Source organism: Brachycentrus maculatus, unplaced genomic scaffold, assembly GCF_059751285.1.
Source record: "Brachycentrus maculatus isolate JH-2025_06_01 unplaced genomic scaffold, ASM5975128v1 h1tg000055l, whole genome shotgun sequence".
Classification (NCBI taxonomy): Eukaryota; Metazoa; Arthropoda; class Insecta; order Trichoptera; family Brachycentridae; genus Brachycentrus; species Brachycentrus maculatus.
The window spans coordinates 771,090-843,178 of NW_028280809.1; the positions used below are offsets into that span (position 1 = coordinate 771,090).

At 30.5% G+C, this 72,089-nt stretch overlaps 5 protein-coding genes across 5 annotated transcripts in view; 1 reads left to right on the forward strand and 4 right to left on the reverse strand.

Moving 5' to 3' along the window:
• Positions 1–17,114: 17,114 nt before the first annotated feature.
• On the reverse strand, positions 17,115–18,055 carry LOC148311843 (uncharacterized). Its single transcript, XM_088278065.1, has 2 exons — positions 18,025–18,055; positions 17,115–17,870 (listed from the first exon to the last, which is right to left on the reverse strand). The coding sequence occupies exons 1-2, from the start codon at positions 18,034–18,036 to the stop codon at positions 17,115–17,117; spliced, it is 768 nt and encodes a 255-aa protein (XP_088134191.1). The 5' UTR covers positions 18,037–18,055.
• A 5,381-nt stretch (positions 18,056–23,436) lies between these two features.
• On the reverse strand, positions 23,437–24,545 carry LOC148311844 (cuticle protein-like). Its single transcript, XM_088278066.1, has 2 exons — positions 24,461–24,545; positions 23,437–24,261 (listed from the first exon to the last, which is right to left on the reverse strand). The coding sequence occupies exons 1-2, from the start codon at positions 24,470–24,472 to the stop codon at positions 23,545–23,547; spliced, it is 729 nt and encodes a 242-aa protein (XP_088134192.1). The 5' UTR covers positions 24,473–24,545; the 3' UTR covers positions 23,437–23,544.
• Positions 24,546–29,571: 5,026 nt separating this feature from the next.
• On the reverse strand, positions 29,572–31,531 carry LOC148311845 (cuticle protein-like). The gene is made up of 2 exons (XM_088278064.1): positions 31,385–31,531; positions 29,572–30,752 (listed from the first exon to the last, which is right to left on the reverse strand). The coding sequence occupies exons 1-2, from the start codon at positions 31,394–31,396 to the stop codon at positions 29,919–29,921; spliced, it is 846 nt and encodes a 281-aa protein (XP_088134190.1). The 5' UTR covers positions 31,397–31,531; the 3' UTR covers positions 29,572–29,918.
• A 2,986-nt stretch (positions 31,532–34,517) lies between these two features.
• Positions 34,518–49,213, reverse strand: LOC148311846 (uncharacterized). The gene is made up of 5 exons (XM_088278304.1): positions 49,084–49,213; positions 47,784–48,466; positions 44,993–45,503; positions 35,799–35,822; positions 34,518–35,052 (listed from the first exon to the last, which is right to left on the reverse strand). The coding sequence occupies exons 1-5, from the start codon at positions 49,093–49,095 to the stop codon at positions 34,531–34,533; spliced, it is 1,752 nt and encodes a 583-aa protein (XP_088134430.1). The 5' UTR covers positions 49,096–49,213; the 3' UTR covers positions 34,518–34,530.
• Positions 49,214–65,338: 16,125 nt separating this feature from the next.
• The window catches only part of LOC148311847 (uncharacterized), a 30,937-nt gene continuing 24,186 nt past the window's right edge, over positions 65,339–72,089 (forward strand). The window contains exons 1-2 of the mRNA XM_088278306.1: positions 65,339–65,432; positions 66,816–67,411. Of these exons, the coding sequence (XP_088134432.1) occupies positions 65,379–65,432; positions 66,816–67,411 (650 nt within the window). The 5' untranslated portion in view covers positions 65,339–65,378. The remainder of the gene's footprint in view (positions 65,433–66,815; positions 67,412–72,089) is intronic.

Here is a 72,089-nt window from a genome sequence, read left to right on the forward strand (position 1 = left end):
CACTTCGTAAAAAATATTGTATTTTGAGAAATTTGCATTATAAATTTTATAGGGTGACTATATTTACCGAACTCTATTTTTTTTAGGAAAAAAAATACCGAAGGTTTAATTTTTTCTGATAAAATGAGACATTTGAACTTCACATATAACAATGTTTTAAACAAAAGCTACCGATATTGATAGAAAAATATATGTATTATTTAAACATCAAATGATATTTTTATGTCTGATTTTCTTTAAGACTTAAGCTATTACTGATTATTTTTCGTGTACCACCGGTAGTACGCGTACCATAGGTTGGGAACAGCTTCATTAGAGAATTCGTATATTGAGGTTTTGTACTGACATTTCTTGGTGGAACTGCATTTTATATAATAAAATATAAACAACCACTTATATAGTTTTTTCCACATTTATTTTATTTGACTAGTGACGGGGTTTCGTTGTAACCGACATAACCAGTCTGATGATGTCGGTTACGACGAAAACCAGTAAAATAAAATAAATGTGTAAAAAACTATCAAGCTGTTATTTTATTATATTCATATATTGAAAGTACACTCCAACAGAAAAATCCTTTTCTCCTTATCTTGAGTATTTAAAATATATATATATATATATATATATATATATATATATATATATATATATATATATATATATATATATTTTAGGCATTTGAATAAAAATGATAAACAATCTGGAAGTCTGGGTATTTACAGGGCTTAAGACATCGCTCACTCCTTTCAACAACGTCATATATAAAAAATCGTCAATTTTCAGCTGTGCATGTTTTCAGAATGCCCAGAAAATATACTTTATTCCAGCAAAAGCGGCATATTATAAACTTAATATTTACACGCTACAGGGCAGAAAGTGTTGTTTTTGCAGTGCCCTATGCATTTTTAAATGCGGATAAGGGTAAGATGTGTAAGAACTCAGTTTTATATAATTTTTTAATCAACTTTCTTTTCCTTCAAATAAGTATTAAATGATCAATCTCTTCGGGTTAGTTTTCTGATTGGGTAATTTGTTGAGTTTGGTAACTTGGAGGAAATATATGGTAAAGAAAAATCAGATTTGTAATTTTCATAAATATTTTAAAAAATATAAAGTAGTTTTATAGTTAATACAGCAGAAATATATATTTTATGTTTAAAAAAAATTCAAACATTATAGACCCTCTGATTGCAAACAGCTATATAAGGTATCAAACGTTTTGACTAATATCACTAGTCTGTTTTTGGTTGGTTTGCAGATATAGCTTTTTAGCAATAAGCCCACTAATGTTCATATTTCTTTTCTGTACGTCAAGTTAAAATAAATAAAAATAGAGTTATGATTCAATGTACAAGAGTTTAAACAAGCACACTTCAATTTCACCAACAAAATATATATTTTTTTTAAAATACCGAATAATGAACTGTTAATTTTTTTTAACCCACTTAAAGAAACTGGTAGAGTAAGCTTTGGATATTTTAAACACGTTTTGACATACATACAAATTACCCCTCAATACACCTTTTCTTGGCATGCATTTCACCTAACACCTGCGATATTAATTACATGTTTTACATTAATTTAACAAACGTGGGTGTATCATTATTTAATATGCATCTGCTCAAAAAGTAATTACGCAATACTTATTACGAGTTTAATAACTATATATAACGTCATAACGCACGTGACTAAACAGGTGAATCGTGTGTCACTAATCGACATTAATTATTATTTTTTTTTAAATAATTAAATAAACCTCACTTTTATTCGTCGGCAGTGAGTGTAAGCTGACAAACAATTTAGTGTTTGTAATAATGTAATTGTACATATACATTTATGAATTGTAAGAAAACAGATCAATGATTAATATCTAAATGCTAAATCTATTATTTGATGTAATACCCTTTTTTTGTTTTTTTGTTTTTTGTTTAATCTCTGAATGTTTTTTAATAGTTTTATAACATAATTGTGGAATTGTTTAATTGGCTTTTTTTAAACGTAACTATTTTTTGTCAATGTAATGTAATGTTTATTATTGTTAATGTAACTATTGTTTTATATCATTTTTTTATATGAAAACTGTACAATTCCCGAATAAATAAAAAATAAATACATGTTTTTTTTAAATGTACATTAAAGTAATTGTATTCATATTATTTTTTGACATCTCATCAAAGATGAAGAAGAATATGGAAGTCTGGGCATTTACGGGGCTGACGACCGTCATAGGCTGGTTTAAGTGATCACTTTACACACGTGTAACATTCACCAATTCTACCCATTATTGACAACCACACTGCTCAAATTTTTGGAAGTTCTATATATACAAACCAATTTAGAAACCTTGTTCTTTAATCACTAGAACTTCACTAGAGACATCTCACCAATAGATATATATATATATATATATATATATATATATATATATATATATATATATATATATATATATATACAGTATCTACTCAATGAATTAGGGCCACCCATTATTTTTTTGAATACTCTGAAATCTTTTGGATTATTATATTTATTTTACATAAATACTTTAAGTTTTCTATTGACATCTAATATCATGTATATTACCTTCAATAATATGTAAAATATACCTGGATTATTTAAGCCTTTACAAAATTTCAAACCCTTTTTCTGAGAAAGGTCCCCAATTAGCACAGGTAGACAGATAGTTGAAAGTTAAAATAATAGTCCTATCTCATTTATTAGTGAAGTTTCTTGAGTTCTGGTTGTTGTTTTGTTCAGAGAGGTTATATAGTTATCGTGTCTTGTGAAAAAAACTTAATTTTTAATTTTAGTTCATAAAGTATAAAATTTTTTTGTAAACACAAGTGTTTTTTTTTGAAAAGGACAAAATGGGAAAAAGTAAAGACATTTCTGAGGAAAAAAAGTCTAGTGTTATAGTGCTACTGAAATTAGGAATACTATCTAATAGAGAAATTTCAAAAAAAGAAAACGTTTCTCGTCAAACAGTGGACATAATTTCAAAATCAATAAAAAATCAGTCACCCGCCACCAGCAATCGGCGAAAGAACTGTCGTAGGATTAGAAAAACAACACCGAGGACTGATTGAAAAATCGTTCAAAGTGCCTTAGAAAACCGTAGTGCATCAGCAAAAACATTAAAAATAAAATTGGAAGAAGAGGGTATAAATATATCGGTATCAACACTGAGGCGACGTCTTTACGAAGTAAATCTGAAATGCAGGCGCCCTGTAAAAGTACCAAAATTGACACCACGAATGAAAGCGGATCGATTAAAATGGGCCAGGCTACATCGAAATTACTCGGTTGATGATTGGAAAAAGGTATTTATTTAAATTGAATTTTCAACATATCATTTTAGTAAATAAACTTATATATTTGAATTAAACTTAAATTTTCATTATTTTTCAGGTCATCTTTAGTGATGAGTGCCGGTTAGAAGCCGTGACAGAGAGCCGTCAATTCGTCAGGAGAACATCAATGGAACGTTACAATGAGGCCTGTGTGGTAAAAGTTATCAAACAACCCCCGGCAACAATGATATGGTCATGTATTATTAACAATTTACCTGGACCGTTGTTTTTCGTGGAAGGAACAATGAACCAAAATTCCTATAAGCAGGTCCTCGAACGAATTTTATTGCCCTTCTACCATACACTCGACCCAATAGAAGGTCCATACACCTTCATGCAGGATGGGGCACCTTGCCACCGGGCTAAATCAATAATAAAATTTTTGTCTAACAAAAATCTGCCTTTGCTCCCCTGGCCTGGAAATTCTCCGGACCTTAATCCTATAGAAAACGTATGGAGCATGTTAAAAAATAAGGTATACTCATTTCCAAATCCGACAGTAGACTGTCTAAAAAAAATGTTCAAAAAATTTGGTCAGAAGACGAAGAAATAAAAAACATGATAAAACAGTGCATTTTAAGTATGCCAAAAAGAATTGAGGCAGTTATTTCTGCCAAAGGTGGAAATACTAAATACTAACTATATTTATATGAAAATATATGCATAATTTAAGCGTAATAAAGTGTTCATGTGTAAATAAAATTCAATGTTGTTTTATTCAAGGTTTTCTCTGAGTTATTCCTGTTTGAATTGAGAAATTGCGCGAAATTCTGCGTGGCCCTAATTCATTGAGTAGATACTGTATATATATATATATATATATATATAAATACATATATATATATATATATATATATATATATATATATATATATATATATATATATATAAAAATTCAATTATATTAGTATGTGATTAATGTAATTGTATTATTTAAATTGGACAAATTTAAACAAATGTTGAATTGAGATTTTTTACTGATTAGTCATTTATACATGAGCATTTTCGGTTTTACAAATTACGAGTAATGAACGAATACTCGTTCATTACTCGTAATTCAATACGATGTGAGTATTTAAGAAAAATAATCATGCACACGTATCACTTCGCGAATGCCTATGACTACCTAGTATTTTCAGAATTGCAATATGACAACCATGGATATAGTGAGATTGCCAACCAGGCAACATTACAATAAAGTAGATTCTTCTCTTCAGCCGCCATTATAATTGTAAACAAAAATAATGAAAACATGAAAAGTATGACATTTGATAGAGACAGACTGATTTTCGCGACCAAAATCCAACGATCGGATCGCTTCGAAATGCATAGCTGGCGGTAAAAACTATAGACAATACAAAAAGATAGATAAAAAATGGATCCTGCGCCAAAAGCATTCGTGAAAACATACTCTCATGTGAAAGAAGGATGAAATTAGATTGAATGCAGTCGAAATGAGATCTCTCAGAAGAATGTGTGACAAAACGATGTATGAAATAAGGAAGGAATGCAAAGCTGAGATAAGCTTTATCGATAAAATTAAGAAAGGTGTGTTGAGATGGTTTCGACATGTAGAACGAATGAGTGAGGAAAGAACGGTAAAACAAATTTATGAGGCGAATGTTAGTGGGAAAAGAAGCAGAGGAAGACCGAGAAAAACATGGCACGATCAGGTATGCCAAATACTTGAAAGTGGTCAGGTTAGGAGTCGTAACAATCGGCGGGTATGTATGAGGAGATGCATGAACATGGAAGAGGCGAAGAATGCAAGGACAGAGTGGTGTGGCGCTCTATTCTCTCTGTTAGTTAGTTAGTTTTTTTTTACTCTCATGTGTAGCCTGCATCGAAGGAACATCGAAATCTCGATATTTGAGTAACATTGGTAATGTTTTTTAACAAAGTACTCAGAGGATAATGAGATTAAATTTCATCAATTTTCACGGCCATTTAATGTTGTTGTATGGCAAAAGTTCTTTGCGCCGACGTTTCATACTATTACTGGATTCTTAAGAAGACAATTTTAAAAAGTATATTAAGTATTTCATCTACTTACCTAATAACACGTGTAGTTGAAAAATGACGATTCAGAAAAATAAACAATAAAGTATGAAGATGCCTTTTTTAATTTTGTTAAAAATTGGTTTTTAAAAAACTGAAAATAGCCTTTTAATAATTTTAAAAAAAGGTTCATACAAACTGTTCAGTATTTTATCGACTCACCTAATAACATAGTTGAGGAATGACGATTCAGAAAAATAAACGCTTAAGTATGAAGATGACTTTTTTTAAATTTTAGTCAAAAATTGGTTTTTGAAAAACTAATAAAGCATTTTAATAATCGACAGCCTTTTTTAATCTTGTAGTGAAAATGTCCCGAAGGTTTTTGGAAAAATATAGCAACCTTTACACCATTTTCGAAGATTTTATGATTATTTTTTTTTCGTTTAAATGATGCATGTGTAAAAGAGTTAAATTCTCTGAAAATGATGCATAAAACATAATAAATCAATCAGAATCGGGCAAAAACTGGTCGTACGAAAATTATGCGCGGTAAGCGAGAATAGTATAAAATGGGTCAGTATTCAGCAAGTCACAATGATGGCTCGTGGAATTACCCAAGATATCCGAGTACCTTATTAATATGCAAGTCTCGTGGACACATTTGCGGTTCAGAAGAATGTTAACTCACTTTTTGACAATATTCTGGCATATCGCTCCTTTCAGCAAAGGGTAATCGTTTCTTGTGCACAGTTACGTAATTTGCGAAATTACAAAAGTAAAAAAAATAATATACGATTTAAGAATCTTTTCTTCGTATTATACAGATAAACACGCTAACCATTGGACCGCCCCCGTGTAATGATTAGCGTGTTTAACTATCGTGCTGGAGGTCCCGGGTTCGATTCCCAGGTGGGGGTGAAAACAAATATTGGTGACATTACACTCCAGTATTAATTTAATATTACCCTGGACTGGTCCCAGAAGCGCAGGAGTGATACCTTGCCTTCATATGAGTAACGATCAAGATAACACTGAGTCAATACGATGCAGTGCCTTATACACTATTGGGTGCGGATAAGGGTTAGAAAATTACACCTCTTATTATCAATTATGAAAAGAATTATGTAATAGATTTTCATAGTCAAAAACTGGTGGAAAACGGCAGAAATGCAAAAGAAATGACTGAATAAAAAAATGAAGAAGGATCATGGTTCAAAATTTTTTTCTATTTAAATATTCAAAATATTTTGTGTGTGTCCAAATACTTGTTCACGAATCTGGGTTTCTCCACTTAGGACTTATTTTACATTTTTGACATTGTGAATAAAATAACCGGTAAAAGTATAAGCTGAATAAAAAATTATATATTTTGTATAATAAAAGCAATGATAACTTAGTGGTATGGTAATAAAACACTCTCGTTTTCATCCATTGTTTACTTTGTGTAATACCACTTTTTAAACACTTATTTGTGACTACCGATTTCGAAAAATGATTCCATCATTAGGTCAATAAAATAAAATTATTACATTTAATTTAATAAAATTTCTGAAAGAGTGAAAGACGACAAATGAATCACAATGGGAATATTTTTATATTATTTTTTGACATCTCATCAAAGATGAAAAAGAATATGGAAGTCTGGGCATCATAGGCTGGTATAGGTGATCACTTTACACACGTGTAACATTCACCAACTCTACCCATTATTGACAACCACACTACTCGAATTCTTAGAAGTTCTGTATATATGAACCAATTTAGAAACCTTGTTCTTGAATCACTAGAACTTCACTAGAGACATCTATTGGTGAGATCTAAAGAAGCTTTTTACTAAGCAGAATATATTTGAAAGTAATTCCTGTTATTGGAGATAATCCAGATTTTGTGAACAAGTATTTGGACACACTCAAAATGCTGGGAATATTTTTAAAAAATAAAAAAAATAATACTTGAAAATCAGGTTTTCGTGTATGTAAATTAATCCGGGTTCAGGTGTTATATATGTTACATACCTGTGTATGTATGTGTAACATATAAATGTTAATAGTCGATCAAGAAATAGTTTTTTGGTTGATTGAAGATATCACTTGTTGGTAATAAATTTGCCATTTTATGTACTAATTGACAGCAGAAACTTAGGAATGAAATGCATACCATATATCATGTCCGCCTCTACGGTGTAGTAGGTATTGTGTGAGGATACCGTGCTAGAGGTCTGGGGTTCAATTTCTAGAAGAGTCTAAATATATTTTATAAATATAATTTTTTTCATATTATTTTTTGACATCTCATCAAAGATGAAGAAGAATATGGAAGTCTGGGCATTTACGGGACTGATGACCGTCATAAGTTGGTTTAAGTGATCACTTTACACATGTGTAACATTCACCAATTCTACCCATTATTGACAACCACACTACTCAAATTCTTGAAAGTTCTATAAATATGAACCAATTTTGAAACATTGTTCTTGAATCACTGGAACTTCACTTAAATGCCTAGAATGGGTTCCTGGCAAACCTACTCTTGCAAAGCATTAAAAAAAAAACTAAGTTGCGAAATTTATTAAAAATGTGAAAAAAATAGGTTCAGGGTATTATTAAATAAAATAGAGTGTAAAATCACTTATATTTATTTTCACACCCCCTGGTAATCGTACCCGGGACCTCCAGCACGGTGGCCAAACACGCTAACCATAACACCATGGAGGCAGATTTTTAGGCTGTATATATTATTTAGGCGATATAAGCATAATTAAATATTATAAATAAAAACCTCAATAGGTATTGTGCCCAGTGAGGTATCCATATGTGAAAAAATAAATATATTTTATAAAACATGAAAATAAGTAAATAAAATGAATATACATACATGGTATAATGTACATTTATGTTTGTACGTGCGGTATGCAATATGCGGCCATTATTTCAGTAAACGAACCAGATTTAAAAACAGTGTGTAAATGTCCGTTCAATGCAATTTATGGGATCAGTATTGAAACTTGTAGGCGTGTCCAGGGCCGAACTGGAACAATACACAATGGAAGTGTTATCCACTTGGACTGTTATTATCTTCGCTAAGGTGAGACAATGAGGAATATTGATAAACGCCTTGTAACGAAACATAAGGAAAAAATATCGATTTTCGAAGAAGATAAAAGGAAAATATCGTCACCCCGATTAATATTGAATTATTTTCTTACTTTGTGACACATTTTTATAAAACTTTATACAATACAATAAAACGTTGTTTTATCCGCTTTTATTTTTGGTACCTTTCTCCAACTGGTTTCGACAAGAAGCTTGTCATATTCAGGTATAGAAATTTATATGTCTATCCCTGATGATAACAAGGTTCTTGTGGTTTTAAACAATGTTCAAGTTTATAAAAAAATAATTTTGAATAAATAAAATATTTCGTTAAACAAAATGTCATCTTTCTGTAAAATAATCATGTGCATGATAAAACTACAGAAAAATCGTAAAAATATTATGTTGTTCTATTTTTTAAAATAATTTTAAAATCCTTAAAATACTTAAGTTTTATAAATAAAGAAGATTTTTTAAATCAAACAGTGACTGTTTATGTGACAGTGACAGGGGGGTAAAAACCCATTTATTGAAAAATAAACTTTTTAAAAAATACGCAAAACAGTACGTTTTATTAATTTGTAAATAATAAAAGTCTGGTCACTGCATTACGAACAAATAAAATATCTTAGATTGCAATAAGTTAACAAATTATATATAATACTTATAATCACTTATTATTTTTAGAAATAAAAAGACTTTGTTTTTTGATCCACTCACATGTGAGTAGATCAAACAACAGTCTTTTTATTTCTCAAAATAATACATCAATATGATCCACAAAGTTAATACTTAAAATATTCAAAACATAACTCGTAGCTTAATTTTAAGGTAAATTTATGCAAAAAAATAAAATTAATATTTATCTGATCATAATTCTGCTCTGTGAAAAAAGTCAGAGTCAGACATAATACACGAATATAAGTCGTGTAATGACCAATCACGTGCATGAGGTTACACGATAAAGAATTAAGTATTATTATATAACATATTCTTTATTATATTACACCGTACCCCGTATGACACAAGGGCGGTGGCTATTTCTTAACAGACTATTAACCCAATAACGTTTCATAGAATATCGATTAAATAATAAAATCAATAATTACACAATGCAACACTCGGGTGTGTTAAATATATCTGCTGTCAGTTTGTTAAACTATACGTACATGGTGCAATATATACTATATATATATATATATATATATATATATATATATATATATATATATATATATATATATATATATATATATATATATATATATATATATATGTATATATATATATATATATATATATGTATATATATATATATATATACATATATATATTTATTTATATATATATATATATATATATATATATATATATATATATATATATATATATATACATATATATATATAAATATATATTTATATATATATATATATATATATATATATATATATATATATATATATATATATATATATATATATATATATATATATATATATATATATATATATATATATATATATATATATATATATATATATATATATATATATATATATATATATATATATATATATATATATATATATATATATATATATATATATATATATATATATATATATATATATATATATATATATATATATATATATATATATATATATATATCATGATTACTTGGAAGGCTTGTTTGCTGATGTACTTATTTGTACTAAAATGAACATTTCTAAAATTAAAACCAAGAAGTGCAATTTGTTGAATGCTACTGATTTCAATACCTTTTTATTCATTTTTATTTTGTTTTATTTTCTCATTATTATTTTTTACTGTATATTTTTTGTTTGTTTATTTAATATACTTATAAAAAATATTATAATTTAATTTATTTGCCAGAAAAATGTCTACTTTTAACATATCTTAATATAAGTTACGCTGTTCCTCTCAAATAAAGAGACTTTGCTCCTGGTGCTTGAAAAGGGACTTACATTAATTGTTTATTGTTTATTCTTATGAATAGTATAAAAGTTTTGTTTCTTTTGTATTATTTAATCTGTTTTTTTTGTTAAAATGTAAAAAAGGCCTTTTATCTAATTTCTTAAAATTACATCTTTCAGAATTTTATTATCTTCTATTTTTTTATATTTTCAGAATGAAGATGCAATTAACTGTTTTTTTTATCAATCTTCTTTGATCTTTAAATATTATACTATATGCATAAATATGTTGTACTCGTACATTGCGGATTTTATTCAAAAATAATTTATTTAAAAATTATTCATTTTCATCAGAAACATAAGTCTGTCATTTGTTCAACAGTTTCATCATATTTGACACGGATAAGAAATAAATGATTTACAATAATTTAATTTGACATTATGTTGTTAGTGTTAAGGCGCAATAGAAACGTTAATAATTATATTATACAATACTATCTTAGATTGACATTTATATGAATATTAAAGCCATAATTCACTCACAGAATAAAGCGTGTTATTATGCACGTTAAATTGAATTGATATGTCGTTCGCTGTCCATATAATTCAATATGTAAAATCATTCAGACTTCCTATACAAACTTATAAAATTTGAGAACGGTTGATTATACCAAACCTTTTAAACGGATATTTTAAATAATAAAAATTATAATTCAAAAGACTTAAGCCATAATAAATAAAAATAACCTTTTATCTTATTTTTTACACAACGGAGTCCTGGTTCTGACCGTAATGTTTGGAAGTGAATCATGGAGTAAACAAAAGAAGGATGAACGTATGCAGTTAAATTCTCTCAGATAAATTTTAGGCAAAAAGATGTGTGATATATGTTCTATTGGTGAAAAAAGGAAAGAATGTGGGGCTGAAATAAACATTATAGATTTTTTTTAAAAATGTTTTCAGCAGATACCTTGCGGCATATTTTATAATATCTTCATAAAATTAATTAATTTTGATTTCACCACTTTTTTTATTAATACAATTTAACCTACCGGTTTCGATAATACCTTGTCATCATCGGGGTTTATTTTAAATCAAAAACATTAAAATACTCTCACCAAAAAAAATGGAGTGTGTGGAAGTAAAAAGTGGTGAAAACAAAGTTAATTAATTTTATAAAGATAATATTGATAAAATTAAGAAAAATATGTTGAGATAGTTTGGATATGTAAAGCGAATGAGTCAGGGAAGAACAGTTAAAAAATATGAGCTGAATGTGGATGGAAATAGGAGCAGTGGAATACCGAAGGAAACTTGGCATGATCAAGTATTTAAAATACTTGAAAGTAGTCGGTCAGGAGTCAGAATAAGCGGCTCGTATGAAAGTAGAAGAGGTGAAGATTGTTTCCAAAAACAGAGTGGTGTGGGCTTCCACCTACTTTTTTTCTCTAAACTTTCTTACCTTTTGATAACTCTTTTTTAAAAACCATTTAGAAAAACTACTTTTATCAATACAAAAACGGGTTTCACCAAAAAAATAAATTACGACATTTGTTACCTGGGTTTAAAGAAAATTAAGTTGCGATTTAACATATCACTCACTCCTTTCAACAACGTCATATTTCAAAAATGAGTTTTTCAGTTGTGCATGTTTTCGAAATGCCGAGAAAATTTACTATATCCCAGCAAAAGCGGCATTTTTTTAACTTAATATCCACCCGCTACAGGGCAGAAAGTGTTGTTTTTGCATTTTGAAGAAAAGGTATTGTTTAATTATTTTTTAAAAATATATTAAGTATTTTTCAAATAGAGAAAGAACCTTCAGGTTTTACTTTAAAAGATCTGTTGCACAGTAAAATGTTGAAAAAATGGCTTGATATTTATTTTTAATATATTTCATTATATTTTTAAACTTTAAAAACGATCTCCTGAAAAATCAAGTTTTTTTAAATATGACGTTGTTGAAAGGAGTGAGAAATATGTGTGTTGGGGCTCAACTTCTTTATAAAATCCCAGCCATGAACCGATGTGATTTTCGTCTTCTGCGCGTGTCATATAGGTCTCTTTGACGTTAACTATCCCTTGAGTTATTGTCGTTAAGAGTATCACTTCAGAGCTATTGTCCCAAAAATGTAATAAACATATTACATTTTTAGCTTAGGCTCACAGAAATAGTATGAAATTGTAATATTTGTATTAATAATAAAAACACAAATATTTCTCTTTTTAATAAAATAAAATAAAATAAATCAAATTATGCGAAAAATGTATGAAAATAGAATTGAATGTTATTTTTCGTAAGAATTAAAGGTTGATGCATCTTTGATAGATGTGATTTCTTATATTAGCATATTCCGATTTATGGGAACTACTGATATGGAATACTCGTATTTATTCTCATAGATCTTCATTGGGAACGGTAGACAACCGAAGATGAGTGAGCTGTACAAGAGAGCGTGGGAATTGTTCAATATGAATGGAATTAGCAGCGAGAATAGAGCCGAGATAATATATTACCTAATCAGATACTAATACTGAATGGATCGTTAATCCCAACGGTGACATCATTGTTAACCGTTTTGTAGCTAGCTTCTGTAAAATTAAACGAATTAGCTAATGGAGAAAAAAAACAGATGAAATTATTCAATAATTCATTTGGCAGTCACTTTGTAAAAATATGTCCATTTTTATTTAAAATTTAAAATTTAAAATATCACTATTTCTTAAATTTTAATTGGCAAACATCACAATTTCTTTGTATCTATTGTGATACGTGTTTCAAAGCATTCAGCATCATTATCAAACTTCGTATACGGTGTTTGACAATATTGCTGAATACCTCGAAATACATGTCACAAATGATTCAATTAATTTGTAATTGAATTGATTCAATTAATTTAAATTTAATTATATAAATATATATATATATATATATATATATATATATATATATATATATATATATACATATATATACATATATATACATATATATATATATATATATATATATATATATATATTTATATATATATATATATATATATATATATATATATATATATATATATATATTATATATATATATATATATATATATATATATATATATATATATATATAATATATATATATATATATATATATATATATATATATATATATATATATATATATATATATATATATATATATATATATATATATATATATATATATATATATATATATATATATATATATATATATATATCAATTCAATTATTGTCACAATTTTATTAATATTTTCAATATTTGAAGCATTTATTTTGTGGTAAAATCTGTCCATTTTTTATTTAAGTTATACTTAGCAAACACCACTATTCCTTAAAATCCATTATGACACGTGTTTCGATGCATTCCGCATCGTTTTTAAACACCGTATAACGGTGTTTGAAAAATACTAAGTAAAACTTAAATTAAAAATCAGTTATTGGTTAAAATCTGAACACTAAAGTTAAACTTATCTCAAAAATTTATTTAAACGCAGATTTATTGTTTTTGTCTGTTCATTGCTTATTTTATTAACATGCAGTTAGTTCAGTGTTGTTGATTATGAAACATTTATAGGGTTAAAGGCTTCGTCGCTTCCCATGAAGGTAGTATTCACAACGTACCGCATGCCTTCTAGAAAATGCATACAGCAAGGAACCTACATATTAGCCATTAGCCATATGGCCTTCAGGTCATGGAAAATGTTTTTTCTCATGGATGGGAAATCTTTACCCGAAGGCCTGATTGCTATGCAGAGTTAAAGGCCGTTAATTCGGAATATCTATTTTTAGTTACAATATGTCTTACTTTACTTGGATTTCTGGGGTAGTAATCGATGCTTTAATGATTTTTTAAAGGAATAACCCACAGGCTTGCTATTTTTAGAGGCTTGTATTCAGGTAGGATAGTAATGATGGGGAAAGTGAAAAATACATCACAAATAACCAGACCAATGGATCATTCTGATGATGTGTTATTATTGGCCAATAAATTCATATGAAAAATCACAAGACCGTCGGTAGCATTCTTATTGATATCTGTATAGAAGTAAAGGAGATATTAAGGTTTAAACTTTAGATATTGGAATAAAACGAAAGACAAACGTCCGTATACGTCATCAAATTTTACGTTTACGAGTGTGTTACGCGGCGTATCCCAAAATGTCTCTGCTTTATAGAGCTATAATAGTAGTAGTGTGGATTGTTTGTTTACTACTACACTACCATTTGTGTTATACAAATACGATAATAATTTAACAACGTCACCAATATTAAAATAAGTCCACCGTTTCTGTGACGTTATTCATTACCAACATACGAAAACAGGGTTTTTACGAAGGTGAATTTTGCAAAAGAAAATGAGGAATGAAAATATTGATTATATCAGCTATTATAAACACAAAACGAGTCTTACACAATCCTTTGTAGGTTGAGTATGTTAAATTAGATAAAACTGCATGATAATGCATGAATGAAAATAAATGATCGTATTAACACTGTATCAACCTAAAGCAGTGCACTATGCACCATTGGGTGCAGTTAAGGGTCAATAGATGAATTTGGTTTTGTTTAATTGTATTTTTTACAGGTGTTTTGAATGTATGTAGGTGTGTTTATTGGAATTCAAACCGTACTCGTACATATAAAAAAAATGTTTTAAAACTTAATTTGTTTGTTGTTACTCAAAATGTGGGCTAGTTTCTTGTTGTTTAACGTCTTCCAGTTCACAGTTTGTAACGTGTTACACATCATTAAACCGTAAAGAATGCCATCAGTCTCACGTCAGACGTACTCTTAATAGTGAACTAACAGTTGGTGGTCTTTTGTGTGAATATGTAGAGGAGAGGTACTTGTCCGTAGGTTCGGTTTGAGTTGACTTCACTTGACATTCCAATACAAATGTAAAATCGATTGTTTTCTTTTGATCGAATTTACAAAAAAAAAAAAAACTATTAAACAACTTGAATTAAGCATTTGGCTTATTTTCTATTGTTATCCATTACGGATCGTCTTTTATGAGTGCGTTCTATAAATAAAATATGCACATCCTAATTTTAATGTTTTGATGCAATCATGTCTGTGTTCTGTTTTAAATTCTATGTAAAATAATATAAATATTCTCCACAGGAAAAGAAAAGTTTGTACCAGTATTCAGAGTGGGTTAAAAAAATGTTTTTCTCTTTTAAGTGTGCCATATTATTTTCTTCCACTTATTATTATTGTAATAAAATCAATGCGTACATATATAATAATTTCCGAAAATTGAGTAATGTGGTCATCAATCGTGACAAAAATGGTAAATGTTACACAGTATCTAAACTCTAAAGTGGTCATCCAAACCAGCCAATTACAGGTCAAAAGACCTGTAAATGCCGAGATTCCCATTTTCTTATCTCAAAAAAAATATTTATATTAAAATATCTACAAAAATTTTAACTGAAATACGTACGTTATTTAAAAAAATATTTTTCGCTTTAATGATGTGATGCAATTTATAAACTTTATAAACATTCAAACATTGTATTTGACCACCTTCATTTTTGTTAATAATAATAATAATAATAATAAAACCCCTATCCGCACCCCAATGGTGCATAGGGCACTGCGTCCTATAAACGCAGTGTTATCTTGATCGTTTACACATGAAGGAAAGGTGATCAGCCCTCCGCTTCAGGTACCAGTCCAGGGTAATATTGAATAAATATGACAGTGAAAAAATCACTTATATTTATTTTGCCCCCCTTGGGAATCGAACCTGGGACCTCCAGAACGGTAGCCGAGCGTGCTGACCATTACACTACGGAGGCGGACATTTTTGTTACTATTATTTTAACCGGTTTCGACAAACACATTGTCTTCTTAGGGTGGATACGTAATCATCTCCGAAAAACACAGTATTTGAGTAAACTGGTTGGAATAATAGTATCAAAAATTCAAGTGGTTAAAAACAAAGTTGGTGTTTCAATAAATTTATAAAGAAATGCGTTCATTTCGTTGTCATTGGAATGTACTGGAAAACATTTTGTTAAACTGTATCAAAATGCAGAAGCGTCCAAGGAATGAGGGCAAAGTGAACGTGATACATATATTTTCACTCTCGATGACATTCATCTTTCCTTATCGGAGGAGCATCGTGAATCTTAATCACTTGCACTTCCGTGAAACTGACGCACAGGATTTGCGAAACCGGTTTACTGTATACTTTGCACCACGATTTATTGGACCAGTTTCGTTTACGGTATCATCGCTTATATTATGTCACAGTGAGGTAATTTCTGGCACTGAATCGATGTTTTTAATTTAATTTATTAGTTTGTAATTTACTCGGTTTGCATACGCTAAATATACTGACGTAAATTGGCTTCCAGTTGCTGTTTTGTATATGTACGTGTTTGCACATAACTAGATGTATTTATACAATGTATGATTGTATTGCACAGATTTTATTGAAAACATGTGTAAAGTTTCATCAGAAATATTTAGTGAAGAAATTGCTTTGTTTAGGGAGGTTGATATTCCATTGTTTAAAGTATCTTTCAAACATACTCGTGTGTCTGAATTTTAATTTAAATCGATAGATAAAAAATATTATATAAAACACCGAAACACATACAGAAAAATCAATATTTTAAATAAAAATCTTGTATTGGTTTTGAAATGTTTATTAAATAAGTTATCTAAAATATTTCTTGTAATAAATTAGTGGTAGTAGGCGGGGGCGGCGTAGGACAGGGGAGCGGCGATCTTAGCCACGGGAGCGGCGTAAGACAGAGGAGCGGCGTATGACAGAGGAGAGGCATATGCTACAGGGGCGGCGATTTTAGCCACGGGAGCAGCGTAAGATAAGGGAGCGGCGTAGGACAGAGGGGAAGCATAAGCCACGGGGGCGGCAATCTTGGCAACTGGGGCGTAGGCGACGGGAGCGGCGACCTTCACGGCATGAGCGATGGGCTCACGACGGACGACGGCGTTGAATCCGTTGTGGGGATCGGCGGTGTAGTCAACGGTCCTCTTGTATCCGTCAGAATCTACCAGGGAGTAGGATCCTTCTACGACATCTCCGGACCTGGATTCGTGCTGGCTCTTGGAGTCTCCGGTCAGACCGTCCTGGACATCGTAGGCGTAGCTGTACTGAGGGTTGGAGTCGTAGGCGTCGGCGTACTTAGCCACGGGGGCGGCATAAGCCAAGGGAGAGGCATAAGCCACGGGGGCGGCGATCTTGGCTACTGGGGCGGCGTAGGCCAGGGGAGCGGCGTACTTGGCGACGGGGGCAGCGTAAGAAAGAGGAGTGGAGTAAGCCTGGTGAGAAGCGTATTGAGCTACTGGAGAGCCATAAGATAGAGGAGAGCCGTAGGACAGAGGGGATCCATAGGCCACTGGAGAGGAGTAGGAGATGCCGGGCTGGGCAATGAGTCCAGCGCGGGCCACGGCCACCACAGCGGCGAAGATGAGAACCTTAAAAATAATAGAGGAAATGAATTTTTATTTTGTAAGTTTTAAATAATAAAACACTGCTATGTATTGGTAATTTACATATCGAAAAAATGTTAAGTTCACTAACTTCAAGACCAATATTAATTCGATTAATATAATAATTTCTAAAACATACCTTGATTGCCATTTTGGAGATAGTGTCTCGAACAAAGGTGATAACCTATTGATAATGTTTCGATTCTGCGTTCAGTATTTATACTAATTTTATGTTACACATTTTGTCCAAAAGTTGTTTGCATTTGAAATATTTGACATTGCCATCGTAAGAAGTTTTCCGTTCAACTACAGAACGAGTCACTTCTCGTCGTTCCGTTCAGGGTTGAGTCGGTCAGAACCCGCATTTAGCACATTATTTTAAATTGCAAAAATTGTCAAAAAATTGCATGAGACAATAATGGTTGTAGAGATAGAGATTTTCCTACGTATAATAGTTTACTAATACGACATCTTTCAAAGGATAACTAAACGGAACAATGTGTTTTGTATACTTAATTTTACATGAAAATTTTGATTAAATGTTTTACTTATGAGATGAGACACTTAATCCTAAAAAGTCGTTAAATTGAAGAAAAAACGTAATAGAAGTACAGTCAATTTTGGACACTAAATAATATGTATATCAAAAGTTAAAAATATATTTTTTTTAAATATTCGTAAGAGTAAATTTTACTAATAAGAAAAAATATGATGGGATCAGTTACTTTTTTTTACAAAAAATCGTGATTATTGTAGGAGTATTCGTAATTTTACATTTTTTCGTCCGCCTCCGTAGTGTAATGGTCAGCATGCTCGGCTACCGTTCTGGAGGTCCCGGGTTCGATTCCCAGGGGGGTTTTATAAATATAAGTGATTTTTTCACTGTAATATTTATTCAATATTACACTGGACTGGTACCTGAAGTGGAGGGCTGATCACCTTTCCTTCATGTATAATCGATCGAGATAACACTGCGTTTATATGAAGCAGTGCCCTATGCACCATTGGGGTGCGGTAAGGGTTTTATTTATTCTAATTATTATTTGTAGTTTTAAAATGTATTATCCTAATGTACCTTTGATCAGAACATGTAAAAAAGACGAATGATAGACATTGAATGCTCAATTTATTCGTAAAAGAGTCGTGCCCAATAAAATTGATGACAAAACGTAATTAAACATCAGTGATTTTGAAGTGCCGTTAATTTTACTGACCATAATAAGGAATTCTTCGACAGCGCGGCGTGTTGTGTTCTGAGCCTTACATAATAATGTTGTATTATTTTTGACGTCTCATCAAAGATGAAGAAGAATATAGAAGTGTGGGCATTTACGGGGCTGACGACCGTCATAGGCTGGTTTATGTGATCACTTTACACACGTGTAACATTCACCAATTCTACCCATTGTTGACACCACATCACTAATATTCTTGGATGTTCTAAATATATATGAACCAATTTAGAAACCTTGTTCTTGAATCACTAGAACTTCACTAGAGACATCTATTGGTGAGATGTAAAGAAATTATAAGCTTAATAATAAAAATGAAAATGGTATTTTCAGGCGTTTTTCATGTGTGTGATTATAATCCAGGGTTTGGACCTCACATACTAATATAAGAGTTTCTGCTTGATAAAAAGCTTCTTTACATCTCACCAATACATGTCTCTAGTGAAGTTCTAGTGATTCAAGAACAAGGTTTCTAAATTGGTTCATATATATATATATAGAACTTCCAAGAATTTGAGTGATGTGGTTGTCAATAATGAGTAGAATTGGTGAATTTTACACGTGTGTAAAGTGATCATTCAAACCAGCCTATGACGGTCGTCAGCCCCGTAAATGCACAGAATTCCATATTATTCTTCATGTTTGATGAGATGTCAAAAATAATATGAAAATAACTCCTGTAATTGGAGATAATCCAGATTTTGTGAACAAGTATTTGGACACGCTCAAAATGTTGTAAAAATGTTGTGTTGTCGCGTGACTATGGTATCTTTCCATAACAGCCGCCTTTGGAAGGCTTCACAAAGGATCAGTTAAGTTTAAAGCATAAATAATATTAGAGACCAAGATTTTATGTAGCTGACCTGAATTCATCACGGAACTGTTCGTGTTCATATAGAAGGGTATCTATTAATAAATAATATTGCTTCAGGATAATATGTAGTTCAGTACGCTCGGAACACCAACGTCCGGACAAGCGCGGAAATCCTATTCAACGAGTGGGCTAGACCTCGGCTTAGTAAGAATAACGATAATTGTTATTATTATATAATTCGATCGTTAATTGTATGATATCTAGATTACTAGTTAAAAACAGAATGTTTCATTTTTTTATTATATATCTCGAACTCAATGTAGGTATTCTGGTATTATATGGTAGTTAATAACGTGTTAAAAATATATGTAGGTTCATCGTATAATGGAATACGTAAAAAAACTATTATTGTGAATAAATACGTACCTGTCTTTTTCATTACATATGTACCTACTATTTTTTTTAAATAATATCCTACAACGCCTTTACTTTTAGAGGCTTGTCTGCAGGTAGAATAGTAAGGATAGAAAAGGTTAATGTTAAAAATACATCGCAAACACCCAGACCCACTGAAAATAAATCTTTCTTGAATTTACTTATACACTTGGCGGGAATCGGGCCAGCGACTCCAGATTCGGAGTTGAGTGTCTACTCAAGTACGCCACGGAGTCTGTCATATATTATTTAGTAATTGTGTATTTATTTAGTTATTTTATATTTATAAATACGCAATATAATTTACAAATTTATAAAAATATATAATATTGTTTAAAAGTAATTGTACGTCCGAAAAAGTATATGTTCGCCTCCATCGTAATGGTGAGCATATTTGTTTACCATGCTGGAGGTTCCGGGTTCGATTCCCAGGAAGGTCAAAATAAATATTTATTTAATATTGTCCTGTATTGGTACCCGAAGTACACGACTGATCCCCTTGTCTTCATATAATAAACGATTAAATTCATATTGCATCAATTTGATGCAGGGCCCTATGCACCAATGTAATTTTTAAATGAAAAATTATTATAATGATAAAAATAACAAGTTTTCTTATTGTTATTCATATTTGTTTTTCATGATTTGAAAATTAATTGTAATTTGAATTACTTGAATAAAATGAAGTAAATTTGTATCCAATGTAAAAGTCAAATGAAAACAAAGTACATATTTAACCTTTAAAAGTCAAGTTAAATTGTAGTTTTAAATAATTTGAAGAAATTTGTATTACCAGTTGTATTAAAACATGTACCAATAAAAACATGGCACGATCAGGTGTGCCAAATACTTGAAAGTGTTAGGAGTTGTAATAATCGGCGGGTATGTATGAGGAGATGCATGAACGTGGAAGAGGCGAAGAATGTTTGCAAAGACAGAGCGGTGTGGCGTTCTATTCTCTCTGCCTACCCCTGCGGGGAAGCGGCGTGATGGTTAGTTAGTTGGTTTTTCAGTTGTATTATTCGTTATTTTCTCATTTTTAAGTATAAGCTTTTTAGACTGACATACGTAAGTAATTTAATATATGAATTCATTTTCATTTCAGTCTAAACAGCTTATAATTGAAAATTAGAAAACAAGGAGTAATACAAATGGTAGTAAAAATTTATTCAATTTTTCTAAATTATTTAAAACCACAATTTAGCTTGCCTTTTAAAGGTTAATATGTACTTTGTTTTCATTTGACTTTTACATTGGATACAAATTTGCTTCATTTAATTGTTTTTAATGGGGCGACACTGAACAATGAGGAAGTTTACTTTTAAAAATTATCTGAGGGAGGTGAACTGGAGGTAGGTCACAGCAAATCTAGATTATGACTCGAAAATAATGATTTATCATTCACTATCGCTATGGAAAACCAGTATCATAACAACGGGAAATAACAATTATTTGTTGTACCAATCAAGTCAGTAAAACTATATTTCGGATCAATATTAATTTTTTTACAGTCAATCAACTTATATAGCGAATATGTATTGTAGTATGAGAATAGGGAAAAATATCTTATTTAACATACTCAACCTATAAAGGATTGTGTAAGACGCGTTTCGTCCTTATGACAGCCGATATAATCAATATTTTCATTCATCATTTTCTTTTGCAAAATTCGCCTTCGTAAAAAAGTTGTTTTCGTAAGTTGTTAACGAATGACGTCACAGAAACGAATCCACACTACTTCTATTACATCTCTATAAAGCAGATACATGAAGGAATATGCCCCATAACACACTCGATAACGTACTATTTGATGACGTATAGCGGTGTCCGTTTTTCGTTTTATCAAAATAACCTAAGTTAAACCTTCATATCTTCCTTACTTCTCGACAGATTTTAATAAGAATGTTACCGATAGTCTTGTGATATTTCATATTAATTTATTAGGCAATAATAACACATCATGAGAATAATCCATTGTATATATAATAAAGAAAAGTGTTTTTTTTTCAATCTTATAATTATAAAATGATACTCTAGACTGGTACCTGGAGCGTAAGACTGATCACATTTCCTTCATATAATCAACCTAATATTTTATCAATTCGATGTAGCGCCCTATGCATCATTGGGTGCGAATCAATTTATATACATAATGTAGTCAATAAATTATATAATAAATATGTATTATGGTGTCAAAATTATTATAAAAGTGTTTTTTCAATCTTATAATTATGTAATATTACCCTGGATTGGTACTTGAAACGCAAGATTGATCACCTTGCCTTTACAATTAACGGTCAACTCAACATTGGAACAACTTGATGCAGTGCCATCACAACTTGATGAAATGATATTAATGATTAAAGAAAATACTTCGTTTTTTACCACTTGAGTTTTATTATAGACTACATGTTTCAGAAGTTAAACTTCCATCATTCAGGTCTGTGTAGTAACTAAAATATAAAATATAATAATATAATATTTCTTTAATCATTGTAACATGTCTTACCACAAAGTTAATGCCGAAACAATAAATAAAGAAATGATATTAATAAAAATTAATCAAGATGGAAGCAAAAAATACATATCTTGAATTGGAAAATACTAAAACATTGACCTCTAAAGAAGGATATATTTCTTGTTATCTTAATTTTGATTTCAGAGAAATATAATTCGTATTTACAATATTTTTTTAACCGATACAATATTTGAGTCAAATTGGTAAGTGGGTGTGAATAAAAAAATAAATCACGAAACATTGTAGAAAAAATAAATTGAGGATATCCTCAATATTATGTGGTCCAAAATGAATATATCAAGAGTTTAGTAAATAAACTTAGGTATTCTATTATGGAAGGTGTTAAATAAGGTTTATGATTTTTTTGCAAATAAAATGGTTTAAATATATAAAATACTCTTACAATATATCCATGATAAAAATATGTAAAATATTAATAAAAGTTCATGAGGCTGCTGTATTTAAGAAAAAAAAGTGTTTTCAGAAAGGTAGATGTACCTACATAATTGTAAATTATTAACTCAATTGATTGATGATCGATAGGTACTGTCAAACTAAACATAATATTTACAAATTTGTAAAAAAAAATATAAATAAAATACTATAAGTGGTATTGAAGTATTTATTAAATAAGATATCTAAAATATTTGGTTTAATAAATTAGTGGTAGTAGGCGGGAGCGGCGTAAGACAGGGGAGCGGCGTAGGACAGAGGGGAAGCATAAGCTACGGGGGCAGCGATCTTAGCCACGGGAGCGGCGTAAGACAGAGGGGCGGCGTAGGACAGAGGGGAAGCATAAGCCACGGGGGCGGCGATCTTGGCAACTGGGGCGTAGGCGACGGGAGCGGCGACCTTCACGGCATGAGCGATGGGCTCACGACGGACGACGGCGTTGAATCCGTTGTGGGGGTCGGCGGTGTAGTCAACGGTCCTCTTGTATCCGTCGGAATCCACCAGGGAGTAGGATCCTTCTACGACATCTCCGGACCTAGATTCGTGCTGGCTCTTAGAGTCTCCGGTCAAACCGTCCTGGACATCGTAGGCGTAGCTGTACTGAGGGTTGGAGTCGTAGGCGTCAGCGTACTTGGCCACGGGGGTGGCATAAGTCAAGGGAGAGGCATAAGCCACTGGGGCGGCGATCTTGGCTACTGGGGCGGCGTAGGCCAGGGGAGCGGCGTACTTGGCGACGGGGGCAGCGTAAGAGAGAGGAGCGGAGTAAGCCTGGTGAGAAGCGTACTGAGCTACTGGGGAGCCATACGACAGAGGGGCGGCGTAGGACAGAGGGGATCCATAGGCCACTGGAGAGGCGTAGGAAAGGGCGGGCTGGGCGATGAGTCCAGCGCGGGCCACGGCCACCACGGCGGCGAAGATCAAGACCTAGAAAAAAAGTAAAAATTAAAACATTAGTTCAAAATACCACTCAAAACTTTTGTTCAAATCAACCACTGAACATGTTCAACCCGATGAAATTTCACACTTTTACACTCGTATATAATTTTTATTAAAACTGGTATTAATTTTAAGAAAGTAATTCAAATACTGAATGTAAATTATCACAATTTTTCACTTTTTGTACCTTGAATGCCATTTTGAGGATATGTCTCGAACAAAGGTGATTACCTATTGATAATGCTCCGATGTGGCGGTGACTATTTATACAAATTTTCTGTTACAGATTTTAGTACAAAAAACGCCCGTGTCCGTAAATTTGACATTGCTACCAGAAAGAATTTACCGAGTTCCGTTCAGGGCTAGGTCGAATTAATAACTATCGCAAAAAATGTGGGTAGGTACTTGTTACAGATAACCGGTTTTTCTATTATTGCGTGATCCCTACGCTATCCAAAAACATTGACAGGTAGAATTCTAGGCTGAAACATTGTTATTTTGTAAAAAAAGAGCTTTGTTTTTCTGTGTTACTTATGAATTTATATATGTATTTCTACATGCGATATTTTCAAATATTGTAATTATCTTTAATATTATAAACGTACATATGTAGTTTTTCATATTTTTTACTAGATACTTAATTTAATGGTTACATAATTTAGTGTTAACATATCGCTCACTCCTTTCAACAACGTCATAAATCAAAAATCGTCAATTTTTAGTTGTGCATGTTTTCGGAATGCCCAAAAAATGTATTATATCTCAGCAAAAGTGGCATATCTTTTACTTAATATTTACCCGCTACAAAGCAGAAAGTGTTGTTTTTGCATTTTGAAGAAAAGGTATTGTTTAAATTTTTTTTAAATATGCTAAATATTTTTCAAATTGAGAGAAAACCTTCAGGTTTTACCTAAAAAGATCTGTTGCATAGCAAAAAGTTCATTAAGTGGCTTGATATTTATTTTTAATGCATTGTATTATAATTTGAAACTTTAAAAAAGTTCTCGTGAAAAATCAAGTTTTTTGATTTATGACGTTCTTGAAAGGAGTGAGCGATATGTAGTTTTTCATATTTTTTACTAGATACTTTATTTAATGGTTACATAATTTAGTTTTAATTCAACATATGTATGACAGATCGAGAAAAGTTTTGAATACATTTACAATTTGTCTTGGACTTGAGCTTTGATCTTTCCCTTTTCCCCTTTTCCTCCCTCCCGTCCCTCTTCCAGGTATTTTAACAAATTTACGAATGTGGAATTTTATAACTGGAATACAAGTACAAGTTTTTATTTTGAGTAACTCATGTACGTGAGTGACTTTATTGATGTAAAATTAAAAACTGTTCTGCAAATAAAATAAAATGCATATTGGGGAATTCATTCGTAAAGAAGATAGTAAAAACATTACGTTTTCAACAATATTTTTACCCTCTTTTGAACAAAAACCCCGGGACATTTAATGGACTAGAAAAATGTCAAAGATATACAATGGAACCATATGGTTTTTTATCGTTTTAAAAACAAAACTTTAAATTCCACATTGAAAATTAAAAAAATATATATTTCCCTTTATTTTTTTAAATAACTAAATAAAAATGAGCAATAATAATATTTTTTTTAAAATTTGCCTCCATAATGTAATGGTCAACACGCTCGGCTACCGTTCTGGAGGCTCCGGATTCGATGCCCAGGAGGGTCAAATAAATATAAGTGATTTTTTCACTGTAATATTTATTCAATATTACCCTGGACTGGTACCTGAAGCGGAGGGCTGATCACCTTTCCTTCATGTGTAAACGATCAAGACAACACTGCGTTTATATGAAGCAGTGCCTTATGCACCATTGGGGTGCGAATAAGGGTTTTATTATTATTATTATTATATTAATAATAAAAAAACATATAAATAAAAATTAAATGAAATTAAACATTTCTTTAAAAAAAACTTGTAAGAGTAATATTACAAGATGTTCAAACTGTAACAATCCGGTTTGTGAGTAATTGAATAAAATGTTAATAAATTGTAATTACAGTTTTTAATAAAATTTACATAACCCTGTTGACATTGCGCTCGTAGTTTACAAGTATTTAAATGAATTTAAGTTCGTCAATCAAAACTTAAAATCGTAGCAAATTACGCGTTAGCAAGGCGGGTCCCTCGAATAAGGCGACAAGGACCTTGACTACACTTCCAACTTGAATTAAAACGCCAACTACTTGATGAATGATCTAATCAGATTGATTTTCGATAGATACGACGGACGTTACAATAGAAGAAAATCGCCTAGAGCTTAAAACTTAATAGTACGTACTATCGTTCTTCCGTGCTAATATTACATTACAATCTTATATCAAGATTAAATACTAAAACGGCATTATTTTTTTATTATTTTTTTTATTGAAACATTGATTTGTTAACTATATTTAGGTGTTTCCATAAAAATACATTTAAACATTCATTTAAAATTTATTAAACATAATAACAATTTTTGCAGAGACCCACCAAGCCACTTTATGTGTTTTATTGGCGGAGTTCTTTTTACGTAGTTTTCGCATAGGTTTAGATTTTTTGATTTTTTTTTATTATTATCTATTTGACATATTATACACATAACAAAACAAAAGAAAAAAAATTAAAAACGAAAGTTTTTTTTTTACTTATTTATTTATTTAAACTTCATGTAATATTTTATTATATATATATATATATATATATATATATATATATATATATATATATATATATATATATATATATATATATATATATATATATATATATATATATATATAATAAAATAAATAATAATAAACCCTTATCCGCACCCCAATGGTGCATAGGGCACTGCGTCATATAAACGCAGTGTTATCTTGATCGTTTACACTTGAAGGAAAGGTGATCAGCCCTCCACTTCAGGTACCAGTCCAGGGTAATATTGAATAAATATGACAGTGAAAAAATCACTAATATTTATTTTACCCCCCTTGGGAATCGAACCCGGGACCTCCAGAACGGTAGCCGAGCGTGCTGACCATTACAGTACGGAGGCGGACAAAACTTCATGTACAGAAAAGAAATATGTACATTGGCGGGCTGATTGCTAAAAAGCAATATTTTCTAACCAACCAAAAACAGACTTGTGATATTGATCAATACGTTTGATACCATATATAGCTGTTTGCAATCAGAGGGTAGAATTTTCATACTATTAACTCTTGATCATTTACCCATTCCTTTACTTTGCCTTTGTTCCATATTTTATTTTGACATGTTACCTCCGTCGGCAACAAATTAAAAATGTTTGGAACTATATATTGAAATGTTCTACTCCCATAAATATTGTTAATTCTTGGGTTAATAAAATGTAAATTCACAGTAAATAAATTTTGATTTAAAAATATCGTTTTGTATGGCGAGAGATGTATGAAGTAAGTAAAATTTAGGACATCTTAATATAGATGAAGAAAATATATAAGCCTGGGCATTTACAAGGCTTATGACTTGTCATAGTTGTGCTAGTTAAGTGATCGCTTTACACACGTGTAACATTCACCATTCTAACCATGAGTAGTATGGTGAATGTAGTATGATTGTCAATCAAGGGTAGAATGGTGAATGTTACACGTGTGTTTAGTGATCACTTAAGCACCCTTGATAGATCGTAAGCCATGTAAATACTCAGACTTCCAAATTGTTCTTTATTTTTGGTTTTTAAAAAGCTCATGCCATATTGTATTCAAAGGATTTGTGGTTACACTGCTCAAAGTTTTAGAACTCACAAATATATCACACACACACACACACATATATATATATATATATATATATATATATATATATATATATATATATATATATATATATATATATATATAAATATTTATATATATATATATATATATATATATATATATATATTATATATATATATATATATATATATATATATATATATATATATATATATATATATATATATATATATATATATATATATATATATATATATATATATATATATATATATATATTTTTATATATATATATATATATATATATATATATATATATATATATATATATATATATATATATATATATATATATATATATATATATATATATATATATATATATATATATATTATATATATATATATATATATATATATATATATATATTATATTTATATATATATATATATATATATATATATATATATATATATATATATATATATATATATATATATATATATATATATATATATATATATATATATATATATATATATATATATATATATATGTGAGTGACTTCCATGTCAAAATGTAAAGTTTAATTGTATGACATGCGTAATCCATTTTCCTTTGTTTTATTTTATTTTCTAGTTTAATTGTTAAAACACAAGTCAAATACTCGAACAATTTATCAAATATACTTGTAACTTGTTTAGGAAACGTGTTGTGTATTTGTCAAGGACGTTCTGTGTCCATTCTCGCGGAACTTATTTATACATATAACATGTAGGTTGTAGGTGACCAAATTGTACGAATATGTTACTTTCCTCGAGTCTCTTAAATGGCAGCACAATTACATCAGATTATTGCGACTTGGCAACAGGCTGATACGGTCGCGAATATCGGTCACACCACGTATTATAATAATAAAATAGTGTCCTCGCACGTAAACTGTATCGTTCAAATACCTAATATGCTAAACATCTCAACCGCTCGCATTCCTAAGTATATGTACTCTGACGTACCTCGAGTAATTACAATTGGCACAAAATTATATGAAATCTTACTTTCAGATCCTCGGATGAAGATATGGAATTCTTGAATAAATTAAGAGAATCCTAGACGCTGTGCTTTTCATAATTTTTAATGTCTTGTAGCGGATGATGAGTAATGAAGAATAATGAATCTGAGCTTTTTATGCAGCTAAGCTTTTGATTATTACACTAAGTACATTTAATTATTTATAGTTTAATTTCACTTTTAATTTTTACTTTTACTTTTTATTTTTATTTTTCTTACTTCATTACTTTTAATTGTTATTACCCTTTTTTTGCAACCAAATTTATATTCTTTATATATGTGTTTAACCTGCACCTTTATTGTTTGTGTAAGCTTGTTGTGTTCTCATCTAATTGATGAAAAACATTCAAACAATTTGTATTACTCTGTATTTCATTTATTGTAATATGTTTTACATTGTTTGTGAACCATAAATAAATAAAATAAAATAAAATAAAATAAAATCCTTAGTCCATTGGTGAAAAGAAAGACCGAACATTTTTTGTTTGGAAATTAAACAGAACAGTTACATAAATCCATCATCATTAACGAATAACACAAAACAGGTATTTGTGCCATTCCAGTTAAAAAATTTCACATTTGTAAGTTAGTAAAAATACCTGGAAGAGGGACGGGAGAGAGGAATTTGGGAAAAGGTAAAGATCAAAGCTCAATTTAAAATTAATTTAATATATTTTATTGCGTTTTACATATTAATATAATACATACATACATACATAAATATATAAATATTAAAAGGATGTCATTGATATCCACTCGTTTCACTGAAACTTGATACATACGTTATATGAGTGGAATAAGACTAGGTGTCGTTTGTAAAATTAGTGGTAGTAAGCGGGGGCAGCGGCATAGCTCAAGGGGGCGACAATCTTAGACACGGGGGCGGCGTAGGACAAGGGGGAAGAGTAAGCTATGGGAGCGGCAATCTTAGCTACGGAAGCGGTGTAAGACAGGGGGGCAGAATAAGATACAGGGGCGGCGATCTTAGCCACGGGAGCGCCATAAGAAAGGGGAGCGGAGTAAGCCACGGGGGCGGAGATACTAGCAACGGGAGCGGAGTAGGCGACGGGGGCAGCGACCTTAGCTACTGGGGCAGCGTAGGATACAGCGGGGGCGGCGTAAGCGACGGGGGCGGCGATATTGGCAACAGGGGCAGTGTAGGACACGGCGGGAGCGGCATAAGCGATAGGAGCGGCGACCTTGGCTACTGGAGCGGCGTAGGACACAGCGGGGGCGGCGACAGCGACGGGGGCAGCGACAGCAACGGCGACGGGAGCGGCAACCTTGACAGCCAGAGGCTCACGGTTTACAACAGCGTTGAATCCGTTGACGGGATCAGCAGTGTAGTCGACAGTCCTCTTGTATCCGTCGGAATCGACAAGAGAATAAGACCCCTTGACGACGTCTCCAGACCTGGTCTCCTCTTGGCTCTTGGCGTCTCCGGAAATGGTGTCCTGGACTCCGTAGGAGTAGCTGTACTGGGGGTGGGGGTCGTATTCAGAGTCGATCTTGGCAATCACGGGGGCGGCGGCATAGGCCACGGGGGCGGCTACGCTGGCCACGGGGGCGCCATAGCCGTGAGAGGAGTAGGCCAAACCGGGCTGGGCAATGAGTCCAGCGCGGGCTACGGCGACTACAGCGGCGAAAACTAAGAACTGGAAAAGAGGTTTATATGTATTAATACAACATATCATGACATAATGTTATTTTTAATAATTTCCAACATAAACAATATTTACAAATTTAATATTAGAATCAATGAATACTATGTAAATCAGAATGAAGTTCTACACATTAAACGCCACATCTATAAATAAACTAAAAATGATATATAAGATTTTTTAAATCGAAAATTTTAAAGGTAAATCATATGATATAAGAATACACAGAGTAAACACTCTCCTTATCATTCATTGTTCACTTTGTCTAACACCACTCATGACTACCGGTTTTACCAAACATTTCATCATCAGGTCAACTGTAAACTATTGCCATATCACAAAGTTAACAATAATTATAATATTTAAAATACAAATAAATAAAAATATTTCTACGCAAAAATTAAATTTCAATTTTTAAAAATGAAATTTTGGAACTAAAACTAAAATAAACACCGATATTGATAAAGAGTTTTACAAAAAACACTAACATCTGATTTAAACACTTTCAACACAAATATTAAACGTAACCAATTTAAATATAGAGATTTTTATTATAATTAAAGTAAAAAAACTTTTTTTTAAAGATTTAAAAAAAATAAAAATAAAATTCAAAAGTAGGGGCTTACCTTGAATGCCATCTTGTTGTTTCTATAGCAACAGTTAATTCCTATTGATACACTCGGGTTCAGATTGGCCTATTTATATGATTTCGTACTGCACTGCTAATATTAACTAAAACTTGATCTTATACCGTGCTTGACATTGTGCATATTTTTTTGATAATAATCCATTCTATCCAATCAGGGCTGTGCTAAAAAATATGATTTATTAAAAAAAACTTGTAATAAAATAAATTTGTGTAAATCCAAGAAAACTATTTGCAGTTATGTAGTATCATTTAAATGTTTTTATTTAGATTTATCTCTAAAAATTTCAACGTTGAACATGATAATTTTGGGCGGTCTTCAAAAAATCATAATGAATAATCATTATGATTTTATGAGCTAAAAACGTTTATGTCAATCATGATCTCACATTTAATTAAGATTAACAGAGCACAAAAAAATACTGCTACTATTACTACCATCACGCCATTTCTCTACTCCTGTAGGCAGAAAGAATCAGAAGCTTAAAAATATATATCGCCCACTCCTTTCAAAACGTCATAAATCAAAAAACTTGATTTTTCAGGAGAATGTTTTTAAAGTTTAAAAATATAATACAATGTATTAAAAATAAATATCAAGTCACTTATTGAACTTTTTACTGTGCAACAGATGTTTTTATGTAAAACCTGAAGGTTTTTTCTCCATTTGAAAAATATTTAGTATATTTCAAAAAAAAATTAAACAATACCGTTTCTTCAAAATGCAAATACAACACTTTCTGCCCTGTAGCGGGTAAATATTAAGTTTAAAATATACCGCTTTTGCGGAAATATAGTACATTTTATGGGCATACCGAAAACACGCACAACTGAAAATAGACGATTTTTGATTTATGACGTTCTTGAAAGGAGTTAGCGATATATTAAAATAAATCATGAATATAGTTATCACCCTAATGTTTCATCAGTTTTTTTTTATAAATATTGTGCAATAGAAAAGACCTTGTATTTTTTTCAGTACCTAGGAAAAAATTTGGTAAAAAAACATGTTTATTAAAAATAACGGAAATCTGGAATTCGGTTGCAATTATATCGGGTGTTAATATAAATACGATAAAAATTTGAATTTTTGATTATTGATAACAACTCGACATATGTAAGCTTATACCTATCCATCTGACTGAAAAATCGCTCGTTTTCCAAAATATTCTGTTTAATTGGAAATAAATAAAATACCTCGTCATATAAATGTGATTGTTTTATTAATGTTTATTGATTATTTTATTAATTACATGTTTTACTAACAATAAATCAATAAAATTAGTGATTTTATACTCTAATAAATATTTAATATTCCCTCAAGCGCAGGAGTGATCACTTTGCCTTCATGTAAGGTTCAAGATAACACTGCTTTGATATGCAGTGCCCTATGCACCATTGGGAGCGGATAAGGATTAGAAGAAGAAGAAATCAATCATCATAAATCTTTTAATTTCTAGACTTATTGAAATGTATTTCAACGTTTGTCATATAAGCATGATATTTTAGGATGTAATCTGAAAAACCTGAATGTTATTGAAAAAACTGATGGACCAAATCATTTTCAGAGTACTTAAATTACATCAAACGCTTAATAAGTTGCGATCCTTCAAATGGTGTCGACGTGCCATCAATAAGGAAATGCTGTACACAATTTTCTCACAGCCCTGTTTTCCGCATTCATTGACTTGCGTAGGTAAAGTTATCTAGATTGTGTACCAAACTTGTTGGGTGGTGTTTCTGGTTTTAGCCGTATTAATCGCGATAGGTTACCTTCTGTGTGACGTCATTACAGATCGAGCCTGTTATTTGTACTTCCTTCAGAACAAGGAAAATTATTTATTACTTATTACGTAGTACCTAACCAGTGCTAACAGTTATATGTCATTCAGATAAAAACTTTTGAATGTCAGCACACAGATGGCGGTTGACCCGAGTAAGTAAGATAAATAAATATAAAAAAAACACTTTTTTTACAGTAATGAGTATCGAAAATACTAGTTCCAAGATTACCGGTTTCAAACTTCGCTTTCAGTACTATTTATTTTTGTTCGCCTCCTTAGTGTAATGGTAAACACGCTCAGCTACCGTACTGGAGGTCCCGGGTTCTATTCCTAGGGAGGGGTCAAATAAATATATTTTATTTGTTCACTCCAATATTTATTTAATATTACCCTGGACTGGTACCTGAGGCGGAGGGCTGATCACCTTTATATAAGGAGAAGGAGCTTTTTAAGTGAAACTTCGACGAAACTCTTTCAAGAGGATTGTACAGGTTTTTTTGTTCAAAACACAAAACAAATATATTTAGACAAGTTTCTTCTTTTGTACTACGATAAACTGCTTGAATCTCAGTTTATTAGCACTTTGTAATTTTTTTATTATTATTTTATTGTATTTATTTATGTGTGTATCTCAATAATAATAATAAAAGCTTTACGCTACAAGCGTTTTAATATTGTTTGGAGTAGACAGATATGTATTAGTCTTCTTATATTTTATTTAAAGAGAATTTTATTATTTTTCTGATTTGGCTCGGACCACCACAAATTGCACATCATTATATGTACAATTTAAACCATAGTTTAATTGAATATGTATTCTAAGTAAATATTACGATGGATTTTCTGTACGTTAATTAAAACATTCCCTGTATGTAACTTAAATATAAGAATTAAGCGCTTGTATAGGCCACTTTTAGAGTGACTATCAATACGACTAGTTTTGAGAGCCACAAATGTTCTTGGAACTAGTCGTGATACTAATTCTTTTAACTGTGCAATTTTTCTTTCGATTTAATTATGCACATATGCGCATACCTATATCTCCAACTGTTGGTGATATAAATGGAGAAATATAATTGATCTTAATCTTCATCTACATCTCTCCAAATTTTCTTTTTTTTTGTTTCTCCGTTTCTTTTCATCATTTTTATTCTTATTATTATTTTTTATTTATTCATTTTATAAAAAAAAAGTTGAAAAAAATATATGGCTGACTAAGTATTGCACCCACCACTTAGTCAAGCTGGAATAAAGAGATATTATTATATATAAGTGAATAAAAAAATGTGTGTGGAAATAAATATGTTTATTGCTAAGTTTATATAAAAGGGTCGTCAGGTAATCAGTGGTAGTAGGCTGGGGCGCTGTAAGCTAGGGGAGCGGCGTATTTGGCCACTGGAGCGGCGTAAGCCAGGGGGGCGGCAATCTTAGCTACTGGAGCAGCATAACCCAGAGGGGCCACTACTTTAGCTACGGGGGCGGCTACCTTCACGCCTAGAGGTTCGCGGTGTACCACTGCGTTGAATCCGTTGTGAGGGTCGGACGTGTACTCGACAGTCCTCTTGAAACCGTCAGGGTCCACGAGGGAGTAAGATCCTTGGACGACGTCTCCAGATCTCGATTCGTGCTGGCTCTTGGAGTCTCCGGTCAGAGCATCCTGGACTTCGTAGGCGTAGCTGTATTGGGGGTTGGGGTCGTAGTCGGCGTCGATGGCTACCTTGGCGATGGCGGGGGCGGCGTAGGCCAGGGGGGCGGCAACTTTAGCGATGGGAGCGGCATATGCCACGGGGGCGGGATAGGAAAGAGCGGGCTGGGCGATGATACCGGCTTGGGCCACGGCCACCACGGCGGCAAAGAATAAAACCTGAATAAGGAAAAAAATACAAATAAAAAACAGTATTTTGAATCTCTGTTTGGCATGTATCTGGGTTTGTCTACTTATGATGATGAAGAAGAATATGAAAGTCTGAATCTTTACAGGTCTTATGACCGAACCAGATTTAAGTAATCACTTAATACACGTGTAATATTCACCGAACTACCCATGATTGACAACCACACTACTCAAATTACAATTATATTTAGGCCTCATTTTACAACTTCTTTCACATGCTAATCCTGGGCACCATCTATGGTTGAGTTTGAACAAAGATTTGGACACACTCGAAATATTGTGAATAAATAACTAGTTACAATTTATGTTGGATAAAAATTAAAAGTTAGTGTTGAAGCATCTGTCTCCAATATGAAAAAAAAATCGGGAAGAATCTTACAAACATTTTATATAGATCTCTGCAAATATATATTTTTTTAAAACTTACAAATCCATATTAAAGTATCAATTAAAAAAAAACATATGTTAATAATGACTGACTTCTACTTATTTTAAAATGTAAAAAAAAATCAAGTGTTCATATAATTTAAATCACATTTCATTTATTAGTATTATCCATTCTAACTGTTGTATTATAATATATTGAAGTGTTATAATACTTCAATAAAAAATAAGCTTTTATATAACAGATTACTTTTAAAAAATTTAATAAAGTTATTTCCTAATTTAGAAAAAAAAAGATTTAGGGGTGTTAATGGGGTTATAAGAGTATGTACCTTGAATGCCATTTTGTGTTGTGGCTGGAACAAGCGTAGATTCCAATTGATGGTGACGAGTCCTGCCGCTGATATTTATACCCCCTCGGATAAACTTGACTGTTGACGAAAGCCTGAATGCTTTATTTGACATTGCTAATGAAATAAAGTTACTCGCAAAATGTAATGCGACAGGGCTGTGCTTTTTCAAAAAAATCACTGAGATATGATTTTTTAAAACTATTATGGTATATCACGTGAATTAGAAATAAAATAACATGTTTTTTTCTAACTTTTTTTTAATTATTGTGAAATTATTAATTTACGAAGGAAAAAGAAACTTAATTTATTTTTTAAGCGTTATTAATTCTAGAAAGAGCAAAGTCTTTAAAAATTATGTTATTTTATTTGTTTTTTTGCGGAAGTTATTTAAAATATTAATTTTATACCAGGTTTTAAAATAAATGGGAAATGACATCAATGCGCAAAATTTGTTGATTGCTATTCAAAAATTATATGTTTAGTTATTTTCTTGAGGTTGTCTGGGGTCATGATTATTATTGATGAGGTACGACTTGAAATAAGAAGCATAATATTTCCCGTTCTACTTTAAAAAAATATTTTTATTTTTTGTACTTAAGCTTTAGGAGCGATATATCAAGATTTACTTTATGTCTCAATAGAGACGTTCAAGATTTCAGGCAAAATAAATGTTTAATTAAGAGTAGAATGGTGAACGTTACACAGTGTTAATTTTTTAAATATTATTTTGAGTAATAAAAATACTTTCTTTTTTGATCCACTCACATTTGATACACTCACACGAATGTGAGTGGATCAAAAAACAAAATCTTTTTATTTCTTAAAATAATATATCAATGTGATCCACAGAGTTAATGCTTTCAATTTTCAAAACATTATTTTTTACTCCAAAAAATGTATTACTCAATCAAATGTCAGGTTCGTCTCATCTTTACTAAGAGATCTAATATTTTATGTTTTTAGAGCAAATTTAATTTAAAATATAATAATATGCGGAATATTTGTTTGAAATTTACTTTTTTTAATATTAAAAATTACCTTTGGATTAAATGTTATATCTAAATATGGAGATTATTAACATACAATTAAGAGGAAGTTGAAAAAGAAGAAAAATTATAAATGCTGTATAAGTCACACAGTATGAATTATAATGTGAGATTAGAACAATAAAAATATTATGATTTTCAAACACTGAAAATAAATTTTATAAGAAATTGTTGGTTTTCTTGTGTTTTTTTAAACGTATTGCTTTTTGTGTGTTTTGCTTTTTGTGTGTTTTGAAAACCACCAACCCTTAGTCGCCAAGTGCGTAGTGTCACAATAACCCAGTTAACTCTGAGACTAACAGCTGACTCAACAGTTGAGACGTATTTCAGTTCTGCAAAGAATTCTAACGAGTTCACACTGGAGACAGACGAGTGTGGTACTTACTCGCATATATGTACACAATTACATATCAGGAGCTTCGAGTCGCGTGGACGATACCGTTTCATTAGCTAATATCGCAATAATGTAGATAGTGACAAACATAGAAAATATATAAAAAATGGTACAACCTTTGATATTTTTCTTCAAACAATCCGAATTTTTTGCATCATCACTGATAGGATCGTATTGAGAAATCCTAAATGCTTAAATATTAATTTCTCAACATATTGTTAATTTATAATGTCTCAAAATTAAGTGCGATTTCATTTTGTTATTATTTGTTGTTCAAATTTACTAGTGTTTTGAACTGATTTAATCATTATTCCCTAATTGTTTATTTTCTCTGCACGATTTTTTTACGCAATGCCAATTAATGTTTTTACTATGTTAATTTTTTTGATAATATGTATTATCGTTTATCCCTTTTTTATTACTGTCAACTCTTGAAATATTGCATATGCGTTATTCAAACCAAAATATGTTTACTGGACTAAATGGCCAAAATAGGCAGATAGGAATTCCCTACCTCCAACGTGATTTGATATTAACCATTGATCAAAAATAAAACATCTATATTTATTTAAATAAAATAATATCTAACTATGTAGACGGTATGTTAGTAACGGGTTTTATTTTTAATTTATTTATTTACTACTCATATCTGAGTTTCGTGTTACGTAGACCCTTTCCCGCCAAAACAAAGCAAAGGTCATTTTGCTCATTATGACGCACGATTTGGTAGAAATCGTACACTTTGGAGTGATCGCGATCCTTGGACTGTTCTTAGTCCCTCCAAAATGTACGATTTTTTAGATCATCGGTGAATGTTTCATTTCGGCTGTTTTTTTTTTTCTTTTTGGTGTTCACGATGTTTTGTAGGTGAAAGGGCCTATATGCATTATGGAAATAAGAAGTGATGAGTCTACTAAATTGAAACTTAATAAGTTAGTTTCGCTGTCATATCACGCAAATCTGGAGGGTAAGATTGATAATTTTATTTGATCAGTGATCAAAATAACACCCTATACGCCATTTTATATGCATATATATATATATATATATATATATATATATATATATATATATATATATATATATATATATATATATATATATAAATATATATATATATATATATATATATAAATATATATATATATATATATATATATATATATATATATATATATATATATATATATATATATATATATATATATATATATATATATATATATATATATATATATATATATATATATATATATATATATATATATATATATATATATATATATATATATATATATATATATATATATATATATATATATATAACCGAGGAAAAGTGACGAATACTCATAACGCACATCCGTAATACATGCATGGCATTTTGCAAATTTCATTTTTGAATACAACGATGTACCGAATATTAAGAGCATTTAAATAATTTACGTTCATGATTTATGTTGTGTTATTTGTTACGCAATAAAAATTACCGCAAGCTACCTCCTACGAAGATTTTAAATAATCACTGTTATTAGCATTGAGCATTATTCGATTATAAATATAAACAATGTATGCTAATCATTGTAAAAATATGCTAACAAGTAACTTTTGTAAGGTATAGCCATCACCTTGAAATAAAGAAAATGTTCACTAAAATAAAATATCTTCCTCAGATATTAACCATAACCAATAAGTACTATCACCATATAATGGCATGCATAGTGTTTAATAATCATGTAAGCGCGCGATAATTTAAAAATAGTCATACATTAATTATGTATTTTTAATCATTTGGTCTAGATTTAGTCATTTTTATTTGGAGTTGTTAGGCAAGCCGGGCTTTTGGGCTTCTAGGGAAGTACCGCCACTGAGTGGAACACATAATACATATTTGCAAATTCGAAAAATGTAATGCAAGTAGCGTTGTAAAGATAATTTGAAACTTATATACATAAAAATTTCACAATGATCATCATTTTTCCAACGTATCTACTATGAGGTACCTACATCACTACATCCAATTAAAATACGTAAATACTCCATAGAATTTATTCCCAAAGCTTGGCATATAAATTTATACATTTTATTTTTATCTGTCTAATAATTTAAAATCGAAACTTTCAATGAACACGAAATTATCTCACAGCGATCAGTCGCAAATACAGTACTCATTTTAATACTTATAAAATGAATTAAATGTATTTTTTGTTGTTTTTTATATTTTGTTGTTTGGATATTTAGTAGTAGTTGATAAAATGCCATCGTGACTATCGTTTTACGTTTTATATATTAATTAATAATATAAATATATATCACATAAAAGTTAACTGAATTTAAAACTGCTAAAAGTTTTAAATTTTAGATCAATTCAAATGATTTTTTGCGAGGCACAATATTAAAAAAAAAACAAGACAAAAAACACACACACACATCTCTTCATGCTCTTGTAGTGGTAATGGAATAAAAACATATCAGCACTTTTTTTTAAAAGCTAAGGAACATAAATATTTTTGTAAATTTATTCAAATCAATTTACAAATTTATCGGAGAAAAAAGCGATGATTTAAATGCTTAACATGTAACATATTTGTATGAACAATTTGTAAGGGGATTCGGCTTCCATGCTGGAGGTCCCGGGTTTAATTTCTAGGAGGATGATTTTCACTTTCATATTATTTAATATCACCCTGGACTGGTACAAACAGCGCTGGACTGATCACTTCGCCCTCATGCAAAAAAACGATCAAGATAACACTGCGTCGGTACGATGCAGTGCACTACATATTAAAGACTTAAAATAATGATTTTAACTAACGTAGATAGAAAAATCACCGTGAAAATAAGAAATTTTTTATATACGTGACATGATGAATTCATATTGTGATACTGTTTTTATTTCTTTATTTCTCATTCTTAAAATTAAATTGGATAATTTATTTACTATTTCTTAAAATCTATTGTGACATGTGTTTCATTTTCAAACACCAAATGAAAATTAGAAGTATTTTTTTATTAAAAAATTGAAATATATTATTACAATTTGACTACCGAATAAATTAATGATTTTTTACTTATCTTTAATCTGCATACATTTACAATTATTATAGATATAAAATACCCATAAATTATCATAATTGAGACTTATCAGATTTTAAAAAAAGACTGAACCACTAAACCGAAAGGTAAAGAAAAGATATGATAGGATATACCATATTTCAGGATGTGATTTGCCGACGTTATATGAGGAAGAATAAATCGAATTATAAGTATGATTTATAGAAACGCAGTATATAAATTATTGTTTGCATTTAGATAACTGATTAAGCCTTTCTAAATGATAAAGTATTACCTTTATTAGATACTACAACAGTTTAAATTAAGTCCTCTAGTTGATATGATATATTTTTTAATCAGAACCGGTTTTTGGCACGTCAAATGTGCTTTATTATACATGTCCCAGTCAAACTATCGATTGTTTCGCCGATAAGTCTGCCGAAAAAGCCTATTCTCGTATATTATACTGAAATGATGAAGAAATAACCGATCTACGTGGAAACATTATAACGGTTGCCTGAAAAAATGATTGCCTACAATAAATTCAAACTTACTCGAGAACTTTAATATTTATGTCCCCAATCAATTGCTGGTAAAAAAAAAAAGTTTTTTTGTTAATTAATGCATATTAACAATGTATACGTGTGTGTGCGCTTATATATAAATATATATTATATATATATATATATATATATATATATATATATATATATATATATATATATATATATATATATATATATATATATATATATATATATATATATATATATATATATATATATATATATATATATATATATATATATATATATATAAATTAATATAGTTAATTTAATTAAATGGTAGCATTTTTTAAGGTTTGTTTTAGATACGTTTTTTTTTTTTATAAAACATAATAAGTTAGATATTATTATAACTGTATACGTTGAAAAAAAAGGCCTGTGGCAATCAATTAAGTCAGTTGATTTGTGTCGTGATAATCACATGTGACACCTGTGCTGAGAAAATACAATGTTTAATTACATATTTTACTTGAAAATTGAATATTATTATTAACATATTCTAGCCCTCTGGTTATATTAATGTCTCGGGTACAAAAATTGTATTTTTTAAGAAAATTGGGTCAACGTTTCGAGCACTCAACTAGTTGGCACTGAAATTTTAGCCGAGGTATTTCTATGGTAGTCTGAAGGTTAATTTCAAATTAGTAGGTGTTAACTGTGTATATGATTAATATTATATCCTTGGCGGTATTTCTAGGTTAAATAATTATTCGATCCAATTTTAATATGAGCATGAAAATAACATTATTCTTTGATGGTTATAATTGTAAGTGTTACATTTGAATACGATTCAAGAACGACGAAATTAACCATGGTGCATGTACCAATTTCAATTTTATTTAAAATCAAAGCAAAGATATTCGATTAAAGTTATGGAATAAACAAAAACAATATTCATCTACCCACGATTCATTGCTTTGAAAAAATCAAGTCCACATAAGTTGGAAATATTGATATTAATGAATTTAAAAATATGAAAGCCATAAGTTACCATGTTATTTTTAATAAAAGACCACGAATTTTACAATGTTTTACTTAAAAATTAATATTTTGAGAAATCCAATTCCCTTAAAATTATTATACGATTAAAAAACGTAGAATTCATTCATTTGATTGGTGGTTACTTTGTGGAGATCTGTAACCATAATAAAATTAAATATTTGCTTGGTAAATGCTAGTAGTGCACCTAAATAGTGTAGTGGTTAGTGCATTAGGCTTCCGTGCTGGAGGTCCCGGGTTTGATTTTCAGGAGGGTTAAAATAAATAGTACTAGTTTTTAACTCTAATTTTTATTTGATATTATACCGGAAGCGAAGGGCTGAGAATAATCTTAGGCCTTCGAATGAAATAACAAGGCATGAGAAGATTCTCAAATGCATTGTTATTACATTCGAGATAATTTATGAATATCCAAAAATATAATTTAAAAACAAAATGTCTTGTAAAAGTCATTACCTTCGAAAACCAACACACTTATTACCTGTGGTTCATTGTAAGTGAGTTATTTCAGGAAAATTTTCATTTCCTTCTAAGAAACCAATTTTTTCTATATTTTTCATATTAAATGCTAAAGATAAGTAACCTATTTGTCAAACAAATAATGAATAAGATAACTGTGCGTTATTTTTGTCGTTATGAAGTGATATTGAGGAAAAACAGTAATTACGACTTTGCGCTCTAAAGCGTCAAAAAGTTTTTTTTTTAATATATTTTTTTTTTCAAGAAAAATATTTGCGTTTTTATTATTTACACAAATATTTCAATTCCGAACCGAGAAACTCTAACTTAAGAGTCCGCGACACTGACCACGGGACCACAACCCGGCACCATTATTTTTTACACCTGCTTTTTAATAGCAGCATTATTAATTTTGATTAAACAATTCATTAAAAAAAATCATGTGAAATTGCCAAGGAAGGTAGAAGTAAAGATAGAAGGGTAAGACAGTTGTTATAATCTGTTGTGGTAATATTACATTTCATTTAAATATCACTTAACTTTAAAAAGTTGTCCATCTCCGTAGTGTAATGGTCAGCACGCTCGGCTACCGTTCTGGAGGTCCCGGGTTCGATTCCCAAGGGGGAGTAAAATAAATATTAGTGATTTTTTCACTGTACTATTTATTCAATACTACCCTGGACTGGTACCTAAAGCGGAGGACTGATCACCTTTCCTTCATGTGTAAAACGATCAAGATTACACTGCGCTTGTATTACGCAGTGCCCTATGCACCATTGGGGTGCGGGTAAGGGTTTATTATTATTATTTATTAATAAGTCCATTGTAAAAATTGAACGATATTACTTCTACATTTTGATATTTTAACATAAACAAGGAAGAATATGGTAGTCTCGGTATTTACGTAAGCCTCATAAATACACAAAATCTTCTTCATCTATGTTAAGATATCAAAATGTAAAACAACTTCCAAGTAGAGATACTCAGATTTGTAAATAAGGATTTGGACGCACCAACATGTTGTGGATAAAATAATATTAACTATTAAGGATTTTTGATGTCTATAAATTCATATTATTTCTTGACATCTCATCAAAGATGAAGAAGAATATGGAAGTCTGGGCATTTACGGGGCTGACGACCGTCATAGGCTGGTTTAAGTGATCACTTTACACACGTGTAACATTCACCAGTTCTACCCATTATTGACAACCACACTACTCAAATTATTGGAAGTTCTATATATACGAACCAATTTAGAAATTGAATCACTAGAACTTCACTAGAGACATCTATTGGTGAGATGTAAAGAAGCTTTTTTTGTCAAAAAATAATAAGAAAATAACTCCTGTAATTGGAGATAATCCAGATTTTGTCAACAAGTATTTGGACACACTCAAAATGTTGTCTATAAATTCAAGTTGATTGTTTGATAAAACGTCAAACATGTTCCAAAAACATTGTGTTAATTAATTTAAGCATTTATCTACTTAATTGATTTAGATCCAGAATAGTAAAACATTTATAGGATAATAAATATGAATTAAGAAATGACAATAATCTCTCGATGGAGTGTTAACGTTGACCTTACGCAATAATTTAGTCGTTAATGAAATGATCGAACCAATTCAGGTTTGCATGTGGTCCAAATTATAACCTCAGACAATACTGTGCTGGCCGACATTTCGTATAAATAGGATCAATTAAATGCTCAACCGCACATTCAGTCACACGTTGTCAACTAATACACAACAATGGCATTCAAGGTACTTACATTTGCTTGTTATTATCGATCACGTAATTCGGTTACAACAATCGCTTTGACTTAACTTAGTTTCGATTTGATCAAACTAGTGGCAGTGTTTTTTTTTTGAAAACTAAACCCACCATCCACCTCAGCGGTTATAGAGTCCTGGGGACTAAGAATAAATAGAAAAACTTCTATTTATTCTTAATATTAAAAACTCTAAGAATAAAAATTGTATGCAGATTAATGAGGGGGGAGGAAGATGTATGGAGAGAGGCCGACATTTCGTCTTATATATATATATATATATATATATATATATATATATATATATATATATATATATATATATATATATATATATATATATATATATATATTCATATATATATATATATATATTCATATATATATATATATATATATATATATATATATTTTTATAAATATATATAAATATATATATATATATATATATATATATATATATATATATATATATATATATATATATATATATATATATATATATATAAAACATACGTTTGCATCCGTACTGTAATGGATCAGCACGCTCGGCCACCGTGTTTGATTCCCAGGGGGGGTCAAATATATAAGTGTTTTTTCACTCAAATATTTACTTAATATTACCCTGCACTGGTACCTGAAGCGGAGGGTTGATTAAAACTTCATTTATATGATGCAGTGCCCTTTGCACCTTTGGGTACTGATAAGGATTTGAAGAATGAATATAAAACAGTAACATTGTTTGTAAAATTGTTATTATATTTTCTTGTCCTATAATAAAATGTTTATTGTTTAAGGTCCTTTTCTTCGCCGCCGTGGTAGCTGTTGCCAACGCTGGCATCATCGCCCAGCCCAGCTACGGATACTCAGCGCCTCTGGCCTACGCCGCCCCGGTCGCTAAGATCGCCGCTCCCCTGGCTTACGCCGCTCCAGTGGCCAAATACGCCGTCGATGCCGACTACGACCCCCATCCCCAGTACAACTTCGCCTACGACATCCAGGATGGTCTGACCGGAGACTCCAAGAGCCAGCACGAGTCCAGAGACGGAGATGTCGTCCACGGATCTTACTCCCTGGTCGATGCTGACGGTTACAAGAGGACCGTTGACTACACCGCTGATCCCCACAACGGATTCAACGCCGTCGTCCGTCGTGAACCCCTGGGACACGCCGTGAAGGTCGCCGCCCCCGTCGCTTATGCCGCCCCAGTAGCCAAATACGCCGCTCCTCTGGCCTACGCCGCCCCGGTTGCCAAATACGCCGCTCCTCTGGCTTATGCCGCTCCCGTTGCCAAATACGCCGCTCCTTTGGCTTATGCCGCCCCCGTTGCCAAATACGCCGCTCCCCTGGCCTACAGCGCCCCTTCCTACTACCACTAAATCATCATCATCTACCCTAGTTTAATAATATTTATTAATAAATTATTTTCATCCGCAAATATACGCTTTTATTATTCAAAACTAACGTCCAACTATCGTTTATTATCAGGTCTATGAGTGCAAACGCACTATGAGTGATTTGCAAATTCAGTTAGTTAATATATAGCTCACTCCTTTCAACAACGTCATACATCAAAAAACTTGATTTTTCAGGAGATCGTTTTTAAAGTTAAGGAATATAATTAAATGTATTAAAAATAAATATCAAGTACTTATTGAACTTTTTACTGTGCAACAGATCTTTTTAGGTAAAACCTGACGGTTTTTTCTCCATTTGAAAAATATTTTTTTTAAATAATTAAACAATACCTTTTCTTCAAAATGCAAAAACAACACTTTCTGCCCTGTAGCGGGTAAATATTAAGTTAAAAATATGCCTCTTTTGTGGGATATAGTACATTTTCTGGGCATTCTGAAAACATGCACAATTGAAAATTCACGATTTTTGATTTATGACGTTCTTGAAAGGAGTGAGCGATATTATAATTAAATTCAGTGGTGATCAAATGTGGTTTTTGAAAATGAGATATATCTGTAGTTCGGGTGACAAAAAATTAAAATTGGTATAGTGATTAGTCCTGCGCTCCAGGTTCTTTAATATAGGAGTGGAATATATTTTATGGGATACATTCAACGTAATAAAAGAGCTTAGGACATTACTGGTATACAGAAATGAAAAGAAAAAATATTGGGTATTATTAATTATGAGGAAAAAGAGAAGAGAATCGCAGTAATGGCTAGAAAATAGTGCACTGAAATTAGTTATAGCAAATAAAAACCTTACAGCGAGAGCTCAAAAGTGCCCTAAATGTCCTGGTTCCAACCCTTATGAATGGAAGTGAAGGATGCAGTTGGCAAAAGTAGATTGAATGCAGTTAAAATGCGGTTTCTCAAAAAAATGTGCGGTTAAGCCATGTATTATAGATGATCGAATGATGATATAAGGAAAGAATGCAAGGTAAGATCGTCGATAAAATTAAGAAAGGGATATTGAGATCGGCATGTGAATCAAAGTGACGAAAAAACTGTAAAATATATTTATGTAGAGAACGTGGTTGGTATTAGAAGCACGGCAAAACTGAGGAAATACTTGGCATGATCAAGTATCCAGATACTTGAAAGTGGACAAGTCAGGAGTTGGAATAATCGGTGGGTGTGAATGGGGAGATGCATGAATGTGGAAGAGACGAAGATTGTTTGACAAAAGCAGATTGATGTAGTGTTCTATTCTTTCCGCCTACCCCTGTAAGGAATAGGCGTGATGGTTAATTAATTAGTTATTCTCCCTTCTGCCAACCCTCATTAATTATCTGTGTACGCTACTGCGTATTTGTAATATCCGATTGACGCACATACATACATACTTCGATCAAATGCATGTAAAATGTATGTACGTGTGTAAATATAAGAAATTATATGTGCAATTTAATTTTACGATTCAAGTGTGACGCGTTATTTTAAACATTTTTTTGTCAAGAATTTTGTGAACAAAAATTATCCAATCATTGACTCAGTTTCTGACAAAGAACGTTATTTACATACCCCATATTTGTACAGCAACTATGCAACTCGTATTATAACAAATTGTTTGTTCTTTGATTCGTTTAAAAGTAATATTATACTTACGTTACTATGATCACCTCCGTAGTTAAGGCCCAGTATTCGTTGAGTCGTAACGCAATTTTCTCTATATCCAGGCAAAATTTTACGTATTTTTTTCATAAAATACCGCTTTTCATTGAATAAATAAGTTTTCTTAGAAATATTTAAATGGTTTAAAAAAAGTTATTGAAAGGCTAGGAGTTAAATAAAAAAACATAAAAAAATATTTGCTCTATATATATTCTAAAAAACAAAAATATCCAATGTGGGCGTGGAAAGACGTATTACCTCTACGGTGGTTGGTCGGTGAATGAATGAATCCTGTCTTGAGTTGTATCCCCTTTCAGTGGCTAGTTGTCGTAATAGAGGTCTATATTAGATCGGTAAAACGATATATGTATGATAGATCTTCGAGTATAAGGGGAAAATGCAAGCCTGGCATTATTGATCAAATTAGGAGTAGTGTGTTGAGAATTCACTTGTAAAGTAAGTTAATATATGATTCACGTTTCTAGGAAATTATATCTAAATTAAGTAAAAAGTCAGTCATTTTGCTTAATAATTACATTTATTTAAATAGCTTAGTCGATAAAAACATTATTCATCTGATGTAACAGGCGGTTTCTTAATTTAGTGGTAATAGGGAAGAGGTGCGGCAACCTTAGCAACGGGGGCGGCATAAGCCAAAGGAGAAGAGTAGGCTACGGGAGTGGAAATCTTAGCAACGGGAGCGGTATAGGCCAAGGGAGCGGCGATCTTAGCGACAGGGGCGGCATAGGCCAGGGGAGAAGAGTAGGCTAAAGGAGCGGCAATCTTGGCTACGGGAGCGGCATAGGCTACGGGGGCGGCGATCTTAGCTACGGGGGCAGCATATGCGACAGGAGCGGCGACGGCCTTGACAGCGTGTCCAAGAGGTTCACGGTTGACAACAGCGTTGAATCCGTTATGGGGGTCAGCGGTGTATTCAACGGTCCTCTTGTAACCATCAGCGTCGATCAAGGAGTAAGATCCATGCACGACATCTCCGTCTCTAGATTCGTGCTGGCTCTTCGAGTCTCCGGTCAGACCGTCCTGGATGTCGTAGGCGAAGTTGTACCGGGGATGAGGGTCGTAGTCGTCGACGGCGGCGTATTTGGCCACTGGGGCGGCGTAGGCCACGGGGGCGGCGATCTTAGCAACTGGAGCGGAGTAGGCCAAGGGGGCAGCTACCTTAGCGTAAGCGGGGGCAGCATAGCCGACAGGAGCAGAGTAAGCCAGACCGGGTTGGGCGATCACTCCAGCACGAGCGACAGCAACCACGGCGGCGAAGATGAAGAACTGGAAATAGAGAGATGTTATCAAAAACTATCTACCTTAGAATGTTAACACTACTTATCATGGTTTTCTCCTTATTTTTCTTTCACACATTTCAGTTACATACTATACATAAGGTAATGTGCTTAGTTTTATACTATACTCAGCAAATACTTAAGGAGTAGTGTAGTGTTGTGGTCCCGTCGTTAGTGTCGCGGACAAGAGTCCGAGTTTCTGGGCTCGAACCCACTGTAGCACAATTTAAAACCTATTTTGAATATAAAGCCACTCAGGCTTACAGAAATTGAAGTATTTTTGTAAATAATAAAAACACAATCGGCGGGTACGTATGAGGAGATGAACGTGGAAAAGGCGAGGACAGGAAAGACAAGGACAGAGTGGAGTGGCGTTCTTTTCTCTCTGCCTACTCCTGCGGGGAAGCGGTGTGATGGTTAGTTATTTCAAATATTTCTCTTTATTTAAATAAAAGTACTAAAAATTCTTAAGAAAACTTATTACAATAAAAATTTTGAAATTAAATTGCACGGATAAATGAACCACAATTATATGAACTATGAACACTGTCACCGTTTTCAATTAATTTCACAATTCAAATAGTTTGACAAAAAACTTTTAGATACCTTGAAGACCATTGTTAGAAGTTGTGGAGAACTACTTGGTAAATCTTGCTCCAGCGACCGAGCCGATAGTATTTATACCCACCGAACGGTTCAACTACATTGCCAACCAAAGTCGAGATGATTACATCCACAAACAAAAATTATACCAGAGGGCATTAATAACGAACTCACAATAAAATATATATATAAAAAAAACATTGATATATACAAGGCATTCTACACTCTCTCAACTACAATAATATATTTTCACCCACACATTCAGTTTGGTCCATGTACATATGATAAAAATTGAAACTCTATATGAAGTAAATGTATTTTATTTAAAATATATTTCTTATGTATTTTTTTTATGAAAAGTCGTAAATTTTTTTAAATTGGCAAGTTGTTTTCTCAATTGTTCAAGTACACTCGTATGTGTACATACATATATACAACCTGTATATATGTTGTACCTTCTTTAAATACTTAAACATTGCATTTTTATATTTACTCCACCAATACATGCAATGAATTAAGGTAAAATGTGTTAAATATCATAATAATTATATTCAGTTTTTTTTTTTATTATTTAAAGTACTGATTTTAAAAAAATCGATATTGAACAGAATCTGAGCAAAACACAGCTTTATTTCACAAACGCATATTTTTTTTAATTTAAAGGATATTTTTCCTATATGGATTAAGTTCATGTGTATGTGTGTGGCTGTGTATATTGTGCATTATATTATTGTATTTGAGAGTGGGTTACATGAGACTCAAGTATTATTGAAACTGGGTCACTAATGAAACCAGTTTTGATCGTGGAAGAAAATTGATCTTGTCCCAACTTAATCTCGATGAGAGTAATTAATGATCTATTAAGATTTCAGTGGAGTGGTTTCAACGGTCACCATAATTAAATCAGATTTTTTTTTTTAATAAAAAAGTAGAAGGATTAACAAAATGTCATACTTATCGTTCTCGTATAATAGCAGTAGTCATTTGATTATCAGAGCTAAAAATGGGAATTGCCTGATTCAATTAAGTTAATATTGTGTTTTCTTTCATTCTCTCTTCTATAGCCTTCTGTCATCCACTGCTGGATGCCTCTTCCATATCCTCTAGTTTTTTTTGGTCTGATCCCCTACAGTATCTATATCGTCGGACCATATTTTTTGAGGTCAATATATAAATTGAATATTGTGATTTTTTATAAATAACACTGGTCAACAATTTTAAACTTTTATTTTGTAACTTGCATGAAAATACCTGTTCTTTATGCACTTTGCATGGCTGAATTCAAAAACGAAAGCAAAAAAAAATAGCACGTCAGATTTTTTAGTTATGGATATTTTTAATTCCGATATTTACTAAAGTTTATGTTATTATTTATGAATTAATACAAATAAACATATAATGCTATCGTATTCAATATGAATAAGTTAATATATTTCCACTGTTACTCCATAATTATCAATACATTTTTTGAATCCCTTAGACCTTAGACTAAACACTAAGATATATCTAGATACCAACCACTATTACGGTTTCAACGTATGGTGTCTATACAAAAAATAATATGACTTAACATCAAAACTTGACTTCTACAAGCTTGTCACCATATAGACTTTGAATAAGAACGATTAACTTAGTCCAAATCAGCCATCGAAATTTCAGTTACAAAATCATTGTTGGCCAGTGTTATTTTTATACCCTTTAATGACTCTTTTTTCAGTGTTTTTTCATTCCTTTTTGAAAATGTATCTAATAATATTTATAAATTGATTTGACGGTCACTTTTTAGTAATGTTAATCCATATTTATTTCAAATTTTACTTAGATAATGCTGCTATTTCTTAACATCTATTGTGACATGTGATTCGATGCAGTCAGCATCATTATCAAACATCGTATACGGTATTCGATGATGACGCTGAATGCATCGAAACATGTATCACAATATATCTTAAGAAAAAGTGAAATTAAAGTAAAACTTAAATACTTCAAATTGTAGTTTTGTTATCCTTTTTACCACTCACATTATTAAATTACATAATTTATTTTAAAATAAAATAAATAAAGGAGTTCATAATTTGAAAAATAAAATGGTTAAACATAGATTTTTTTGTTTGTTACTTAATATCGTAAATTAAACTTTTGCCCCATATTGTAGAGTCTTCATGAGCTGGAAATTGAAGTTCATTTTCCAAATTGAGATATTTTTTACCTGTTATTTATTTATTTCAAAACATATTATATACTTAAGTCATATATACATATAATTTTCCCGATGAGTATCTTCGTGTTTGGATTTTCCCCGTAAATATTAAAAACGTTTAAAGTGTACAGTGTAACGAGTGTAATGATCGTAACTACTTGTTAAATTTTTATTTTCATTACGATATTTAATTGCCATTATATCATAATTACAATTTAATTGTAACAAAAATATACATGAACAAAAAAGTGCACTGATTTCCTACTTTTATTATATTTCGTAAATAATTGGTGTTGGTAAAAATGAGCGTAATTTTAAGATTGCCGGATCAATCAAACCAAAAAAATAGCACATTTTTTAACGAGTAATTATTATTGGTAGCAAGTATTCTAACGAACAATGTTCTTACGTTAAGTGATGTATCATGCATTTTTACTTAAAAATATGTCACATCGGCGCCGACAAGAGATGAATCCCAATTTTCACAAATTAAACAAGAATTCAAAAATTATTTAAACGTGATTAATTAACAATATTTATTTAAACACCTTTCCCGGATTTTTATCGTGTGATTTTATACTACTCTCACTTATTCAAAACCATTATGAGGCTCAAAACCTTCAAGCTTAAATTATAATTCGCTGCTTTTTACATTGTTTGCGGGTTTCGGAAGAATTTATTCATCGCCGAAGTTAATTTCAGCTTTCTACTAAATTGCTCATCACTACACTACAACTACACTTAATCGACCTGTAAGCACAGATATCTTTGGTAAATTATAATGACACGATCACTCCTATAAGTATTACAGTCATAAATTTATGCTATTATTAATTACATCACTTCATATATACACACACTAATTCTGATTAATAATTTGTCCTAATTTATTGTGATATACCAATGATATACTCGTATGTTTGGAGCATCATATGGAACTGAATCAAATACAATTTTAAAATAAAAAATAAAATAAAAAAATTAATAATATATGTAGATGTCAGGATTTGGAATAATCAGCGTGTATGTATGAAAAAATACATGAATGTCGAAGAAGCGAAGATTGTGAGGATTTTTTTGTAGCGTTCTATTGTCACTGCCTGCCCCTGCGGATAAAAAGGTGTGGTCGTTAGTAAGTTAGTTAGTTGTTTATCAAAATAAACAACAATTGTCATCTTTCACAAAAATGGTGAATTCCAATTATATCCCTTAGGAAAAATTATCTTCAAATTATCTTACTTATGAGCAGTGGTGGGTTTCAATTTTTTTAAGAACCGGTTCGCCGTTTAGGTACTACCCCAACCCCCCGCCCCCTATGAAAAATAGTTTTTAAATTTATTCATTTATTTGTTTTTTACTCAGCACATAAACAGAACATTCACATAACAACTGAGAAAGCTTCGATACATGATCTTAATCGAAATATATATTTTTTAATAATATTTTGTTGGCAGTCACCCAGTGAAAGGATGTTTCTGCCAGTGTCAAGTTTAATTTTTTTAACAAATAAAAAAATAGCATAAAATTATATATAACAATCAATACACATTTATAGTTTAAATGCGTTTAGCTTTATCATTTCAGAAATTATGACCGCAATTCTAGACGATTGTGTGACAACAAAGAGTTAAGGACCGGTTTGGCGAACTCCAAAGCTTTTAGGCACCGGTTCTAGCGAACCGGTGCGAACCGGCTGAATCCCAAAACCGCTTATAAGATTATAAATTCAAACAAGGTCGGCCTACACCAAAGAAATCCTCTCATTCGCGACCTCGGTTCGTATGGAACGGATACTTCGTTAATGCCCTTTAGGTACAAATACAGACTTCCACTACACTATCATATCACCAACACACTTGGACCTGCCGCCCACCCCGACGAGCCCGCCCATTCCAGCCGCCCGCACACAGACGCTACATAATCATAAGTTAGTTAAGTGTAATATTAAGTTAAGCATGTTGCCTTCCTAGGCGCAATGTAAGTATAAGGTAGAAATGTAAGTATACACATAGATATAAGAACAAACAAGTAAATTCACTACCTGAGTAAAATCAAGAATTAAAATCATACACCTAAGTAACTTCACTGCTAACTTAGAATCATTGAAATGTATAAACTCATGCCTCTAGCGAGATAGCGAGTGTTTTTGCCTAGAATTTTCACTCATGAATTACATGAAATTATAGTAACTTTAAACATAAAGAGTAAATCCACTCACAAGTAGGCATAGGCTATGAAACTTTTAAAGTTGAAGCCTGAGTAGGGACATGATAAACGGTGTTGCATAAGCCGTAGCTAGATTTCAGAGTCACTTGGACGTTAGGTAATTAAAAAAAAACAAGGTCGGCCTTCTTTAAAAAAGTCAAACATTTGAAAATTGATCGTTTCATAGAAAAAGTTCATTAAAGGCAATTTCTTATATTAATTGAGAGTGATAATTAATAGATAAAATTAACCTTTAATTAATCGTCTTAATTGAAAAGTTTCATTTGCTGGTAGATACATCAGTTCCCTGTGATTAATCGTTTGCCATTAGCTACTAGTGTTAAAAATGATTGTGTTGGCCAATACTTTAGCCCGTTTACCAGTGGTTGGTTGAATAAGACTTACACAAATAAAATAATATACACCTATAGCCATTGTTTGATACACTTATGCCTCTGTCCTTTCACTTTCATTCGAGAACAATCGGCTGGCGCTCAGCGGGTCGAATTGGGTTCGACTCAAATATAATCCTTCGTAACCTCAGATTAATGTTTTTGGTAACGTTTCAAAGTAGAATGAAGAAAAAAAACGCATTTCAATGAAATTTTGTATTTCAATTACTTGAAAGTGGTATTATTATCCATAATTTTATTTATTTATTTATTTCAATACATAAAACATACATAATTCATAAATACATATAATATTCCAGATGAGTAATTTCCATTTCTCATTTTGGGACATGGGATTAAGGTTAACAAGACTGGAATACAAATAATAAAGTAACAAAAAAGATATTTTTAAATAACCAAAACTAATACTAATACATGACAAAATATAAAAACAATAAACAAGAATAATAAATAGGCACAGGAAACATATTTAAAAGAAGTAAATGAGAAAATATAAAAAACATAAGGTAAAAACAAAATATGACCAATCACTACATATATATATATATATATATATATATATATATATATATATATATATATATATATATATATATATATATACATATATATATATATATATATATATATATATATATATATATATATATATATATATATATATATATATTTAATATATATATATATATATATATATATATATATATATATATATATATATATATATATATATATATATATATATATATATGCTTCTTGACAGGTGCTGTATTCTATAGAATTGTTGTTTCAACGACTTTAAAGGGCGGGATAAAAGAACGACGAAGGCCGAAAAAGACTTCGCACGATCAGATCAATCAGAACCTAAAATCTGCCAGTGTCAAAAGTCTGCGTAATCGGAGGGCATGTATGATTAAATTTGTGGATGTGAAGGAAGCGAGGAGTGTATGTCAGAATAGAAGAGTGTGGCGTTCCATCCTCTCTGCTTACTCCTGAAGAAAAACGACGTGATGGTAGTAGTAGTTGTAAGATTTTAAATATTTTCATTGCTTGACAAACATTGTGAAATTTAACAGAAATGCACAATTAAAAGTGTGTGCTTTAAATTTTCTTTCTTTTTCACTAAACAAGTCTGAGCCACAGTAACGTGTGGCCGAGTTCACCAAGTTTAACCTTTCCAGGAGTATGATAATTGATCTCCGACTTTTTCTGGGGAGTGGCTATTTTTTTTACATTAAAAGCTAAATACAAATATCCACAGATGTCATTCTTATACAAATTACATCATACCAACTGACAGATAGACTTCGACGTTCATTAACGTCGATACTCCTTTGAGGAAAATTCGCACCGACGTTCATTTACGTCCATACACCCGGAAAGGTTAATATAAAATTTTGAAATACGCATTCACCTCTCAGTATGTTTCTTAGTTTTTATAAAAGGTTAGAAATAATATTTTGTTGGTTTGTAAAAAATAAATAAACATATGGCTCCTGTTTTCTTTAAGGATTGATTGAAGCATTAAATGAATACGCCTCGGTTTATATAGACATGTCAATTTAATAATATTCTTTGCATTATAAAATTACCTTAATCCAATCCTGATCCGAAAAGTAGACATTCAAACATATAAAGTATTACAAATCCATTAATCACAAAGATCAGAAATCGCGAGTGAAATACTCGCAAAATTTTCAATTCTAAGCCGCGGCTAGGAACACAATGGAAGACAAATTGTGTATTATTCATTCCAGTATATTATTTCAATAAATAATTTTAATCTCTCCGTCCATTAGACCAAATATATAGCCATGATCTAGAGATGATAATTAATAATTTTAGAGGGTAATAAAAAAGTAATATATTTAATATTTTATTTTAAAGAAGGTTATACTATTTATGGTCTACAGCTTTGCTCTTTTCAAAAGAGATTATGATCACAATTCAAGACTTTTATATATATATATATATATATATATATATATATATATATATATATATATATATATATATATATATATGTAAATATGTATATATATATATATATATATATATATATATATATATATATATATATATATATATATATATTTATTTATATATACCCGGCCATGCGTTGATGTGGCTCAAATAGACAAGAAATAAAATTGAAAGCACACATTTGTAATATGTATAATTTCGCAACACCTGTGAAGCGTTAAAAATATATCTATGATTTATTTTTATATCTTTTTCTATATATATATATATATATATATATATATATATATATATATATATATATATATATATATATATATATATATATATATATATATATATATATATGTATATATACCACTATATTTATATTTTTTATTCTTATTCTATATATACCAGCAATGCAATCGAAAACATTGAAAAACAGTTATGGTAGCTGTCAATAGGCACGATTTCCGCCATTTAGTATGTCGTTTGTAAATGTTATGTTCAACAATGTTTCAAAAAATAAAATAAAATATTCACCTTTCATCCGTAACATTTTGATTTGTATAAAATGCGGGGTTTTAAATGCAAAGTTGTTAAAAAATTTCGAACCAATCGTTGAATTTCACACACACATATATGTATAACTTATAACTTAAGACCTGAAAATATATATTTTCATAAACTACATCCTAGTGTGTCGGATTGTGGTCCCGTGGTTAGTGTGGCGGATTCTTGAGTCAGAGTTTCTCGGTTCAAACCCACTCAACCACAATTAGATACCTCTTTCTAATAATTTTGTCCGCCTCCGTAGTGTAATGGTCAGCACGTTTGGCTACTGTTCTGGAGGTCCAGGGTTCGATTCCCAGGGGGGGTACAATAAATATGAGTGATTTTTTCACTGTAATATTTATTCAATATTACCCTGGACTGGTACCTGAAGCGGAGGGCTGATCACCTTTCCTTCGTGTGTAAACGATCAAGATAACACTGCGTTTATATGACGCAGTGCCCTATGCACCATTGGGTGCGGATAAGGGTTTTATTATTATTATTATTTCTAATAATGACCCGCTTAGGCTCACATAAATAGTATAAAATAGAAGTATTTTTGTAAATAATAAAAATAAAAATATTTATTTTTTTAATAAAAAAAAAGTTAATTATTCCTGAAACGTGCTATATTTTATAACCGCAAGAACAGCGCTTTTATTATTATTTGATTATCATTATTATCATTATGGGTGATTTTACCTCTCCTATCTTACCTTTTTATCTGTCTTATGCTTCGGATAGTTTGCAACTTTGTAACAGAGCGTTATGTCGCTTAGCGAGCTTACCAGTTTATTTATTACTGACATTTTGTAAATAGATAATTATAAGATAGTTCCAAGAAAATATACGAACTTATTTTTAAACATTTATGTCAGAAATATATCCGTAAAATATCATCGAAACACTTTCAACATTCTGCAATTAAAAAAGCCAAATTTATGCATGATTCGGAAATATTCGTTAAATGATCATTTTATGTAAAATACCACATCATTAAGTTAATACGGTCACGACTTACCGAAAAAGTTAATTAAATATTTTATCCATAAAACTGATTTGGTGCTAACAAAATTCTAAATATTCCGACGGTTAGGGAATGAAGCTTGGTTTGATCTCAAGTAGCTCTTTTTGTGTGGAGTGATTGGAAACATATTTAATAACGGACTTTTAGCAAAATCATTTACTTGTGTATTTATTAGTTGTAAATTATTATTAATTACCTTTTTAATTTCTGATATTTCTAAGTAATTATGCATGATTCTGAAATGTTCGTAAAATGATCATTTTATCTAAAATACCACATCATTAAGTTAATACGGTCACGACTTACCGAAAAAGTTAATTTAATATTTTATCCATAAAACTGATTTGGTGCTAGCATTTCAATGTTTCAATAATTGAATAAATCTTTGATATCATCCATTAGTGTTTTTAAATACCAAATAAAACATGTGAGCGATACAATATTCGTTTATTGGAAAGGTCAGAAAGTTGCGTTGCTTAGATAAAAATGCAAACTGTGTACCTGTTATCCGTCTTTGTAAAGGACGTGATAACTTATATGAAAAAAATACATTAACTGGCATTTGAAAATACAAACTGATTCCTGGTTTTAGATTTCAAATATCTCTATTCACATAATTTTGAGTGTGTCCAAATACTTGTTCACAAATCTGGATTATCTCTGCTTAGGAGTTATTTTATACTTTTTCAACATCTACCTACACATAAATTAGGAATATGGAATTCTGGGCATTTACAGGGCTTACGGCCGTCATAGGTTGGTTAAACCAGCCTGTGACGGTCGTAACCCCTGTAAATGGTCTTACTTTCATATTCTTCTTTATATTCTTCTTCACAGATCCTTTCATGAATGCTATTTGCCCAACTCCATAAATGAAGAATTAAAAATTTAAAAAAAGTATTTATTCCTGTCAATTGAGATGCACTATTCCTATATTTCTGAGTGCATTTTCCAAGATGACTCAACGCATACTTAACATATATACGACTCAACGAGAACTTACGGCATAAAATGACAATCGAAATAAATAAACTAAAGGCTTCGTCAAAGGAAAACCTAAAAATATCATCGAAAAAGTGTGGATTGAAATTTTTCCCGAGACAACATACAAAATTTGGTGAATTCCATGCCAAAACGAATTGAAGCAGTAATAATAAAAAAGGAGGAACAACAAAGTGGTTTTTGATAATTCCTGGTGTTGTGTACCTATAAATTTTATTTGAAATAAATGTGTTTTTTTTTGTTTGTGAGCATTTTTACATCTACAAATAAAATAAAATATACAAATGAACGATAATATAATGAAGAAAAAAAATGGTCAAAACTAGGCATTTTTTTGGTATATCATCTTTAAACAGTGTTGCTTAATAATTTGGACCGAAAAAGTATAAAAATATTTTTAATAAAAACTGGTATTTTTCAGTCTGGAAATATTTCACTTCTCGCTACTGTATATATATGTTCTTCTTAAAACCCTTATCCAACAATATCCACACTTGTCCACCCAATGGTTCATATAGCACTGCATCATATAAACGCAGTGTTATCTTGATCGTTACTTCCATGAAAGCAAGTTGAATACTCCTGCGCCTCAGAGACCAGTCCAGGGTAATATTGAATAAATATTAGAGTGTAAAATAACTAATATTTATTTTCATCCCCCTGAGAATCGAAGCCGGGCACGGTAGCTTCATCTTCAAATATTTGTATATATATATTTTTTAAAGTCGACCTCCTTCATATATATGGAATGATAACATAAGACAAAGGCATTGTTAAAGAAAACATTTCCAGTGTTAATGTTAGTTAAGTGTTTTGGCCCTAAGGTTACATATCATGATCATGATATTTCGAATGTTGAAAACAAAGATGATGGCAATTAAAACAATAAAAAAATATCTGTCTGGGCGGGGTCGTCAAGTTTGTGATTCGGCTACAGATTTGCGCAAGGCGCCTGAGAACCAATAATAATAATAAAAAATCAGATTGTTATCAGACCAATATCATAACCTTTACAGGGGTAACAAACCTTAAGTTTTTATAAACTCGACAAAGAAAATATTTTTGGGCAAACGCTTATAATTTCATCAATTGGTTTTGCAGTCACTTTGTAGTAAAATCTATACAAGTTTTACTTAGTAAATACCATATGCTTCTTATGATATCCACATCCATTTAATTCACGAGTTCAATATAGTTTTCAATAAAAATAATGGATGCGCAGTTACAGTAGGAGATTTGGAATAATAAAAGGTAGCCCATGACAGGCCATTAGCATATGTTGAGATGTCAAAAATGTAAAAATAACTAATGTATGAAGGAAATCCAGATTTGTGAACAAGTATTTTGACACGCTCAAAATGTAGATTTGAAGTTAAATTACCGTGTTGTATTAGTAATTATAATTTATTTAAATTGTAGATTTAAATGATAAATCAATCAGAATCTACGTGTATTTATTTATTGGCAACATGATATTTACACATTTTGCCTTTGAACGATATTTTTATTTGATTTTTCTTTAACATTCGATTTTCCACCTGAGTTTTTATATCGTGAATTACTTCCCAATATTTTCAACAGATGGCAGTTCCTTTGTCAGTTCTAACTGAGATGCCAGACTAAGCCAGCCAATGTCGAGTGTCTGTAAATACATTTGTGATTTTCGAGACATAAAAACGTAGAAAGATGCTTTACAAATTAATCATGTTATCAAATTTAATTTATGCTTATTTTTGACTGCTAGTATTATTGAAATATAAATAAGTTACTTTGATCTGGCAACAGTAAAAATATTGTAATAAAATTAAGTAGGATAAACTGATCCTTATTTAGTAGGTAAAGCTGTGTGATATATGTTAGGAATATAAAGCTATTTGGTTCGCTTTTTGGCATGTGAATCATATTGTGTTTGGGTATGACACTTCGAGATAACAAAATGCTTTCAAGCATACAGAGTATCTAAAAGAGCTGTCCATTCCAGACGAATGGATTGCTATACGTCTCACGCTTCGATCGGCTACAACTGCTATGGGCAAAGTGATCTTACCTGCTCGCAACCAGCGCACTAAATTTGACGTGAATGACTTTGCCGTTGCGGACCGGTGGCGTAGAATGCTTTTCCACCAGTAGTTAGAAACAGTGAAAGTAAAAAAAACTAATAATCATTAGTTTGCTAAATTATTTGCACAATCTCCTTTTCCCCAATTCAATCACAGTGAACAGCCCTTGAGGTAGTATTTTACGAAAATCGCTATACAAATTATCTAAAATTATTATTATTTATTATTATACTTAAGTAAACCATGAGATGTGGTCCACAGAATGAGGCTACAGAACAACAGGTGTGAGTAGTGCTTAAATTAGGTAGTAATTTTACCCAAATATTTATATTTTTTTACAATCTTTCATTAAAATCCCAAACCACAAAGTTGATGCCTTGATGTGACGTTTATTATATTTGTACAAAAAATATTGAATTATTTTAAATTAACGTATTGGAAAAAATGTTCTTGATACATGATATAGCATAGCTACACCTCTGTATTAGTTAACTTTATGATTGATTACTTTCATTAGATGCTGTAATGATAGTATGGACCGTACAGAAGCGGGTCAAGGTAAGGTATCTAACCACAGGCAGGGGCGTGCACTAAATAACAAAAAAATATACATTGTTTTCTCTAGACAGCCGTGAAAAGGAAACATTTAGTTGGCGGTCGCTAATGGCCATAGACGTCCTTAAGAAAGATCGCTGCTTGAAAAAAAAGCTCCTAGGCGTTCATGTCTCCAAAAATAAGTGGACTTGTAAGATGTGGTATTTTTCAACATTTTTGGCATCTCAACATAGATGAAGAAGAATATGGAATTCTGGGCATTTACAGGGCTTACGTATATGACCTGTCATAGGCTGAAGTGATAATATTCACCATTATGGAAGGTAAAGTGATAATATTCACCAATTTTATCCACGATTGACCACCACGCTACTAAAATTTTTGTAACCCCTAAATATATTTAGTTCACAATACACATTGAGTTGGCATACATGAGGCCTCGGGATTGATTCTCTCTCAGAATGGAATATCAAACAAAAAAATCTTTACTTTAAACTTAATAGTTCCATAAAAATACAAAACTCATAATTTTACAATCCATCACCTCTATTTTCAAGTTATACTGAATCAGATCTATATATTGCAGAAAGAAAATACGCATATTGCAGTTCTTAAACATATAAATCGAAAATAATAAAAATATCGTCTAAGCAAAAAATATTACCATTTTAAAAAAAAAAATTAAATATGATAACTTTATTTATTATATATGACTTTATTTATGATATTATTTATATCTATCAGTATGCGCCCTTGAGGTAGTATTTTATTGAAATGGAGCTTTATAAATAATTTTAAATTATTGTGAACCTATGTAATTCATGACTTCAAGATACAAAGTATGAATGACGCCACTGATTTTTTTATGGACAGAATGGCCAAAATAAAACTGATAACTAATTCTGGTTGCACTTGGAAATATAAAAAAAGCACATCAGCACACATCTTAATATAAAATCTATACTATTGTTAGGTATTGTGAAACTCATAACAAAAATTTTCAATTGTTATTATTTCATTTATATCTACTTATTAGTTTGAATCAGAATCGTGATCTTTTTATTGATATTTTATAATTTAGTACATTAGGCAAAAAAAACCGCTTTAATCTTTTAACAATTTTGTATATTTAATTTTTCGTAATTTTTTTAAAAGGCAAGTTTTCTATTAAAGGTTTATCTGCGAAAATACATCACAACTACCCAGACCAATTGAAAAGAAATCTTTCTTGAATTTATTTTGCACTTGGCGGGAATCGAACTCGCGACGCCAGTTTCGCAGTTGAGCGTCTACCCAACTACGCCACGGCGCCTGACATTATATGTATTTACAATATATTACTTCTTTTGCATTCTGCTTTTGTTGTATTGCAAGGATCGTGTATCCCTGAGCAAAGGATAACTGTCCATCAAACCTCCTCCCTTAGTTTTTCCCTCTACCTCCTTCCCTAAACTCTCTTTTTCCTTTGCCCTTCATATTATCATCTTTTGTTATTTGTGTTTTATTAAATTACATTTTGTAATATATGTTTTTTTCAATGTTAAAGTACTATCTACTCTCTGATTGCAAACAGCTATATCAAACGTTTTGATATCAAACGTTTTGATCAATATCACTAGTTTGTTGTTGGTTGGTTGGAAGATATTGCTTTTTAGCAATAAGCTCGCTAATGTACTTATTTATTTTCTGTACATAAAGTTTAAATAAAATAAATAAAGAAAAAAGGAAATAGGCATACATAAACATATTATTTTATTATTTTATGAGAGATTAATAATTTTTCTTTAATTCTTTCTGATGATATCCCATACTCAACTCGACCCATGTTCTTATTGGAAGTTGAGTTGACCCAAACTTAGAACTCGGTGAAGTTTGAAGCTTTGGGTTTTAAGTGGAAATTTGTACCACCAAAAAATTGTAAATTGTATATTTTTTGTAATATTTTATACACTTGGTGATATTAATTACAATACATTGTGAATAAATTCATTTACTGATTAATATAAACAATATGGAATCACTTAAAAGTCTACAAGTATTGGTAGAATATTCACGATTTATTTTTTTATGCAAGAAAAGTAGACCAGAATGCATTTACGCATGTTAATTTAATACATGGCTGGCCAGGTGACATTTTAATTGAATCTGCATATTAAACAATGCAACATGTGTCATTCTGTTAAATGTTATATAACACAAGTAGATCATGTAAACATATGTATGTAACGTACGTAATAAGGATTATTTATGCATAAAAAAAGAAAATTCCATTTAAAACTACTTAAATACTTAATCAAAAGTTCCACTCAACATGACAACTTAAATAGCATCGAATCGATGTAGTGTTAACTTGATCTTTAATCTGTTTTAGGCAAGGTGATCAGTTCTTCGCTTCAGACACAAGTTCACAGTAATGTCAAACAAATATTGCAGAGAAAACATATACCTGTAACTGTAATATATTTACAGTGGATAACTGTCTAATTATTTTTATCCCAACGTTTTTTTTTTAATTTATAGGAGTAGATCAAAAGTCCTTCAAGTCTTCTTTATTTGTTTTTAATCTCAATATTATGGATTATTCGATTTTCCACATTCCTACTATGCTCACGGTTCAAGAATATATAATGCATTAGGTATACATATATGTTTTCTGATTTTAATCTGATTTTAACTATTTTTTGTCTATCTCAATGCTAAGGATACTGACCTCTAATGAAATATAGCTCCTTCATTATAGTTTGAAATGATCTCCCAAACGGAAAAGGTTAATGGAAGTTAAATTATGTAATATATTATATACATATCAAATTAATTATTCCTTTAACCCTGATCTATCAGTTTGTTTCCTCATAAATAGAAAACGAATTAATATTAAACGTAATTATTGTAATATAATATATTTTACTTTACGTAAACAAGTTATTTTTGTATTAATATATATATTTTAATAATACTCATTTTATGTTTATTTTTAGAACTCAAATAAATAATCTCTCTCTTTTCTGAACTATATTATACGACAATGCATAAAGTACATCAATGAATAACTGCAGTCTTATTTTGATCGTTGTTGGCTGTTTGATTACTTTATTCTGAGGTATAATGATCGATAATCCTGAAATTATCCGGAACATTGGTCTGTATGTTACCGATAGTTACCTAAGACAGCGTCGACATAGATTGTTTCACATTCCTATACACAGGACTAACCTGCCGATGGTTATGCCTGTAGGAAGAGCTACCGCTATGTTGAACAATATCTCATTGGATATTGATCTGTTCCATGTGTCTGAAGGAGTTTTCCGAAGCGGGATTCTTCTACACCTTTAGCAATAGTATTCTTGCTTATTTTCTATTTTTGTTAATGTATACGATTTAAATTTAAGTTTTTAATTTGTATATTAAGTATAAATAAATAAATAAATTGAATAAAATTGAATTGAATAATGCCGTATAACGTAACCATTTCATTTCTAGTATTACCTGATATAACCATCTACTTACAACTAATTTTCTAACAAGATACGGAGGGTATAGGAACAAGGATATCTGTGGATATTCGATATTAGATTATGTCGAACGAAAATAGTTTTTAAAATAAGTTCCAAAATACCAAAATTGCGCGATTGCGCAATTGCGCTCTACGGGACCAAAACGGTTAAATAATTATTATTTTGAATTTTGTTTCGTATTTTCAGGATTTCTCAAATGCTACATCTTATTTTCAGAAAAAAATATAGTAAAAGGCCAAGTTATTGTCATGGTCACCAAGGTATCGATTAACCATTTTTGTGCCATATAAATCTTTAGAAAAAATTAGAAGCGCGATCGCGCTCTTCAGGCTTAAATCAGTTAAATAATTCTTGTTTTTAATGCTTTTTGTATTTTTACTATTGTATATTGCAAATTCTGCGGCTAAGTTAAAAAAAAAACAGATAAAAAAGTATTTTTGACATTTTAACATATATGAAAAAAATATGGAAATTTGGGCATTTACAAGGCTTACGACCATATTAGTTATTGTCATGATCACTAAAGAATTATTAGATAATACATTTTATTGTCTTATGTCAATAGAAATATTTTGAAGCGCGATCGCGCTCTTCGTGACTAAAAGGGTTAAAAAAAAATTAAAAATGCTTTTTTAAATTTTTTACTTTTTGCAAATAATTTTTTATCAAGTTTTTTTTATTATAATACGTGTCGATATTTACCAAGTGTCGGAGCTATCGCACCAATCCTCCTCGAGATCGCCCTTCCGCCGCTAGTGAAAGGTCCCCCGCCCAGCGGAGTCCTATAAAAGCGGCCTCCACATGCATCCAAGACACAAGTTCATCGACTTCCACCAGAACACAATGGCATTCAAGGTACGAATTTGCACCGTCAAACGTATTTTACCGCCAAAACTAGCGCGTTCCATTTTTTTAAAATTTTTAATCCTGTACTGTGCTATAATTACTAATTTTAATTTTTTTAAATTTAAAAACTGATTTTAGAAAATCGTGCTAGAATTTTTTTACAATAAAGATTGTTGTAAATTTTTAAACCCGTTTGGTGAAATAAAATTCGAATATCTATACAAGTAAAAATGCTAATGCTTGTTTTTTATTATTAAAAATCTTAAATTTCTTTTAGTTATTTACCGATTGCTTTAAAATTTTGACACAACGTTGGATTCGAATACATGCACGTTTTTACGCGCTCTTTTCCATTTATCCAGACTGATCCACAGCAATGTGTGGCCGGGTACAGCTAGTATATAATAATAATAAAATATACTTGATTTAAATTCTCTAAAACTTGACGCAACGTTGCATTCGAATACGTGTATGTTTTATATGCTCTTCTTTTTCTTTTCCATTTATCCAGACTAATCCACAGCAATACGTAAATAAAAAAAACTTCAATACTCTGTATCTAATATAGTAAGTAAGTAATAATAATAAACACTCTCTTTTGATAATAATAAATAATAAAAAACGGATATCTGAATGGTATTCTTATAATTTTAGTTTGAAAGCGTTTAAATATTCAAAATTATGTTTGGAAAATGATTGAAAAAGATATATATAAGACTTACAGAATAATATACATACAATAGAGAAATATACAGCATTATTATTTTTGCAATTTAGTTTTACTCATTCCAATTATTGTTAAATGCTTTCATATTTTGTGTAATTTATTGTATATTGGTAGTAAAAAATTGATATCTTTACTTATTTCATGTTTATTTTTTTAATTAACTTTTTTCAATTTGAAATTAACGTTTTCAGAAGCACTGAAAAAATGGATGCAAATATATTGGTTGTTTCAATTAATCATTTATTTTTACTTATAAAACTCTTTTAAATATACTTTATAAACGAATAAAGAAATGTTTTATTTTGTTGAATCGTGAAATTAATATTGAAATTAAAAAAAAATTATCGCAAAAATTAAACGCTTTATCAGACAGAAAATCATGGACTATTAAAATTTAACATGAAATGAGAAAAATCTACAATTGTTAGGTGTTTCATTACTTCCTAAATTGTAAACAGTTGGTAGTATTAATTTGTCTCTCATTGATTGATAAGGGAAAAATGAACGAATAAAAGTATTGTAAATATTGTTTATAATTACATATGCATCGAACATGAATAATGTTATGAAAACACAATATGAATATATTAGTACAAAATTATAAACTAATATTTTTTTACCTATATCTATATATCATATAAAAATATTATATTTGATATTTTCAGGTCTTAGTATTCGCCGCCGTAGTGGCTGTGGCCCGCGCTGGCATCATCGCCCAGCCCGCCTACTCCTCCCCCCTGGCATACGCCGCCCCCGCCTACGCCGCCCCCGCCTACGCTGCCCCAGCGTACGCCAAGGTAGCCGCCCCGGTGGCCTACGCCGCCCCCGTCGCCAAGTACGCCGCCCCCCTGGCCTACGCCGCTCCAGTAGCCAAATACGCCGCCGTTGACGAGTACGACCCCCATCCCCAGTACAACTTCGCTTATGATGTCCAGGACGGTCTGACCGGAGACTCCAAGAGCCAGCACGAGTCCAGAGACGGAGATGTTGTCCATGGATCTTACTCCCTGATCGATGCTGACGGTTACAAGAGGACCGTTGAATACACCGCTGATCCCCATAACGGATTCAACGCCGTTGTGAACCGCGAACCTCTGGGACACGCTGTCAAGGCCGTCGCCGCTCCCGTGGCCTACGCCGCTCCCGTCGCTAAGTACGCCGCCCCCCTGGCTTACGCCGCTCCCGTTGCCAAATACGCTGCCGCCCCCTTGGCCTACGCTGCTGCCCCCGTCGCCCACGGATACCCCGCCTACCACCACTAAGAATCTAAACCCACATCACCAAAATGATTATCATTCAATGGATATTCTATTGTTTTGAATAACCATTCAATGTCCATTTTGGAAGACCGTAGTTTTAAGTGTAAATAAATTAAGGTATTTATATAAAACGTTGTTTTATTTTGAAAAAGTCATACGAGGCAGAATATTTGACGCCCACATCTTATTTCTTTACATCAAGGTAACATTTAACGTAATGTTTTTTTTTTATACATCTTTTTTGTATTGAAAAACTAAGTTTTTCTTTTGAATAAATGAAAAGAGTTATTGAAACGCAGGGAGTAAAAAATAAATAATTTATAAAAGAAATATTTTACAATACTTCCTCGTAATAAAAACAATAAAATTCCAATATATATGCGAATAAAAATTGTGCGCGGAGGCACGCCTGGCTTCTCGCGCAGCCGATTGCTTTTTGAATTGTATGTTTGCAAATTACCCCAACTATGATCAACTGAAATAACTTGAATATATGCAAAAACTATGAATTTAGTATCAAATATAAAAAAAACTAGGAACTTGATATTGTGTCGGGTTGTGGTCCCGTGATTAGTGTCGCGGACTCTTGAGTCAGAGTTTCTCGGTTCGAGCCCACTCTACCACTATTTAATGCATATTTCTAATAATGAGCCGCTTAGGCTAACAGAAATAGCATGAAATTGAAATATTTGTGTAAATAATAAAAACACAAATATTTCTCTTAAAAAAAATAATAAAAATTGAGCCGCTTAAGCTCACATAAATAGTGTGAAATTCAAGTTTTTTTTTTTTTAAATAATTAAAACACAAAAACATCTCTTTTAAAAAAAAAGATATGTAATATTGAGAACGAATGGATATCGAAAAACAGTAAATATTTTTAAAAAAATATTATGAGCGATGCAAACGATATCACATTTTTTAAATGTGTAATATTGTGATAAGTTCATGATGACTACTTTATTTTTCTAAAATAGGAATTGAACGAGAAAGTTCCTGCTTATGTGAATATTTGCATGCTTCAGAACTCTGACCTTATTAAGTATATATATATATATATATATATATATATATATATATATATATATATATATATATATATATATATATAAAGAGTAAATCCACTCACGACTACTCGTGTCTACGCATAGGCTATGAAACTTAAAAAGTTGAAGCCTGAGTAGGGTCATTATAAGCGATGTTGCATAAGCCGTAGCTAGATTTCAAAGTCACTTGGACTTAGGTAATTAAAAAAATATAAATAAACAAATAACACATTTTTACAAAAACAGCGTCTTAAAATTACAATGCTGTAAAATGATTAAGATATTTTTGTTTAATTATAAAAGTCTAAACGAACGTATCAAAACATTTAAGAAAAAAAACGTACTTAAACAGATTCGTAAATTGAAAGGATAAAGATAAAACAAATCCATTTAACTCAATATGTAATATATTCATTCATTGCTTTCATTCAAACCCTCATCTGCACCCAATGGTGCCTAGGGCACTGCATCATATAAACTTAGTGTTATTTTTATCGTTAACACATGAATGAAAGGTGATCAGCCTTCCGCTTCAGGTATCAGGCCAGGGTGATATTGAATAAATATATATATATATATATATATATATATATATATATATATATATATATATATATATATTTATATATATATATATATATATATATATATATATATATATATATATATATATATATATATATATATATATCTATATATATATATATATATATATATATATATATATATATATATATATATATATATATATATATATATATATATATATATATATATATATATATATATATATATATATATATATATATATATATATATATATATATATATATATATATATATACAAATATATATATTTATATTTATATATATATATATATATATATATATATATATATATATATATATATATATATATATATATATGTATATATATATATATATATATATATATATATGTATACTCGCATTAAAACTGTGTATAATCTCAAAACTTACTTATACAAGGAGCGTTTTAAAGGTTTAACGTGTAATATTTTTTAATAATGATGATATTTTCAGCATTTTTTTGCTGGTTACATTATTCCTGTTCTAAAGTAATATGAAATTATTTCTTAATTTTGTTATATAGTAGCCGAAACGTAGGTCACAAAAATAATCGTATGGAGTTTTAATTCTTTTCTAGATTAAATGTTGCTTAATTTTTACGATTTAATTTGAACATGAATAATTAATTTATTGAATAAGATTAAATTAATGGAAAAAATAATATTTTTTGCAGTCAAACAATAATATGTAATAAAATATTTATTTCCTTAAGTACAATAAGTACTTGAAAGTGGTCAGGTTAGGAGTCGTAACAATCGGCGGGTATGTATGAGGAGATGCATTAACGTGGAAGAGGCGAATAATGTTTGCAAGGACAGTGTGGTGTGGCGCTCTATTCTCTCTGCCTACCCCTGCGGTGAAGCAGCGTGATGGTTAATTAGTTAGTTAGTTAGTTTTAAGTACAATTATGAAATTATTATACTAAATATGGACTAAAACTTTGCAACAAAGCAAGCGTTTGTTAACTACGCTCTTTTGTCAATATTTAAGAGAAGCATACTGGTGATACAAAACGTTTCCTCATATTAATTCTATTTCGAATATTTTTAGAAATTGTACATTTTTAATGTGAAGAGTCGAAATGTATAATATATATATATATATATATATATATATATACATATATATATATATATATATATATATATATATATATATATATAATATATATATATATATATATATATATATATATATATATATATATATATATATATATATATATATATATATATATATATATATAAAGATATATATATATATATATATATATATATATATATATATATATATATATTTAAACATAACATGTTCTTAATTTTTTTAAATCACATACTGGTATAATATGAGAATGAGATGAAATTCAAGCGTTTCCTTCACATAAAATAATGATTGCTACATTTAACTTATTATCAGTTTCTTTCAGCCTATAAGTTAGGTAATGCAAGTAGAAATAAACAAGCAAGTGTTTTTGCCTAGAATTTTCACTCATGAGTTACATGAAATTACAGTAACTTTAAACATAAAGAGTAAATCCACTCACGACTACTCGTGTCTACGCATAGGCTATGAAACTTAAAAAGTTGAAGCCTGAGTAGGGTCATTATAAGCGATGTTGCATAAGCCGTAGCTAGATTTCAAAGTCACTTGGACTTAGGTAATTAAAAAAATATAAATAAACAAATAACACATTTTTACAAAAACAGCGTCTTAAAATTACAATGCTGTAAAATGATTAAGATATTTTTGTTTAATTATAAAAGTCTAAACGAACGTATCAAAACATTTAAGAAAAAAAACGTACTTAAACAGATTCGTAAATTGAAAGGATAAAGATAAAACAAATCCATTTAACTCAATATGTAATATATTCATTCATTGCTTTCATTCAAACCCTCATCTGCACCCAATGGTGCCTAGGGCACTGCATCATATAAACTTAGTGTTATTTTTATCGTTAACACATGAATGAAAGGTGATCAGCCTTCCGCTTCAGGTATCAGGCCAGGGTGATATTGAATAAATATATATATATATATATATATATATATATATATATATATATATATATATATATATATTTATATATATATATATATATATATATATATATATATATATATATATATATATATATATATATATTATATATATATATATATATATATATATATATATATATATATATATATATATATATATATATATATATATATATATATATATATATATATATATATATATATATATATATATATACAAATATATATATTTATATTTATATATATATATATATATATATATATATATATATATATATATATATATATATATATGTATACTCGCATTAAAACTGTGTATAATCTCAAAACTTACTTATACAAGGAGCGTTTTAAAGGTTTAACGTGTAATATTTTTTAATAATGATGATATTTTCAGCATTTTTTTGCTGGTTACATTATTCCTGTTCTAAAGTAATATGAAATTATTTCTTAATTTTGTTATATAGTAGCCGAAACGTAGGTCACAAAAATAATCGTATGGAGTTTTAATTCTTTTCTAGATTAAATGTTGCTTAATTTTTACGATTTAATTTGAACATGAATAATTAATTTATTGAATAAGATTAAATTAATGGAAAAAATAATATTTTTTGCAGTCAAACAATAATATGTAATAAAATATTTATTTCCTTAAGTACAATAAGTACTTGAAAGTGGTCAGGTTAGGAGTCGTAACAATCGGCGGGTATGTATGAGGAGATGCATTAACGTGGAAGAGGCGAATAATGTTTGCAAGGACAGTGTGGTGTGGCGCTCTATTCTCTCTGCCTACCCCTGCGGTGAAGCAGCGTGATGGTTAATTAGTTAGTTAGTTAGTTTTAAGTACAATTATGAAATAATTATACTAAATATGGACTAAAACTTTGCAACAAAGCAAGCGTTTGTTAACTACGCTCTTTTGTCAATATTTAAGAGAAGCATACTGGTGATACAAAACGTTTCCTCATATTAATTCTATTTCG

Coding starts and splice junctions, on each gene's coding strand:
- LOC148311846 (XM_088278304.1), bottom strand. Junction 35,823..44,992: donor ATCTTAGCGACCGGGGCGGC/GTAGGCCAGAGG, acceptor CGCTTGTTCCAG/CCACAACACAAAATGGCATT. Junction 35,053..35,798: donor AACACAAAATGGCATTCAAG/GTACATACTCTT, acceptor TTCCTTATTCAG/GTTTTATTCTTTGCCGCCGT.